The sequence below is a fragment of the Mustelus asterias genome, chromosome 11 (genome assembly GCF_964213995.1).
Source record: "Mustelus asterias chromosome 11, sMusAst1.hap1.1, whole genome shotgun sequence".
Classification (NCBI taxonomy): Eukaryota; Metazoa; Chordata; class Chondrichthyes; order Carcharhiniformes; family Triakidae; genus Mustelus; species Mustelus asterias.
In genome coordinates, this window is record NC_135811.1 from 54696733 (window position 1) to 54768821 (window position 72089).

The 72089-nt window shown below is 43.7% G+C and overlaps 2 protein-coding genes across 2 annotated transcripts in view; one reads left to right on the forward strand and one right to left on the reverse strand.

Moving 5' to 3' along the window:
- Nucleotides 1-2679, reverse strand: part of cisd1 (CDGSH iron sulfur domain 1) — a 10777-nt gene extending 8098 nt beyond the window's left edge. The window contains exon 1 of the mRNA XM_078223611.1: nucleotides 2432-2679. Coding sequence (XP_078079737.1) covers nucleotides 2432-2456 — 25 coding nt within the window. The 5' untranslated portion in view covers nucleotides 2457-2679. The remainder of the gene's footprint in view (nucleotides 1-2431) is intronic.
- Nucleotides 2680-19823: 17144 nt separating this feature from the next.
- Nucleotides 19824-54599, forward strand: tfam (transcription factor A, mitochondrial). Its single transcript, XM_078224416.1, has 7 exons — nucleotides 19824-20028; nucleotides 28448-28587; nucleotides 30758-30828; nucleotides 31054-31203; nucleotides 36674-36769; nucleotides 40248-40304; nucleotides 53857-54599. Exons 1-7 carry the CDS (start codon nucleotides 19949-19951, stop codon nucleotides 54085-54087), a joined length of 825 nt encoding a protein of 274 aa, XP_078080542.1. The 5' UTR covers nucleotides 19824-19948; the 3' UTR covers nucleotides 54088-54599.
- The last annotated feature ends 17490 nt before the right edge of the window (nucleotides 54600-72089 follow it).

Sequence of the window (72089 nt, forward strand, 5' to 3'; positions counted from 1 at the left end):
ACCCTATCCAATCTTTTCATCATTTTATATAAGCATCACCTATCAACCTTCTACACTCGCTGAAAACTCAGACTTCTGCAAGTCCTCAGAGCTTAAGCCTTTATCCTGCTGATAAATCTGTGCAGTAGCCTCCTTAAAGATATTCTTCACAGGTTGTTCCCAAGATTGAATGCAGTATTCCAGATGGACGTCTTTATTTTTACTCTTTCATGGGTTGTGGATGTCGCTAGCTAGGTCAGCATTTATTGCCCATCCCTAATTGCCCTCTAGGTGATGGTGAACTGCCCTCTTGTACCACTGCATACACACCCACTGTGCTGTTCGATAAAGATTCTGCACAATTGAAGCATAACATCCTCTCCTTTACCTTCCAGCCCCTTGAGATAAAGTCCAAAATTCCATCAACCTTTTTGATTACTTATTCGAAATACTGGTCAAGACAGCACAAACTCCCCCCTCCTCTTCAAAAGGTGCCATCGATCTTTTTCTCAATGTTCACCCAAGGCAGTCCCGCAACTTTAATACCCCATTCAAAAGACAGCATCTCCAATAGTATACTACTTCTACACATACTGAAATTCCAGCCTATGTTTGTGGGCTTGAATCTTCTGAATTAGAGACAAGAATGCTGCTTGCAAACCTGACAAAAGCTCAAGGGTGTTAATTCAGTTAATGATTAAACAAGTACATTTACTAACTGCAAATTCCAGGATACTTAATATTGACAGAAAATTGATAATTCATAGTAATCTAACAAACATTACTTTATGTAAGTACATAATTCATTCACCAGAGTTGATTTGAAGTACAGGCATCTAAGACCGAATGCTGATTGCTGTTCTTTTTCCATAGGTCAATTTACACATGCTATATTGCAAACATTAACTTTAAACTAAAGTGACAAACTCAGAAGAATAACCTTGTTACTTTTTTTTAAAATGGTGCCAACCAAAGGATTGCCAAGGTCACTGATTCTAGTTCATACCAGTCATTCTGAAAGCTCTTGAGCTTTGGAAGCAAAGGCAAACACAATGACAACCAGGTGCAGAACCTGAGCAAAGCCCATGAAGGCATACTGAGCAGTCCACTGTTGTCTCAGTGAAAGAACCTTTGACACAGTATGCTACTCTTGTTGAATTTCTCTTACTAATGCAGCTAGCCACACAATTGCATTTGCAAATACAGCAGGGTTCCGTAGGCAAAGCAAGTGGATTGCATCCATTACTTGCATTAATGTGGAGCAATCAAGCCTTTGCACCAGGTGGGAGTTTACCTAAACACTGTTAATTTAAAGTTTATTTATTAGTATCACAAGTAGGCTTACATTAACACTGCAATGAAGTTACTGCAAAAATTCCGTAGTCACCACCCTCCAGCACCTGTTGGGGTACACAGAGGGAGAATTTAGCATGGCCAATGCACCTGACCAGCACGTCTTTCGGACTGTGGGAGGAAACCTGAGCACCCGGAAGATACCCACGTAAACATGGGGAGAATGTGCAGTCTCCGCAGTGACCCAAGGCCAGTAATTGAATCCGGGTCCCTGGCGTTATGAGGTAGCAATGCTAACCACTGTGCCACTGACAATATTGAGTACCTTAAACAAGAAAGCACTTCCATGTGACACAACACATTATGTACAACTCATTAGCACAGATCTCAATATTTACCAAGTTTATTATTCCAGACCATAAACCGCAGAGTGCAGTATGGGCTTCTGCAATCTGTACTTAGCCACAGGATTAATACATGGCTGAACACAGTATCAGCCATACAAAAAGTCTGGGATGTGTATTGTCAATATAATGAGATTTAAGTCAATTTAATAGAAAATAAGGGAAAGAAAGCTTGCCAAACGATTACATCACACCACAACCAAATCATTTATTCTTACAGCACATCAATGATTGTCAGGACTGCACTGTGGCAGTTAATGCATGCTCACACCCTCACCGTCAGCATTCAATAATAGTCAATTTTCAACAGCTTCCCTTGGTTAAAAGAAAATCTGTGGAAAAATGCAGAGAGGAGAGAGACTGGGATAGATGAAACCTTTGCCCTGAAGTTAGGGCGTCTTGAGGCAATGTCAGCAACAGACTGAGCATGAAGAGATCACTCAGCCTGTCTGCACTGGGACATTCCCTGCACTGCCTTGGCTCTGGGGACAGACAGTGCGGATCCTGATTGCTGGCCAGGGCAAGCTGGCAGCTTTGGGACGGTGTCTCTGACCTTCCCTTCTATGATGTTATGAGGTATGCATGACCTTCCCTTCTATGGCAGCGGCTGGCGGATTGCACACTGCGCCACAGTGTCCAGACACACTGGCAGCCCCCCTCTCCCCCTGAAGCAGGAGCTGGACCCGGAGAGGGAAAGGCCCTGCAAACACCCCCCTTTAGCTGTAAACATTAGGGTGCAGTGCGTCCCTCATTACCTTTAACAGTAGAGCTACTCCCCATGATTGCGGATTGCCCGCTTCACTCCTCTCCCCGGCCTCAGTCACAATGTCCCAGGGCCCAGCCGGCGAGCGGGCACTGCGCATGTTTCGGCTCGGCCCGTGACGTCACGGGGACCCAGCCGGCCGCCACTGCGCAGGCTCCCGCCCGGCCCATGACGTCAAGCGGACCCAGCCGGACACAACTGCGCAGGCTCCCGCCCGGCTCATGACGTCAAGCGGACCCAGCCGGACACAACTGCGCAGGCTCCCGCCCGGCCAGAAACAACATGCGCACCCAGTCGGCCGCCACTGCGCAGGCTCCCAGGCCGGCGCATGACGTCAGGCGCAGACCAGTCTGTCCCCACCCAGTTGTGGTTCTGAATCATGCTCCTCCTGCAGTAGGTGGGACAGTGGGTGCCAATGCCATTGAGAAGACGCAAATCTCAACTCCCACAATTATATCATAAAAATTAAAACTCAAACCGTCGTGAAACTGTACATAAAAACAGAAAATGCTGCAAATACCCAGCAAGGCTGGCAAAGAGAACAAGTAATTAGAAATGATTTTGATTTATTATTGTCACATGCATTGGGATACAGTGAAAAGTATTGCTTCTTGCGCGCTATACAGACCATACATAGAATGCATAGGGCAAAAGGAAAGAGTGCAGACTGTAGTGTTACAGTCACAGCTAGGGTGTAGAAAAAGGTCAACATGACATAAAATAGGTCCATTTAAAAGTATGATGACAGCAGGGAAGAATCTGTTCTTGAGTCGGTTGGTACATGATCTCAGACTTTCATGGTACTAGAATGTTATTGCTTATTGAATGAATACAAAAGGAGAGAGGTTACAGGGCACTAGTGCGACCACAACTGTAGTACTGTGTGTTAAGTTCTGTTCACTGTGTCTCATCAATGTCAGGAGTAGCTATTTGTCCACCAACAAGGCTAAATGGCGAGGCACATAAAATTTAATGTCCAAGTACACAGATTAAAATCTAGTGGATAGGTGCAAGGAGTAATTTTTTAAAAACTAATAGAATGTTGGACTTTATTTCAAAGGGTCTGAAAGTTATGCTTCAGTTAAAGTTTATTATTTTTGTCACAAGTAGACTTACATTAACACATGCAATGAAGGTACTGTGAAAATCCCCTGTTGTAAAGAACCTTGGACAAACTCCATCCAATGTACTGTGTTCAGCTCTGGACACACCACCTCAAGAAGGATATACTGAGGGGGTGCAATCCAGATTGAACATATTAATACTCGGCCTTAGGGTTAAGTTATGAGGACAGAAGGTATAGACAAGACTGTGTTGTCTTGACTGAAGATTGAGGGCGATCTGAGAGGTGATCTGAATGATGTATGTAAAATTGTTAAAGTGACATAGAACAGATACAGAGAAACAACCAGGTAGTGATTGAGGCAAATGACATAGACACAATTAAGAGAAAACTAGATGAGTACACAGAAGACTTCCATGATCCAAGGTCATGCCAAAGCACTTAAGAGGCAATAAAGTAAGTGTAGTCACTCAAGTAGCATAGCAAACACTGCAGCTAATGTGTGCATTGCAAGCTCCCACAAGTAACAATGGGATACAACCTGATAGCCCGTTTTAGTGATGTTGATTGGCATTTAATTATTGATTACCAAGGACCTCCCAGTTGATATTGCTATTGGATGGGAAGGTACCAAAATGGAATCCTGGCTCAAAAGACTGTACGTTTTACATTTTTTTCGAAAACATGGATGAACACAGTCATAGAACTGCCTATTTTACAGATAACACAGAGTACAAAATATGTCTTATGCTATATAATGTTCTCAGTAAATACAGACTGTAACCCATCAGGCTAACTATGGTCAGACAACACCCCACTCTGAAACCAAGTGGTAGATGTCACCCAATCAGACATTTGTAGATCTCTCCTCAAATTCACCCCAGATGATTGTCACACTGTGCGTTGAGTGTTTCCAAACTCAACTCTCAAAAGACACACTTTTGAATCTTCTTATAAACAATGCTTTCCTTCAACTGTTTTAAGCAAAGATCCACCTCCAGGCTTTCCAACTCTCCTTTTTAGTATTCCTTTGTCTTGAAAGCCATGAAAAACATTCAGGTTTATCACACGACCTCTCAGGAATCCAACCATGAATTGCTTCAACTTTTACTTCACAGGTTGTAGTAAGATATCAGCAACCTTAGGAGTGCTAGATATCTCTGGTTTCTCACTAGTCAACTTCACTAGATCTGTCTTTAAATTCAAAGGAAAGTACCCTGTTCCAATCCCAGTTCCTCTTTGTATCTTTGACTTCAGGAGTTCCTAGATTTTTATTTCCTGGTTTCTAGAACTAGTTTCTCTGGGACTTGGTTTCTTGCCCATTACACCATTATTCTGCTTCTGATTCTGGCAGAGCTGAGAGTTGTTCTCTCTCCAGCTGCTAAGTTCCTTTTGCTAATAGGTTCAGTTAAATTAGAAACACAGGTATTTTCCTCTAAAAGTGGCCCCGGTTGCTAAGCAATAGCTCATTCTTTCTCCAAGCTCTTGTTTGCTTTTCATGCCATAAACTCTGTTGTGCCTGCCGCACAGTCTGTTTTAACCCTTATACGATGGACAAATGACTGTGAGTAGACATCTGGTTAGTTCAATCAATATTTATTTAAGACACACAATCAATAATCACCCACCCAACCAACAATAAGTTATCTTTACAGAAAATACTAGAGTTCGAGTTCAATACAAGACCTTGACTTAACTTTGCGTGATTGACAAGTACCCAAGCAGATATTGGCCTTTATCTGTGCGTTGGTCTCGGTCGTCCTCTGTGTAGTCTGGTCCTTTGGTCTGGCCTGGCACTCTGGCTCTGGTCTTCCTTCCTTCTCAGGTGTGGTGGCTCTCCTCGTGCTGGTCGTCGCTGGCAATGGTCACTGGTGTTGTACTCTTTCATGGGGTCAGAGAGAGAGCGAGCTTCTGTTGTGGAGCAGTTTTTATCCCTCCTTGGTTTCGTGTCCTTTTTGGGCGGTGTCTTGATTCTTGTCAATCAATCATTCAGGGCTTGATCACCCTGATCGATAAGAGTCCAGTAAGAAGTCTCACAAAGCCAGGTTAAAGTCCAACAGGCTTATTTGGTAGCAAAAGCCACTAGCTTTCAGAGCGCTGCCCCTTCGTCAAGTGAGTAGGAGTTCTGTTCACAAACAGGGCATATAAAGACACAAACTCAATTTACAAAATAATGATTGGAATGCGAGTCTTTACAGGTAATCAAGTCTTAAAGTCTTAAACAACCCCCACAACTTGCCTGGACTTGCAAAGTCTCACTAACTGTCCTGTCTGGAGACAATACATATCTCTTTAACCTGTGCTTAACGCTCTCTCCACTCACATTGTCTGTACCTTTAAGACTCGATTACCTGTAAAGACTCGCATTCCAATCATTTGTTTGTAAATTGAGTTTGTGTCTTTATATGCCCTGTTTGTGAACAGAACTCCCACTCACCTGACGAAGGGGCAGCGCTCCGAAATTTAGTGGCTTTTGCTATCAAATAAACCTATTGGACTTTAATCTGGTGTTGTGAGACTTCTTACTGTGTTTACCCCAGTCCAACGCCGGCATCTCCACATCACGATAAGAGTCCAATCAGGTGCTGCCACACCGATCTCTGTGTATGTCCCCAATGTGGAGATGCCGGCGTTGGACTGGTGTGGCTTTTGCTACCAAATAAACCTGTTGGACTTTAACCTGGTGTTGTTAAACTTCTTACTATGTCCCCAACGGCATGCCTGTAGGTGCTGGAGGCACATAGGTCACATACCTCCCTCCCAAATAAGGGGTTAAGGTAAACAAATATGTTTGACCAGAGAGTGTCCATTGTCTTTGGGATGGCCTATTTCCTGTGTATTCATTTGTCTGGGTTGCAGCCTGTTTGTCTCTGTCTTTTAGGCTGCAGCCTGTCGTTTTAGTTCTTGCCGAATTGTCCCAGAGTGCTTTACAAATCGCCATTTTAGGTGGCCCGTTTGGCCACATCTCTAAGTTCCTTAAAGACTTTTTTCTTTGTATGAATTTGAAGAAAATTGTGTAGGAATGTATATTAGCTGGATGGTCATTGAGTGGCTCCCGATTCCAATAATCAGTGCAGGGTTGTTTTCGTTGGTTTTTCAAATAAAAATAATCCTTTTATGTAAACAGACTTAAAACCCTGTCCCTTAGGCATGGGTAATTGATTTTATTTTTGTGAACAGCTGTATTGATGGGAAGTTAATAACACATTGTTTCGTATGAAACATTAAAAATTATGAATTGAAAAAAACTCTCTAAGCACAATATAGATCCAGTGTAAAATAGAACCATAACTCCCATACATGCAAACACCTTTGTTTAACATTAATCTAATTAGTTTTACCCTTTCTTACACGCTAAATTAAACTCACATAAATCTACACCTTTCCCCTAATATCCAACAATACAAAAATAGATCACATTAACTATCTCTGTTTTCTGACACCTCTTATGTCTCAGTGCCATGGGATTTGTTACAGCTACCTTAAAGAGAAGAACAGGGCTTGGGTTTAACATCTCATCTGAATGACAGCTACTCCAACAATGCAGCACTCCAATGGTGTGTCAGCCCAGATTTCAAAGTCTCTGGAGTGGGACTTGAATTCACAACCTTCTGGCTTGAAGATGTGAAGTGCTCTCCATTGGGTCACAGCTGAGGGAGAAAGGTCTAGAAGCTTATGATGTGGGGTTAAATGGAGCATGGTGGGAGCATAAGCACCAGCATAGCCCCAGTGACTGAATGGCCTGCACCTGGAAACACCCTCTCTGGGCTGCTGTCAGCCTGACTGGGAAATGGAGATGTAGTTCCTGTGGGCGGCACGGTAGCACAGTGGTTAGCACTGCTGCTTCACAGCTCCAGGGACCTGGGTTCGATTCCCGGCTTGGGTCACTGTCTGTGTGGAGTTTGCACATTTTCCTCGTGTCTGCATAGGTTTCCTCCGGGTGCTCCGGTTTCCTCCCACAGTCCAAAGATGTGCGGGTTAGGTTGATTGGCCATGCTAAAATTGCCCCTTAGTATCCTGAGATGCGTAGGTTAGAGGGATTAGCGGGTAAATGTGTAGGGATACGGGAGTAGGGCCTGGGTGGGATTGTGGTCGGTGCAGGCTCGTTGGGTCAAATGGCCTCTTTCTGCACTGTAGGGTTTCTATGATTTTTAATGCCAGAGCCGCATCTTCAAGGGAAAAGCCACCGGAGAAACTACAACTCCCAGTGGGCAGCGGGAGCAATATTACGCACGCGCAGTGACCAGGCCGTGCCGCGGGGCAGGGGCCACGGCTGCCTGAAGGACTGCAACTCCCAGCATGCTGCGCGAGGAACGCTACAACTCTCCGCAGGGTTAAAGTTACACATGCGCAATTACCAGCAGCCTGAAGAGATACAACATGCTGTGGAACTACATCCCCCAGTGTTCAGAGTTATTACGAGGTGGAGTGCTCATAGCAATTGAGGCAGAAACTATATCTAGAATAGGAGGGCTTTACCTTATGGCAATTGAGGCAGAGACTGTAACATTACCTGGAATAGGATCTAATGGAAAAAGAAACCAGAAGAGGAATAAAAGGATTATTTTAAGGATAGAGAACTGGGATCATGGTAGATGCCTCTGATGGATGTTCCCCTGTTCCTATCTTCTATGTTTCTATGAAAGCAGGATTAGGCTACTGAGTTGGACGATCAACAATGATCGTAATGAATAATGGAGCAGGCTCGAAGGGCTAAGTGGCCTCCTCCTGCTCCTATTTTCTTCGATGTTTCTAGCTCAGGGAAAATGCTAAAATCTCTAACATGGTGTGTGCGTGAATACAACAACAGTGACAACACTTCGAAAGGATTTAAGTGGCTGAGTTTTGGAATGTCCTGAAGTGTGCTACATAAATACAAGTTCTTTGTTTTCTTTTACACATACAACTTTAGTCTGGTACTTAATTAATCACACTAATTAAATCTGTGCAGTTTGCTTTTCAATAACTCACCGGATTTGGAAAGTAATGGGCATTGTTCTTCCTTCCTGACAGTTTTATTGTCTATTTGTTCACTCTTGTGCGATCCTAATCCTGATCATCCACTGGTTCCAGAAATTGCACACATGTACAAAATAGATAAGGACAAGTAAGTAGAACAGAGCCTTATGCATCACCCAAGAAAACTGTTTAATTGACTGGAAAGAGTAGTTTCTGACAAATTTATGGCTTTACCCAAGTGCAAGAAAGCACTTCAGCAATGACCTTTTGTTTATATCATTATGCTGGGTCAATTAGTTAATTAATATGAAAGTTACAAAGCTAATTGGAGAAGTGCCTTCAGTAAACTGGGGGAAATAACTTCTACTTCTTTCTAAACATACTTGATGCACCTTGTTCTTGAAAACAGACATTTTGAAATGTGATTAAGATACACATAAATTGCAGTTTCTAATTTTCACTCAATTGCTCTAGGGAGAGAGAAGTTTACTTGACGATTAGCGAAGTTTCATTTCTCCTTGAAATCTTTGACCTGTTCTGGCAATCCTTCAATACCTCGTGCCAATGTTCATTCTTTGAGTGGGCCAGCATCCTAATTATCCACTGCAGACATTGGAAGCTGCAGGAAGACTCTGTGCCATTGGCTATATTTTTGTTTGTTTCCGAGCATAGCTGTTCCATCTAGACAATCAGGCTCTCAGCTTCTTGTGTACCCACCCATGACATAAACAAGGGAGAAAACCTAAAAAGTTCCCTGAGCCACAGACTCCCTCGCTACAGGTTTGAGCTCTGAAATGAAGCAAGGACTAACTCCCAACAAAACTTATTGGGAGGTCTCCACAACACTGATCTCAGAGAAGCTACCAACCCTGAAATCAATATGGAGTCCACCTGTTTGGATTCCCAAATGCTCCAATTTAGGCAGCAGAACTAATGAAGGCAAGGGTTGCTGGAGAGAACTGAAGTAGACCGAGTGGGGAATACAGTACAATTGGTATTGCAGTCATTTGGGATTCCTTTATCTGTCCGTTTATCCGCCAGAGTTCCTTCTGTCAATCCAGGGCACCTGTTAAGTTTGGGTTTGGTGAAACATCAGTTTGGATGCTGGAAGCAGTATTAGATTTAAGTATAAAAGATTTTATTCATTTACCATCTGCTTTTGTTAAAGTTGGTCTGTTTGAAATCTCTTCAGATAGAATAGTTAAAACCCATGGACTTCACCTAAATCCCTTGTATATTATTATTTGTGCTAAGTTGATGTTGCCTGTTTTATATACTTGGTAGATACAACAAGCAAGCAAGAGACTGGACTCAAAAATATGCAATGTAGAGCTGATGTTGGCTTTACCACAACCTTCACAAGAGAAGAAAAAGTGGCAACAGTTTTTTTTCCAATTGGAGCCTATGCAGTTCACAATAAACATTCATTGTGCGTGATGAGTACTGTAAATTTTCTTCAGTTGAAACAGTGCAAACAGAAAACAAGCTCATTGTGTTCATACTCTTAACCTGCAAACTGTTCTTGCAGTAATTGCCAAATGAGCAATGAAGCAGGTAGTTTAATAATAAAATTCCACAGTGATGTTTTTCCTATTCTGACGAGCAGTCGGACTGCTTTGCAATTCTACGCATTACATTTTGGGACTGGAATGAACAAACATCATGTTTTCTGTGACTATTTTCTTTTCACTTTGCTGCTCTTGTACCAAAATATTGTTGTGGGAATAAGCTGGTTGCCAACAGTGATTGCTGTTGCCAGATACCAACAAGTGCAAATATTAACCCGTCCTTTGTCATTGCATTCCATTCATTTAATGGAATTGAAGGAGATGCATCTTTTCTGTACTTGGAGTCAGTATTTTAATTTGTGCAGCTGATCGGATCACTCAACAGGACGGGTACTATGGTGCATCAACTATATCATAAGATTGAGAGTTTATCCCTTTGTTACCCTGTCATTTTAATAATTGTTTTCATTTAGTTTCTAATGTCTTCTTAAGGATATAATTGTAAGTGTATATTGTGCTAGCTTTTTATGTTTGACATAATATACACAGTGTTACCTACTTCGAGTAAAATATACCCTCGCTTGCCTATTATCCATTTCACTGATTACAAGATTGATTTACAGCCTCCTCTAATCAGTTTGCCACACTTGCCTGTGTTCATCGAATTTTAGGTACATTTGCTGTGGTGAATGGTCTTGACATTAAACAGTATGTGAGATCACGGCCAGTTTTTAATTACATGGACTCCTTGACCTTGAACCACTGTAGCAGAAACTATATTGGGGCGTTTTTAATCTAATTTTTCTGGATTATTTAGAATATAGGTAAAATTATGGAAAACAAATATTTCACATCTGAAATGTATGATGTTTACCAGGAATCTTGAATTCACAACTGAACTGTTAACTTTATGTCACTATATATTAAATATCACTGCTAAATGCACCTTTCTCTAAACAGTGAATAACTGAACTTTTGCACTTGTAATTAAAACAGTTGGACTGTTTTGCCAGTGCTTTGTTTTTTAAAAAGCCTGTTCTTTTTTGATTCAGATATTTATCTTAGATATTTATCCTTGTAAAACTTGCAGAAGTCTGTTTATGTTACTTTGAGTGTGTGCATCTTTTAATGTGATCTGTCCCTTACCTTTATCAAAAGCTTGTTTTCTGCTCATTTCATTCAGGAGGTAGCGTTTCAGGTCTTAATCCTCATTAGAACCCTTTTAAATGCAAACCTTCCTCTCTCCACAGATGCTACCTCACCTGAGTGTTTCCAGTATTTAATTCAGATTTCCAGCATCTGCAGTATTTTGTTTTGTTCAGCCTGATGTCCACAGTGGCTGGCACACGATGTACAGAGGCTAGTAGTTACTTTACAGCAGTGCCTTCAGGGATACAGCTTTTCATACGTTCTTTATTGGTAAGGGGATCAAAGGTAACAGAGAAAAGACGGGAGAATGGGGTTGAGAAACTTATCAGCCATGATTGAATGGCGGAGCAGACTCAATGGGCTGAATGACCTAATTCTGCTCCTATATCTAATGGTCTTAAAACAGAACATAGTTGATGTAGTCGGGCAGGATTCGGTAGAATGTTTAAGAGAAAGGACAAGCTTGAAGCACCGGAGACATTCCGAATAGCGGGATGAACCAGCAATGTCGAAAGCTTTGGGTCACTAGCAAATTGGCCAGCTGAGCTGGACCTCCCCAGTATCGAGACATCCCTTGAAAGGAAACAGCAAGCGCTCTCTTGCACTGTGAAGGAGTGTTTGGTGGGAGCAGGTTTCCCAAACAAAAGGATAATAATGCATATACAGCATTAGAAAGATGTGAACAAGAGCAAATTGGCCAGCTGAGCTGGACCTCCCCAGTATCGAGACATCCCTTGAAAGGAAACAGCAAGCGCTCTCTTGCACTGTGAAGGAGTGTTTGGTGGGAGCAGGTTTCCCAAACAAAAGGATAGTAATGCATATACAGCATTAGAAAGATGTGAACAAGAGCAAATTGGCCAGCTGAGCTGGACCTCCCCAGTATTGAGACATCCCTTGAAAGGAAACAGCAAGCGCTCTCTTGCACTGTGAAGGAGTGTTTGGTGGAATCAGGTTCCCCAATTGGAAGGATAGTAATGCATATACAGCATTAGAAAGATGTGAACAAGAAAAACAGAGGGTTACGGCTGCTCTGGCCCTCTCTGAAAAGCACAATGTAACTGGAGCAGCCAAAGCTGCCCAAGCGAGGGCTGATCAAGCAGAACAAAAACAAACATGCAGGTTAGCTACAGTACAACATAAGGAGATCAAAGTTAGTGAACAGATCACAATGCTGGGAGAAGTGATTCTATATTCAGAGCACACCCGAATACAAATTTGAACATGGGAAGGCTGAAGATTGTGTCTGACGCGAGTAGGGCTCTGCGGGAGAGCTTACTGCTCCCCACCAATAGGCAGGATGAAATTAAAGGTGAGATCTATTTGATGGATAATGAGAATGATGATGATGAAAAAAAAGGACATTCAAAGGGATTCTGAGGAGAAAAAATAGACATACACATAGTTTAGATGGTTTCTATGGATATAAGAACAAAGTTTCTTTAAAAGAGGAAATGTAGCAGACATTAATGGACATTTGGAAGCCAACAATACAATTGTTTTATTTTGGGAGAATTCTGAGATGTGAAATGTGTGCTGAGATTTGGCAAGCTACTTTTAAAAACTGATGTGGAGATGCCGGCATTGGACTGGGGTGAGCACAGTAAGAAGTCTCACAACACCAGGTCCGACAGATTTATTTGGTATCACGAACTTTTGGAGTGCTGCTCCTTCATCAGGTGAAAATAAGGGTGGCATGTATGCAGAGTATAGAGTTAAGATATTCGTCAGTCAACTCAGTAATATCCATGCTGTGGGAACCTAAAGATTCAGCTGTACCACAAGAGCAAGCTGACCTTCCATTGCTATCTTTGTATATTGTATCCAAGCCTGTTTATACCTATGTGTTGTTTGTGACACACTGTAAAATGGGGGCTTCGACCTGAGTACATTGGACTTCACCTAGGACCGTATCATAGAATCACTACAGTGCAGAAGAGGCCCATCAGGTCTGCACTGACTCTCTGACAGAGTATCTTACCCAGGCTCTACCCCCCCCCCAAAGTCCTACACATTTCCCATGGCTAATCCACCTAAGCTATATATCTAGGGACACTAAGGGGCAATTTAGCATGGCAAATCTATGTAACCTGCACATGTTTGGCATGTGGGAGGAAACAGGAGCACCTGCAGGAAACCCACACAGATACTGGGAGAACGTGCAAACTCCGTAGAATCACCCAAGGCCGGAATTGAACCTGGATCCCTGGCACTGTGAGGCAATAGTGCTAACCACTGTGCTACTGTGCCAGGACCTTTAGAGCTCCAGACCAGCCATCATTGGGCCCCATATCTAAGGAAGGATGTGCTGGCCTTGGAAAGGGTCCAGAGGAGGTTCACAAGAATGAGCCCTGGAATGAAGAGTTTGTCATATGAGGAATGGTTGAGGACTCTGGGTACTTGTCTTGTTGGAGTTTAGAAGGATGAGGGGGAATCTTATTGAAACTTACAGGATACTGTGAGGCCTGGATAGAGTAGACTCGGAGAGGATGTTTCCACTAGTAGGAAAAACTCGAACCAGAGGGCACAACCTCAGGCTAAAGGGACGATCCTTTAAAACAGAGATGAGGAGGAATTTCTTCAGCCGGAGAGTGGTGAATCTGTGGAACCCTTTGCCGCAGAAGGCTGTGGAGGCCAGGTCATTGAGTGTCTTTAAGACAGAGATAGATAGGTTCTTGATTAATAAGGGGATATGGGGAAAAGGCAGGAGAATGGGGATGAGAAAAATATCAGCCATGATTGAATGAGCAGACTCGATGGACCGAGTGGCCTAATTCTGCTCCTATGTCTTATGGTCTTATGGTTACCGTGGTCCCCAACAGCCAGAAGGTGGTGAGACTCGATGCTTATATTTTTCTTGTTTACTCCGTTACAATAAACCAATATAATATTTAGAGATTAAAATTCTAGCCTCTCTCTTATTTAACATTCTCTGGCATTATCAAAAAAACAAAACAGAACGCCAAGCTGAAAACATGCTGTACCAGCGATGCTGGAACATGACTCCAGATTTTCAATCTGCACTGGATTCTGCAATACCTATCAGAGAGATTGTTCACACCAACTTACAGGAAACTTGCGTACATCTTCTTCAGGAATACACTTTCTAACAGCATTTGAACTAGCCAAGTTGCATAAGGATCAATGTTGTATCAGGAAGGCTCTTAAAATTGGGATAAACACTGCTTAAAAATATATAGAAAAATCCAATTTCAGCTGAAATTTATCCCTGACACTAATATCCACCTTGTTACATAAGAACCCACTTTTTCACTGGAATCGGTTGTCATGACAAATTTGTCAAAATTAAAAAAAAAATTCACTTTCTGTGCATTACATATATGTTAAACATCTTACAAAAGAAATTAACCCACCCAAAGAATGGCTGCTGCGAGACCTAAAAATAAGAGTGCAAACAAATAAGGGCAAAATCTCACCTATCATCAGCGCAAGTTAGTGCGAGATAGCGGCTCATCGCTTCCATCCCATCAGCTTTCCGAACCCGGATCGGAAGTTCAAACTTGCCGCTCTTTCAACGCATATGTGCTTGCGCTGGGATTTCCGTGTTGTTCTGACACGCATGTGCGAAACACAATCGGTTTAAGTCGGCATTCGGGCGGGAATTACGGTCCAATGTATAAACCATCCTGCATTACTCCCTTAGTACCTATCATAGAACAACATATCCTTTCACATACTGTGATGAATATCTGTGGAGAAACAGAAAGTGAACCCTGTTTCTCTCTTCACAGATGCGTTTTTCCAGCACTTTCTGTTTTTATTACGTTTCCAGTAATGTTTTCCTGCTTAACTTGCAAATAGTTAAAAGCTAATTAAATAAAAAATGGGATTATGTAACTGTACAGAGCCAAAGGGGAGAATAAATAAAATGATGCTACAATTTTTGATGCAAAATAAAATCCAGCAGTTTTCAAAGAAATCCTGTTAAAATCACCATGATGTGGAGATGCCGGCGTTGGACTGGGGTAAACACAGTAAGAAGTTTAACAACACCAGGTTAAAGTCCAACAGGTTTATTTGGTAGCAAAAGCCACACAAGCTTTCGAGGCTCTGAGCCCCTTCTTCAGGTGAGTGGGAATTCTGTTCACAAACAGAACTTATAAGACACAGACTCAATTTACATGAATAATGGTTGGAATGCGAATACTTACAACTAATCCAGTCTTTAAGAAACAAAACAATGGGAGTGGAGAGAGCATCAAGACAGGCTAAAAAGATGTGTATTGTCTCCAGACAAGACAGCCAGTGAAACTCTGCAGGTCCACGCAACTGTGGGAGTTACAAATAGTGTGACATAAATTCTGATTCTAGGATCGCATGATAAAGACTCAGGAGGAAAAAAGCAGAAATATTTATGTGAAATAGTGTGACATAAACCCAATATCCCGGTTGAGGCCGTCCTTGTGTGTGCGGAACCTGGCTATCAGTTTCTGCTCCGCGACTCTGCGCTGTCGTGTGTCGCGAAGGCCGCCTTGGAGAACGCTTACCCGAATATCAGAGGCCGAATGCCCGTGACCGCTGAAGTGCTCCCCAACAGGAAGAGAACAGTCTTGCCTGGTGATTGTCGAGCGGTGTTCATTCATCCGTTGTCGCAGCGTCTGCATAGTTTCCCCAATGTACCATGCCTCGGGACATCCTTTCTTGCAGCGTATCAGGTAGACAACGTTGGCCGAGTTGCAAGAGTATGTACCGTGTACCTGGTGGATGGTGTTCTCACGTGAGATGATGGCATCTGTGTCGATGATCCGGCACGTCTTGCAGAGGTTGCTGTGGCAGGGTTGTGTGGTGTCTTGGTCACTGTTCTCCTGAAGGCTGGGTAGTTTGCTGCGGACAATGGTCTGTTTGAGGTTGTGCGGTTGTTTGAAGGCAAGAAGTGGGGGTGTGGGGATGGCCTTGGCGAGATGTTCGTCTTCATCAATGACATGTTGAAGGCTCCGGAGGAGATGCCGTAGCTTCTCCGCTCCGGGGAAGTACTGGACAACGAAGGGTACTCTGTCCACTGTGTCCCGTGTTTGTCTTCTGAGGAGGTCGGTGCGGTTTTTCGCTGTGGCGCGTTGGAACTGTTGATCAATGAGTCTAGCGCCATATCCTGTTCTTATGAGGGCATCTTTCAGCGTCTGGAGGTGTCTGTTGCGATCCTCCTCATCCGAGCAGATCCTGTGTATACGGAGGGCTTGTCCGTAGGGGATGGCTTCTTTAACGTGTTTAGGGTGGAAGCTGGAGAAGTGGAGCATCGTGAGGTTATCCGTGGGCTTGCGGTACAGTGAGGTGCTGAGGTGACCGTCCTTAATGGAGATGCGCGTGTCCAAGAATGCAACCGATTCCGGAGAGTAGTCTATGGTGAGCCTGATGGTGGGATGGAACTTGTTGATGTCATCATAGAGTTGTTTCAGTGATTGTTCACCATGAGTCCAAAGGAAGAAAATGTCATCGATGTATCTAGTGTATAGCACCGGTTGAAGGTCCCGTGCGGTGAAGAAGTCTTGTTCGAACCTGTGCATGAAGATGTTGGCATATTGAGGTGCAAATTTGGTCCCCATGGCTGTTCCGTGTGTCTGGATGAAGAACTGGTTGTTGAAGGTGAAGATATTGTGGTCCAGGATGAAGCGGATGAGATGTAAAATTGCATCTGGAAACTGGCAGTTGTTGGCGCTGAGCACTGAGGCCGTTGCAGCAATGCCATCGTCATGGGGGATGCTGGTGTAGAGTGCCGAGACATCCATTGTGACGAGGAGCGCTCCTGGTTCAACTGCTCCATGTGTGCCGAGTTTCTGTAGGAAGTCCGTCGTGTCGCGACAAAAGCTGGGGGTTCTTTGTACAATGGGTTTCAGGATGCCCTCGACATAGCCGGAGAGGTTCTCGCACAGGGTCCCATTGCCCGATACGATGGGACGGCCGGGTGTGTTTGCCTTGTGTATCTTCGGGAGGCAGTAGAGATCTCCAACGCGGGGAGTACGTGGGATGAGAGCACGGAGGGTGTTCTGAAGGTCCGGATCAAAGGTCTTGATCAGAGTGTTGAGTTGACGGGTGTGTTCTTTGGTCGGATCTGCAGGTAACTGTCTGTAGTGTTCCTCGTTGTTGAGTTGTCGGTACACTTCTTTGCAGTAATCCGTTCTGTTCAGTATGACGATGGCCCCTCCTTTGTCTGCTGGTTTGATGACAATGTTGCGGTTGGTCTTGAGAGCGTGGATGGCGTTACGTTGTGCTTGGGTGATGTTCGGGGCTGTCTTGTGAGTGCGGCTGATGAATTTGGTGTTGACGCACCTCCTGACGGCTTGGGCATACATGTCAAGTCGAGGGCAGCGGCCTTCCGGAGGAGTCCAATTCGACTCTTTCCTCTTCGGATGCACTGCGGATCTCTCTGTCGGCTGTTCCAGTTCATTGGCTGTCTCATTGTGTTCGTTGTTGGCCTCTTGGGGTTTGTGGAAGAACTCCCTCAGCCTCATTCGCCTGATGAATTCCTCTGTGTCTGCTGCGAGACTGATGGGGTCTATTTTGGTGGTGGGGCAAAAATTAAGCCCTCGGCTGAGAACTTCGATTTCATCTGGTTGAAGTGTGTAGTCGGACAAGTTGACAATGGACTTCCCTGCAGTGGGACTGTTTCCTACTGTGGTACCGGGGGAGGCTTGGTTGCTGCTGGTGGTGATGCCGAGTTTCTCAAGTTTCCTGTTCTTGGTGTGCATGTAGATGGTGTAGTTCCTTCGTCTCGTCTGCTTGGCAGAGTTTCGCAGCTGGTCTGCGTCCTGAGCGCAAGTTGAGAATATGGATTCGATCTTGGTTTCCAGGCTGCGGCGTTTGCTGTAGAGTTGGTGTATGAGGTGGTTGAGGAGGGTGAGAGAGGTGCGACGGCAAAGTCTCTCAGCGTAGTCTGTGTTATAGGTTGACCTGAGTGGGTTCGTGATCTGTAGTCCCGGAGCGGAGAAGCTACGGCATCTCCTCCGGAGCCTTCAACATGTCATTGATGAAGACGAACATCTCGCCAAGGCCATCCCCACACCCCCACTTCTTGCCTTCAAACAACCGCACAACCTCAAACAGACCATTGTCCGCAGCAAACTACCCAGCCTTCAGGAGAACAGTGACCAAGACACCACACAACCCTGCCACAGCAACCTCTGCAAGACGTGCCGGATCATCGACACAGATGCCATCATCTCACGTGAGAACACCATCCACCAGGTACACGGTACATACTCTTGCAACTCGGCCAACGTTGTCTACCTGATACGCTGCAAGAAAGGATGTCCCGAGGCATGGTACATTGGGGAAACTATGCAGACGCTGCGACAACGGATGAATGAACACCGCTCGACAATCACCAGGCAAGACTGTTCTCTTCCTGTTGGGGAGCACTTCAGCGGTCACGGGCATTCGGCCTCTGATATTCGGGTAAGCGTTCTCCAAGGCGGCCTTCGCGACACACGACAGCGCAGAGTCGCGGAGCAGAAACTGATAGCCAGGTTCCGCACACACAAGGACGGCCTCAACCGGGATATTGGGTTTATGTCACACTATTTCACATAAATATTTCTGCTTTTTTCCTCCTGAGTCTTTATCATGCGATCCTAGAATCAGAATTTATGTCACACTATTTGTAACTCCCACAGTTGCGTGGACCTGCAGAGTTTCACTGGCTGTCTTGTCTGGAGACAATACACATCTTTTTAGCCTGTCTTGATGCTCTCTCCACTCCCATTGTTTTGTTTCTTAAAGACTGGATTAGTTGTAAGTATTCGCATTCCAACCATTATTCATGTAAATTGAGTCTGTGTCTTATAAGTTCTGTTTGTGAACAGAATTCCCACTCACCTGAAGAAGGGGCTCAGAGCCTCGAAAGCTTGTGTGGCTTTTGCTACCAAATAAACCTGTTGGACTTTAACCTGGTGTTGTTAAACTTCTTACTAAAATCACCATGAACAGGAAGTGGCAGACAGATTCTGCTACAGTAAATGAAAACTCACATTTGTTGGTGTGGTTGTAGTGAAGGATACTGCTCATATTTTTTTTATTTTTCCATTGTAGATTAGTGAAGAGTACTATTTACATGTTGTATTTTTATTTTTCTGTTGTAGGTGAATGTTCGCATTTGTTAGTTGGTTGTAGTGAAGAGTACTGTTTACATGTTTTCTATTTATTCTGCTATTGTAGATTAAAGCTTTCCTCACATTGTGAATGTAGTTGCAGTGAAGAGTACTGTTTACATTTTTTATTCTATTGTAGATGAAAACCTCACATTTGTTAGTGTTGTTACAGTGAAGAATACGGTTTTATTATTCTATTGTAGATTAAAGCTCTCTCACATTTGTTGCAGTGAAGAGGACTGTTTACATGTTTTATTTTCTATTGTAGATTAAACCTCACATTTGAGTTAGTTGTAGTGAGTACTGTTTTATTTATTTCGAATGTAGATTAAAACTCACATTTGTTAGTGAAGAGTACAATTTAAACGTTGTATATTTATTTTCCACTGTAGATGAAAGCTCACATTTGTAAGTGTAATTGTAGTGAGTATTGTTTTCTAATGTAGATTAAACCTCACGTTTGTTGGTGCAGTTGTAGTGGAGAGTAAGCATGTTTTACATTGCAGATGAAAGCTCACAGTTGTGAGTGTGGTTATGGTGAGTAGTGTTGTTGGTGGGGTATGTGTTTGAATTTACCACTCAGTCAGGGGGAGCTGCCTCCTCACTGCCTGACACCCGCTCAATGCTCTGTAGCTGCTGCGTGTGACTCCCGCCCCCGCTCCCAGAATCCCTCAGCGCGGCCACAGTGAGTGGGCTCGGGGAGCTGAGGTGATCCCCTCCCGAGTAACGAAATGGTGAGCGTCGTGTCTGTGGCTTTGCTGGGGAGGAGGCTCGGGGGGCTGTTGAGTCGCTGCCCCTGGCCGGCGGTGAGGTGAGTGCGGAGGACCCCGGGGTTGTGAAACGGGCGCTTGTTGCAGGAAGCAGCCGCGTGGGAGGTCATTTGTCCCGGGGATGGAGCGCGCGGCGGGCTCGCCTTCCGTTTGTTGTTACATTGTATCCGGCGGCAGCAAATGTTACAGTGAGTTACACTGTAACAAAGAATATCACTGTGATACATTGTATCAGTGTGGAGTCTGCTACAAAAATGTAACCATCACTCAGAGTGACTGAGAGGGTTTCACTGGAATAGGCTAGGGCTCTGATGGCCTAACATCCTCCCCATAAATCCCTCCTAACTCTCCAGAAATGCTCACTCGCTCTGAATATTTTCTATTCATTCAGACTCCTCCCACCCTGGAAAAAAACACACAACCCTCACCTCCTCCCGACCCCGAAAAAACACACCACCTTCTCCCAAAACGCATGGGAGAAACACACAAGCCTCATATTCTCCCACCAAAACACACTATCCTTTCCACCCTGGAAACGCATACCCTCACCTTTCTGTTCCTACCCTTGAAACACAAAACCCTAACCTTTCAACTCCAAAACATACAACCCCCTGCTTCCTTCCTTGAATAGCACATCCGCCCCCCCCCCCGAAATTCATTCATCCTCATGGGGATGTGAAAGGTGCCTTTGGAGTGAAAGTTCTTCCCATCAAGATGAATTTCAAGTGCTCTCCCAAACCCTCAAAGTGTGGGGAATTCCTCCTGGTTGGAAGGGTTTAATCAGTAACTGCAGTTCACTGAAAAGTGCAGTGCCTCAGAAATTAATACTTGAAGTGGTTTTAATTGTTACAATTAAAATCTGTTCTTAAAACAATATTGTTAATTTGTTTTATTTGGGAATGCCCTTATTTGGAGCTCCAATGCTTAGGTCGGTCACTGGTGAGCAGTGACCTGTTTAGTTTATTTATTAGTGTCTCAAGTAGGCTAACACTGCAATGAAGTTACTGTGAAAATCCCCTAGTCACCACACTCCGGTGCCTGTTCGGGTTGCACTGATGGCCAGTGCCCCTAACCAGCATGTCTTTCGGACTGTGGGAGGAAACCGGAGCACCCAGAGGAAACCCACACAGACACGGGGAGAACGTGCAAACTCCACACAGACAGTGACCCGAGCCAGGAATCAAACCTGGGCCCCCCTGGCACTGAGGCAGCAATGCTAACCACCGTGCCGCCTCCTATTTTGCGTGGTTTGTGTTCCAGGTACATCTTGCCTAAAGGTACTGTTTGGATAACCTACTCTTCCCATCAAAAGCAGACACTTGCAGGAGCGGCATTGCCTTTGAAAGAGGCTGCTTGTAATAATATATCTTGTGGGATTGGGAATCCCACAAATTACTGTGAAACCAAAAATATATGTCAGGCACACTTGTGTTTTCCCAAGCTCTTTTGTTTGTGTTTTATGGAGGCCTGGAAGCCAAGGACTATATAATTTGCAGAAAGGGAGAACATGAATGTGTTGCTGAAGTAAATTGCCACACTCCAGTCTGATGCATGATCTATAATCAAGGCCCTTTTGGTCTTACAATGACTGATGCTGAATTTAAATTGTTCTTTCAGCCACCTGGAATTCTATCATTATTTTTGGGGGCATGGGAGGGGGTGGTTGCAAGTTGGCGATTCCATCCATTCCTTTCTTGAGGAATTGAAAAAAGAATCATTGAATCCCCATAGTGCAGAAGGAGGCCATTTGGCCCATCGAGTCTGCACCGACCACAATCCCACCCAGGCCCATTCCCTGTAACCGCATGCATTTACCCTAGCTAATCTCCGTGACACTATGGGGCAATTTAGCATGGCCAATCCATCTAACCCTCACATCTTTGGACTGTGGGAGGAAACTGGAGCACCCGGAGGAAACCCACGCAGACACGGGGAGAATGTGCAAGCTCCACACAGACAGTCACCCAAGCCGGGAATTGAACCCAGGTCCCTGGCGTTGTGAGGCAGCAGTGCCAACCACTGAATAATTCTAATTATCTCCATTATGGGGAATACTGGAACTTTTACTCATGCTTTGGGAATTGCTTTCGGCTTGATCCCATCTTTGTTTTCCTGGTGCGTGTTTGTGATCCCTGAGCTGATAATGTTTCAGTTGTTAAACATTTGGTGAAGGAGGCGATCTGGAATTAGTCTTTATGGTTTTTGATTTATTCACAAAGTCAATAAGTGCCTCTTTACACTATATTTGAGTAGATCAGTGAGTAAATGTAACACTAGCCGGGGAAATTTGTGGGGTTACGGGGATAGTTTGGGGGCGAGGGCGTGTGTAAGATACTGTCAGAGGGTCGGCGCAGATTAGATAGGCTTAAAGGCCTCTTTTGCACTGCAGGGATTCTATGATTCAATATGAATAAAACTTTAAAGGAAATTTATCAGATTAAGTTTAAAGTGTCATTTTGGGTGGGGATGATGCACTGCAGCCTTTGCGGCACCCAGCGTTCGTAGAAGGCCTTGAGCCTGCAGGTGGGCGCTGCTTGCTTCCTCTCCAGGGATACATAAGAACATAAATAGGAGCAGGAGTAGGCCATCTGGCCCCTCGAGCCTGCCCCGCCATTCAATAAGATCATGGCTGATCTGAATACCCGGCTGTGGACATGACCTTGGAAAGAAAGGCAGGCAGTCTGGATGAATGACCCTCTTGACTGTCTGCTGCCTGGGTCAGTTTGAGGCCCATGAGGAGGTCGTCCAATCTGCCTGCCCCCGCTTCACACTTGGTGGCTAAAGATCTGGAACGTGGGGCCAAAGTGCAATCAGAAACTGAGCAGCCCCCTGAAACAATGAAAGAAGGGCTGCAACCTACACAAACATAGGAACATGGACTCCTCGTGGCTGCTGAAATTGCAGGCGGCCTGGGAGTCTGTGAACCAATGTAATCCTATGTTGCACGTGACTGTTGTGTACAACACACTCCATTCAAAATCTCTGATGGAAGAAGGGAAGATTTCCACGTAGTGAACCTTCCAGTGTCTCTTTATATTATCTTGTCAAAAAACAAAACAACAAATATAATTTAACTAACTCAAGGGGCACTGTAACAAAAACATTTTAAAATTTTTTTAATAAAAAATAGTGTTCCTGGGCCTGATGATGCACACTCACCCTGGTGGTACCCACCAGCCACAGAAGGCCCCAAGCATACTGGAATATCTCTTTACATTCTTTTTCAAAAAAATGTTTATTCCATCCTTAAAGTTACAAAGCCGGTGCTCAGAGAAGACTGGGGCAAATCCATTCCTTAATCGAATTCAAGGTCCCCACAAGAGAGACAAACAAGATTTAAGCTGGGGGCGGGCACGGTGGCACAGTGGTTAGCACTGCTGCCTCACAGCGCCAGGGACCTGGGTTCGATTCCCAGTTTGCGTCACTATCTGTGCGGTGTCTGCACCTTCTTCCCGTGTCTGCGTGGGTTTCCTCCGGGTGCTCTGGTTTCCAAAGATGTGCGGGTTAAGTGGATTGTCCATGCAAAATTGACCCTTAGTATCAGGGGGACTAGCTAGGGTAAATAAATGGGGGTTATGGGGATAGGGCCGGGTGGGATTGTGGTTGTTGCAGACCCAATGGGCCGAATGTCCCCCTTCTGCACTGTAGGATTCTATGAAGATGAGGCATTGTACCCCATCTCGGGCTTGATCTGACACTTGATCTTAGCCAAAAGGCTGAGAAACGCGTGTATACCAATAAAATAAAGTAGACTAGCTAATAAATTAAACAAATGGATAGCCCCTTAAATAGATAAGTGTCTCTTTACGCACCGGTTAGCTCAGATGGTATGAGCGTGTTGCTAATAATGCTAAGCTTGCAGGTTCAATCATCGCTTCTCGGCCTTTTGGCCAAGACCAAGCCCAAGATGGGATGCAATGTCTTATATTGTCAGTTTGGATCTTGTTTGTCTCTCGTGTGGGGACCTTGAATTCAGTTGGATTTTGAATTTGGTTTTTGGAGCAAGCAAGGAATGGATTTGAGTTTGCCCAGTCCATGCTGAGCATTGGCTTTGTAACTTTAAGGATGGAGTAAAAAAAATTAAATTAATAATGCCCCCAACTCTAATGACTTAACCCTTATTTATACAATTAATATCAGTGCTCTGAGTTTTGAGGTCATTATATGCTGCAGATTTGTGTCTGTTAAGAGCAAAAACACTTGTGATACATACCTTGTAAAAGTCCTGATCTAAAACAACCTGTGTTTTTGTCTTTTCTTTGTTGACTGATCTGCTCTGTTGTGTATTTCAATTACTTTTATGTCTTCACTTCAGGTTTTAATCAGTGTTTGTGTTTTTTTTCATCATCTGTGTTGCAGCGCAAGGGGCAGCAGGTTGAATACTTATCACAAGGAGAAAGGGTTATCCAATCTCTTACCATTTGCTTCCAGGGTTGAATTAGAAATAGTCCGTCAGCAACTAGTGCTTGTTAACAGCATTGCATCTCTCAAAAGATGTCTCCATGAGGCAACAAAATTACGATTGGTTCAAACGACCACCACCAGTTTGCTGAAATGTCGTTAAGAAAAGGCACCAATTAATGCAAAATGAAGCCATCAGAAAAAAGGGGCTTGCATTTATATCGCGCTTTGCATAGCAGCTGGACATTTCAATATGCGTTTTGAAGTGTCTGAAGTCACTGTGATCACAAACTCAGATAAACAGCTATGTGTTTTTCTGAAGCTTTAACTGAAGAAATATTGGTCCAGACGCTGGGGATAACTCCAAAATGCTTCTTCAAAACAGTGCCATGGGATAGTTTACATCCATTCATAGACAGGTGGGGGCTTGGTTTAAAGTTTCATCCAAAAGATGGCACCTCCACCAGTCCAGCACTTCCTCAGTACTGCGCTGAAGTGTCAGTTTTGATGTTCGTACTCAAGTCCTGAGTGGGACTTGAACCTAGAACTTTGTGACTCTGAAATTAGAATTTGACCAACTGATCCACTGTTGATGCTCATCGTTTTCAGTGTCACGTTGGCTTGCTGGGTGGAACTGTAGCCTCCAAAGTGGAGGTATTTAAGTTCAAGCTGCACTTTCAACTTGAGGCTGAAACGTCTGGAAAAGGCGAGAGAGTGCTGAATTGGCTGAGATGCTAACCTGAGGCTCCCCCTGCCTGGACAAGTGTGGGGAAGATATCTCATTCCCCTTGCTTGCTGTTTTTCCCTTTTGCCAACATTATTAAAATAAATCCTAGATTATCTGGTTGTCCATTCATTTACCGTTTTGTGGAACTTTACAGGATACAAATTGACTTGTGTTTATCCACAAGTGATTTTATTTCAAAAGAAAGTTACTGGTTTTAAAACACTTTAGGAGGCACTTCGGGGGGGGGGGGGGGGGGTGCATAATAAGCTGGTAGTTAAATTTTGGCTTTTGGTTTCAGGTCATTTTTATGGTCGTGTTGCTTTTTAATGTGCTCCTTTTTATATCCCTAAATTGGTAGGTTAGGTGGGTGTAAATAGATTCATATCTTTGGCGACTTTGGAAAGAGTGATCTTAATACTGCAGCGCTGAAAGAAGACAGCAATGAGGAGACTAGCAGAACAAATGAGTAAAATGCAATTGATCAGATCCAGACATCAGAAACGGCTGAGAGACGGACAGAAAGAGCAAAGCCCACCGGAGCGATAGAGCAGACACAGAAAGAATTTGGAAATAGAGGGAGCATTAAAGAATTACTGGAAGAGAGTTCACCATGGAAATGCATCTTTTTAAAGAGGGAGTCTTTTGCTTCAAAAATAACTTGCTGCACTTCATACTGTCTGTACTTACTATGAAGGTGTCCTACTACCTTCCTGTTACCTGAATACATTTTAGCTTTTTTTAAAGACTAATAAAATGTTTTGTTGCCACATGATTGTTCTAATACTACTTGGCCGAGCAGAAACCTGCCTCAGGTTAGCTTGATGGATTAACATTGCACTTTCCTGAAGAACCTGTTCACAGGTCAAAAATATCCTCACGGACAAAGCACTGTGAGATTTATTAATTGCTTCTGAGTCAGAAAGGACTCGGGCACATAATCTAAACTGAGACTTGGGTGGAATTTGAAGGAATACAGTATTGAAAGTGGTGCTGACTTTCCGATAACGGCTATGCACCCTTTTAGGTGGATGCGAGAGTTCTGTTCAAAGAAGAGCGGGCGATTTCTCCCACTGTTCTGGTCAACATTTATCCCTCTACCAGCATCATCAAAAAACAGACTTGCTGAGCATTCATCTCATTGCTGTTTGTGGGAGCTAACGGCATAACCAAGATAGCTGCCATGTTTGCCAGCAGCAACAACAATAATTAATTGGATGTGAAGTACTGGAAAATCCACAAGATGTGAAAAGTGCTTTGACAAATCTTGCATCATCTTATCAGAAAATGTCAGTTTTATGAGCAATGTGCTCGACAGGTTAAAGGTTGCACCTGTTACATTTTTGCATGTTTTTAACCTGTTTATATTTTTGTCAGGATTTTCTGTAGATGAGCCTCTGGACCTTGCATTGAGTGTTTGTATTTGCTCTGTATCTGGGTACAGTTTTTTTTAATAATATGCCTAGGACAGTGAATAGAAAATCTTTTTTAGATTTGGCTTTTATTATTGGTTCATTCCCGTTCCTCCACTGGATTGTCCTTGTGACTTCGGTGAGTAAGCAGCCTATCTTGACATGAGTTTTTTTTTGTTTGGCTGACCAAAGCTATCAAATTACTTCAACAAGCAAGTTAATTAACAGTAATTAAACTGATAACTCAAAATAAAAATTAAATAGTGCAAGGTTCCACATTTTAAAAAGTGAATTCACAGTGGAATTTATTTCGCATTGTCTGCATCGCTGATCCAGGCTCGGAATTATTTGTCCAGCGTTGTTACCGTTACTCTACTGTAACCAAGTTTTTAATGTTTTGAATTTATTCAATCATGAGATGTTGTTCATCACGAATTGCTCTTGGAAAAGTGTTGATGAGCTGCGTTCTTGAACTTCTGCATTCCATGTAAGGTACTCCCTCAGTGCCATTAGGGAGGAAGTTCCAAGATTCTGACACAGTGGTGATAAAAAAGTGGTAATATATTTCCAAGGCTGGATGGGGTGTAGCCTGCAAAGCAGCGTGGTGGTGTTTCCCTGCCCTTGTCCCGCTAAGTGGTAGAGATCAGAGATTTGGAAGGTACTGTTGTAGAAGCCTTCACAAGGTGCTGCAGTACCTTTATGGTAGAGGGAGTTGATGTTTGCAATGATGAATTGGGTGGCGACCAAGCAGGTTAATTTGTCCTTGATGGTGTGGATTTTCGAGTGTTGCTGGAACTGTTGGATTGCAAGCTACGATTAGTCAAATATCTTTGTCCCATTGCTTATGAGGCAGGAAGTTTAGCTAAATAGGTTAGTTGCCCTGTCTCGTTCATTGTGCCTCAATCTCTTACTTTACAAATTACTTTGTGGCCAAAATTGAGGAAGGAGCAGCGCTCCAAAAACTCGTGACTCCAAATAAATCTGTTGTATTTTAGCATGGTGTTGAGAGACTTCTTACGGTGCCCACCCCAGTCCAACACCGGCATCTCTACATTAATGGGGACGAAGTAGAAATGGTCCGGAGCTAAACGTTTTTAGGTGTCCAGATCAACAACCTGTCCTGGTCTCCCCCTGGCCGACTCTAGTTAAGAAAGCCCACCAATACCTCTACTTTCTCAGAAGAATAAGGACATTTGGCATGTCCACTAAGACTCTCATCAACTTTTACAGATGCATCATAGAATGCATTCTTTCTGGTTGTATCACAGCTTGGTATGGCTCCTGCTCTGCCCAAGACCGCAAGAAACTACAAAAGGTCATGAATATAGCCCAATCCATCACGCAAACCAGCCTCCCATCCATTGACTCTGCGACACTTCCCACTGCCTCGGAAAAGCGGCAGCATAATTAAGGACCCCGGGCACACTCTTCCATCTTCTTACATCAGGAAAAAGATGCAAAAGTCTGAGGTCACATACCAACCGACTCAAAAACAGCTTCTCCCCTGCAGCCATCAGACTTTTGAATGGACCTACCCTGCACTAAGTTGATCTTTCTCTACACCCTAGCTATGACTGTAACACTACATTCTGCACTCTCTCCTTTCCCTCTCTATGAACGGTATGCTTTGTCTGTATAGTACGCAAGAAACAATAGTTTTCACTGTATACTAATAAATGCGACAATAATAAATCAAATCAAATTTAAGTAACCTGTTTCTCACGTTTTTGATTTTGCTCAATGGGCTGATCCATTTCAACCTCCAAAACATCTTTGCTGCATGGCTCATATCATAGTTACAACTGACAGAAGATTTAGCACAAATGTTGAGCAAAAATCCCTTTTTTTGTGTCTCAATTTTTTGTTTGATTTGTACTGCCATTTAATAGATTTGTGACAGGAGTCTTTCTTTGTCTGATACAGTTGTGGATACGGCGGTGTATGTTCAGCATTAAGGAGATTGTCATTGGACAACACCACCTCTCCCCCTCCAAAGCGACCACTCAATGCATACCTGCGCTATGTGGTAGAACAGCATCAGGTTTTATTTAAACAAAGTCCAGGTAAAAACAAGTTATAAATGGAAATCGGTTTAGTATTATAGATGCAGTCCACTTTGGGCTCTCTGTCTACAGCCGTTTTATTGTCGAAACAATTTTTTTATGTGTCCTCTTACAAGCATTTAAAAGTATTGGTTTAAAATGTTCTCTTTTATCACTTTGTTTTACATGTCATATCCTGGTTAATGCTTGTCTCTTAACCAACATCATTTTATTAAAAAGAACAGAGGATCTCATCGCACTGATACTCGTGGGACCTTGCTGTGTATGAATTGGCTTCTTTTCAAAAGTGACCACTTTTCAAAAGTATTTCATTGATTGCAAAGAACTTTTTAGCTCACAAGGAGGTTGTGAAAGATTCTATATGAATCTTCATAGAACTATAGAATCCCAACAGTGCAGAAAGAGTCCATTTGGCCCATCCTGTCTGCACTGACTCTCCACAAGGGCATCCCATTCAGGCCCTCCCTATCACTGTAACCCTGCACACATTTAGCATGGCTAATCCACCTAATCCACACACTAAGGGGCAACTTAGCATGGCAAATTCACCTAACCTGCACATCTTTGGACTGCGGGAGGAAACCGGAGCACTCGGAGGAAAGCCATGCAGACATGGGGAAAAACGTGCAAACTCCGCACAGGCAGTCGCCCAAAGCTGGAATCAAACACGAGTCCCCGGTGCAGTGAGGCAGCAGCGCTTGCCACCGTGCGGGCCCTCATTCTGTTAATTTTCATTATTTCTGTGGGTGTCGCACTGAATCTCACCGTTGTGCCAGTATTCAAATGGCAGTAGCCAGTTAGCATATTAAGAGTTGCCTAGGGCTCTTTCATAATAGGCTGATTCTAAACAAAAACAGAAAATGCTGGAGAAGTTCAACATGTCTGAAAGCATCTGTGGAGAGAAAATAGAAGCCGACGTTTCGAGTCTGGATGACCCTTCTTCAATTCCAGAAATCAGGCAGGGTTCCTTCCGTTCTAGTCTGGCCAAATTTCAGTACATCATAACATTAAATAATTATCCCCCCCCCTCTCCCCAACCCTGCTTTTGAATGTGCTGTGCCACCTTGTCAGACTGCTTGCCCTGCAGCGGGTAATCTGCTTTTCAATCCACTGGCATTAGGATGGCAGTCAGCACAAATTTGAAATTTTCCACTAGCTATTGGGTGGGGGGGGGGGGGTGTTTATGGAGGATGGTGGGAACGGGAGATAGATACCTCTGGATTGGAGGGCCTCTTGGTATATGGAGCAAGCTAAAACCAATGAGAGAGAATTGGAATGGCCATGGAGGGAAAGAGAGATTGGTACTGGGGAAAAAATTACTCCAGGTTTTCAAGGCAATTGGTGCACATCCTCCAATGCTATACAAAAATATATTCCATTCTCAATATCATCGCTTCTGAGTTGTCCCCCAAGTCTTTTGTCTTTTAATTGCAGGTTTTGGAATTTAAAAAAAAATTCAAATTCACCATCACTTTTTTTTATTCACTCCCTTCAGGGGATGTGGGCATCATTGCAAAGCCAGCATTTGTTGAATTAGTGGCTTGCTAGGCTATTTCGGAGGGCATTCAAGATTCCACCACATTGCTGTAGATCTGGAATTGTGTATACACCAGAGCATAAAAGGACAGCAGTTTTTTTTTTATGGCAATTGATAGTTTCATGGTCACCATTACCAAGACTAGATTTTAATTTCCAGATTTTATGAATTGAATTTAAATTCCACCAGCTGCGGTTATGGGGTTTGAATCTCTGTCCCCAGAGCATTAGCCTGGGCCTCTGATTTACTAATCCAGTGACGTTACCACTACACCATAACTTTTGAAATTATTTTCATGGCACATTTGAAATTGAATGCTTCCCGATTGCAGATTCCAAAACTTAAATGATCAAACTTGAAGGAGAGATGCATGCTATGGGTTTGGTGCTTTCCTTGGGCTCTAATAGCTGAACCAAACCGCTCATAATTTATGTTTGAGTGTATCCTAATGGAATTGGGTGCATCCTTGGGCCTGTCGTGGCAAAATCGGTGCAATTCCAGCTGTAGCTTTCAGGTTGCGTCCACGGAGGAAACTCCCAAGTCTTTGTACTTCCACATTGCCTAGTGATTATTAGCTAATACCACCAAGACATCTTTTATTTGACCTTGTATAATGGACATTACTTGTTGCAGATATAAAGGTAGTAGAAAAGACGAAGTGGATTGCTCAGGCATGGAGGCAGTTGACGCCGGATCAGAAACAAGTAAGTGCTTTGCGTTTGGCGCTCAGATGCTATTGTCAAGATCGAGATCTCGTATTCTGTCTTAAAAGCCACATGTACCTGAAATTGGTAAGCTTTGTTTTTTTAAAAAAAAAAATGTCTCCCTCACTCAATGCTGCTGTTCAGCTCATGACTAAAAAAGGCTCTTTGTACCTGCTGACCTAGAAGTATTTGAAGTAACCGAGAATGTAACTGTCTTCCTTCCAGCCATATGAAATTGCAGCAAGCGATGCCAGATTGAAATATAAAGAGGAACTGGCAGTCTTCAGAGCTAAACTCACTCCAACTCAACTGGCCAGTTTGAAAGAAGAGAGGAGACAAAAGTTGGCCAAACGGAGAACAATTAGAAAAAAGCGAGTAAGTTCTACATCAGCAATGTGTTATTGCTAGGTCATAATGTTCCTGAGGGAGTACTGCGTCAGCAATAAACTCTGTACTGTGCATAACTCTTGTTTCTGTGTACTTTGGTTAGCCATGATGTGGAGATGCTGGTGTTGGACTGGGGTGGGCACAGTATGAAGTCTCACAACACCAGGTTAAAGTCCCAACAGGTTTATTTGGTAGCACAAGCCACCAAATTTGGCTTGTGCTACCAGATAAACCTGTTGGACTTTAACCTGGTGTTGTGAGACTTCATACTGTACTTTGGTTAGACCAGACTTGAGTATAGTTCTGGTCTCTGCACTGTAAAAAGGGCATAGAAGCACTGGAGAAAGTGTAACAGATTTATAATGATATTGGAACCGAGAGATTACCATTGTCCCTGTATCGCGAAAGATTGAACAGGTTGGTTCTTTTCTTCTTTTGAAGAGAGAGAATTTGCCACAGGCTATAAAATCATGAATGAGTTGGACAGGGTAGGTGGAGGGAATGTTTCCACCGTGGGAGAATTGAGTAGCAAGAGCAACAGTACAAGGTGGTTACGAATAATTTCAATAGGAAAGTGAGGAGAAATTTCTTCATTCTCAGAACGTTGGGGTTAGAAGGTAGAGTGGCTGAGGCAAATAACTTCGATGTTTTCAAAACGAGACAAGACAAATATGTGAGTAAAAAAGGAATAGAAAGATGTGCTGAAAGGCGCAGATGAAACAGATGGAATGGAAAGAGACCTGTATGGAGTAAAGCAGCAAAACAGAATAGTTGGGCTGAAAACTGTATATTCTATGCAATGTATTCTGCTGGGCCATAAAATATGTGGGGTGTGCAAAATAAGCAATATATCCCAGTAGACCATAAAGCACTCTTGGGGAAGACATTAAATCAGCAATGCGCACAGTGATCGTAAGTTGCCTGGGAAATACTAAATCAGAATGTATACTGTAAGACCATTTGCACACTGCTTGGAGTTTCAGATCAGCAGTGTACATTGATACAACCATAAAGCATTCTTGGGAAGTACTAAATCAACATTGTGTACCGATGAACCACAAAATACTGAGAGAGAGCATATATTTCAATAAAGTGGTTGTGTTGCTCGTGTTGAGAGCACAGTTGGAATTTAAGAGGAACCTGTTGTCGTGCCCTATCTTTACACTACTCTCTGTGTAAATAAGTCTTCATTTGTTTCTTCAGAATTTCACATTGGTAACAGAGCTTGCCTTAATGTTTTCCTGCATAAAGTAATTAACAACCCAGTTATGTTGACAAGTGCAAGGTTCTGTTTAAAATGATACCTGGGCATTTTTCCAATTAGTATACCGAACCATTTGCTCTTTACAAAAACCCGTTTTAATCGCAGATAAAACCCCTTCAAGGACTGGTAATAAAATCTGAGAGCGTACATTGTTAGATATGGAGTTTGGCCCATGCACAATGAGATGATCTATTCATTGCCAAAAATGTAGGTGTGAGCTAATTATCTTTAGAAGCTGAGTTGTTTGAAGTACTAGTACAGTTCAATCTGGTGTATTGGCTGCATGTATGTCTTTTGCCTATTTTAATGAGGTGTTGTTGAAAGTAAGCTTTATGGAAAAGTCTATTGTTGCAATGTTGGAGCACTGGTTGTCAGTTAAAGAGGGATTAGTTTGAATCCCAGTCTTCATTGTTACCTACATTCGCTGCCTAGTATTAGTTTGACAATTTTGGTCTTATTTTCTGTGAGAAGCTTAGACAGGAGGGAATATCTTCTTTGTAAATAGGGTAGATTACAGGCACTGGTTTAGCTAAAGAGAATATCTTCATCCAAAATGTGGACCGCACCATAGATGTAAGGTATTTAACTTTGTAGTTCTATAATCTCTGATGTATGGTTTCCTTCTCTCTCCGCTCTTTTTATGGCCTCTTGTCATTTCTGTTGGCCTTGTGCTTTTTCCTTTAGTTGACCATTCCTGTTGAGCTTTGTTTCCCAGTTGATGGCCCTTACTGCTGTTTAGTTTTGTTCTATATTATCACTTCATACCAACTATGTCATATTGTCTGAGGTTCTTCTCTGACTTGTCACAGTCTGCTCTGCCGCCTTGTCCTATCTTGATTACGGAACTAGGGGAATGTGCAGGATAATGAAGGTGGAGTCCAAGATCAGCCACGGTGGTATTGAATGGTGGAGCAGGCTCAATGGGCCATGTAGTCTACTCCTGTTCCTATTTGTTATGGTGAGAAGGGAGAAGGCAAATAGGCAGGTGTTGCGTTTGTATGGGCAGCTGCCATTGGAAAGATGTTGGGAGTGTTTGAGGAGTGGACCCAAATGTTGAGGAGGAAATGGTCCCTTCAGGATCCTCAAAAGAGAGAGGAAAGCTCCCAGTTTCTCTGTCTCCGTTGCATCTGTTCTGATGGTGTAACTTTCCATACCATCACTTCTGCCATGTCTTCCTTTTCCTCAACTGAGGACTTGCCCCAACATAGTTGACAGAGCTCTTGGCTCCAATACTTGCTGGTCTTTACACTGGGGATACCAAAGCAGAGTGGGTGACCGCTTTGTGAAACATCACTGATCAGTCCATATGCGTGACTCTGAGCTTGTAGCTACTTATCATTTTGATTCTCTAACTTACTCCCAACTCTGATCTTTCTGTCCATCGTCTGCTGCAATGTTCCAATGAAGCTCAACACAAGCTCAAGAAACAGCACCTCATCTTTTGACTCGCCATTTTATAGCCATCTGGATTCTATATTGAGTTCAATACTTTTAGATCATAAACTCTGCCCCTGTTTTATTTAGTGTTTTTTTTTGCTGATTTGGGTTTTTTCTGTTCCTTGCCCAATTCCTGTATTTTGTGTTCAGGTGGCTGCTATCTTGCCAGTCACATCTTTTGTTTCTTTACTTGTACCATAACCATGCCTATGGATTTTACGCCATGAAACTGTGATAATATTGTGTTATTGCTTTTTTTTAATGTTTAAGGGGACTCTTTTACAGTTCAGTTTTTTTTCTACAGGCAGTCAGTATGTCTGGAGGAAACGCAGCTCAGATGCTGGGATAGAAGGATAATTACTCATTTTAGCTATGTAGAGTTTACTTAAGAGAGAGCCAATGGACTTTAGTTCACAAAAAGAAAAGTCTCCTAGTGTTTTTAATTAAAGGAATGGAAGGTGGGTTTAGATTGACAGGGTCAGGTGATAATGCGGTTAATGGGAGGAGCTAGGTATGTTGCAGAGAGAAAACGGCTTTTGAGTTCTTGCTGGGGTTTGTTTAAAGAGTTCTGCCAGCTGCTCTGAAAATCAGAAGTTCTCAAAGCTTCAGGACTGTTATCTTTTAACAAGTATATTTATGGCTGCTAACTGTATTTAAAGTGGTTTTTGAGTCGATAAGAAGAATGTTGCTTTTTTTTTGTTGATTCGTGGGACATGGGTGTCGCTGGCTGGGCCAGCATTTATTGCCCATCTCTAGTTGCCCGAGAGCAGTTGAGAGGCAACCATATTGCCATGTCTCTGGAGTCTCATGTAGGCCAGACCAGGTTAGGATGATATATTTCCTTCCCTGAAGGACGTTTGTGAACCAGATGGGTTTTTCGGACAATCGACAATGGTTTCATGGTCATCAGTAGATTCTTAATTTAAAAATTTTTTTATATTGAATTCTAATTCCACCATCTGCCATGGTGAGATTCGAACCCGGATCCCCGGAACATTAGCTGAGTGTTCTGCTAATTAATAGTTTAGCGACTATGGCCACTTGGCCATCGCCTCCCCATATGGAACTGAAACAGTGATGAGTTAGAAATTAGAGTTGTTTCTTTTCATGTTTAAATATTGTTCAAATGGGTAATAGTTAAGCTGCTTCATTTGTTAGTTCTAGTTAAACTGTGTTGTTAAATTAAGATTGTTTTACTAAACAGTATACCTAATTTGTCAGTGGAATCACTGCTGGAATGAAGTATACTATTCTTACATTTATGCCAAAATAGAAAAATTGTTGGGGTCCAGTCTGGCTTCCTAATGTAACTTGGGAATCTGATCCAGGGCCCTAACAAAGCTTTTTGTTATTTAATCTCTCCTGCCCTCCTCCAATCTCAGACCTTCCATTTAGCCCTTCTTCCCACCATTCCCCCATCCCACCTTCACTTGCTCAAAACCTGTTACATTTCCAACTTTTCCCGGTTGTGGTGAAGGCTCACTGACCTGAAACACTAACTCTGTTCCTATCTCCACAGAGGCTTCCTGACCTGCTGAGTATTTTCAGCATTTCCTCTTGTTTCAGATCTCCAATAACCGCAGTGTTTTGCTTTTGAACGTAACGTGGAAATTGTGTATACTGCTTTGAGCACTTTGAGGGAAAACTGGCCACACACTGAAATGCAGCTGGAAAGCCCTGTTCATTGAACCATAGAGTCCCAACAGTGTAGAAGGAGGCTCTTCTGCTCATTGAGTCTGCACCAACTCGCTGAAACAGCACCTTACACAGACCCCCGCCACTTCCCTATCCCCATAACCCCACACAATTATCTGGCTAATCCACCAAACCTACACATCGTGGGACACCAAGGGACAATTTAGCATGGCCAATCCACCTAGCCTGCACAACTTTGGACCAGTTTTGAGTGCAGTTGAACAGAGGGATCTGGGAATACAGGTACAGAATTCCCTAAAAGTGACGTCACAGGTGGATAGGGTCGTAAAGAGTGCCTTTGGTACATTGGCCTTTATAAATCGGAGTATCGAGTATAAAAGTTGGAGTGTTATGGTAAGGTTATATAAGGCATTGGTGAGGCCGAATTTGGAGTATTGTGTACAGTTTTGGTCACCTAGTTACAGGAAGGATGTAAATAAGGTTGAAAGAGTGCAGAGAAGGTTCACAAGGATGTTGCCGGGACTTGAGAAGATGAGTTACAGAGAGAGATTGAATAGGTTGGGACTTTATTCCCTGGAGCATAGAAGAATGAGGGGAGATTTGATAGAGGTGTACAAGATTTTGATGGGTATAGATAGAGTGAATGCAAGCAGGCTTTTTCCGCTGAGGCTAGGGGAGAACAAAACCAGAGGGCATGGGTTAAGGGTGAAAGGAGAAAAGTTTAAAGGGAATATTAGGGGGGTGCTTCTTCACGCAGAGAGTGGTGGGAGTGTGGAATGAGCTGCCGGATAAAGTGGTAAATGCGGGGTCACTTTTAACATTTAAGAAAAACTTGGACGGGTTCATGGATGAGAGCGGTGTGGAGGGATATGGTCCAAGTGCAGGTCAGTGGGACTAGGCAAAAAATGGTTCGGCACAGACAAGAAGGGCCAAAAGGCCTGTTTCTGAGCTGTAATTTTCTATGGTTCTATGTAAGTGAGGTCATGCCACATTTTAATTCAGTCATTTTTTTGATGAAGTAAATAAGGCCGAGACACAAACCTGTTTAAAACAGGGTGTTAAAAGGACTGATGCTCACTTGTAATTTTTTATTGCTTGTAGAAGCTTACTATTTTGGGGAAGCCTAAACGACCTCGGACAGCCTTCAATATCTTCATGGCCGAAAACTTTGATGAAGCGAAAGGTACAACTTCGCAGGTAAAAATGACACAGCAATAATCCTAATACTGGTGAACAAATAATTATGTAAAACTCCAATCCAACATCTTACACCTCCTCTTCCTCTCATTGATATCAGCATTAAACATGCAGTGCTGATTTCAATGTCCCATTCATTTGTCCCAGCACCTCTTTTTGAATGTTGCACATAATTATAAAAGCATAGCAATCAGAAGATTATAATGATATGGCACTCTAAGAAACTGTGAAAGTTGGCCTCAACGTAAATCAGTTTGGTGTAAGATGATCCTAAACAAATTGGTACAAATTGAGAAGTGTAGTATCAGAAAAAGATTTGTCAGTGAAAGTGATACCATTCAGTGCTGAGAGTTTTGGTGGGGACAATGCAGAACTCTTTTAAAGTTCATTTTAAATTAAGCTTCTTTGAAGTTAACATATGTGAGATATGTGACCCTGATTGTTCTGTTCACAATGACAGTAAATCTCAGCGCTGTGGAATGGAGCGCATCTTAGTTATGCCAAACCCTAACTATATTCTTAGATGTCATGTATTGGAGTTATGTGTTTTAAAATATAGCTCTTATCAGTTTCATCTGCATAAACTTCCAATTTTCATTTTCACACTTTCTCCACTTGGAAGACGAGCTTGTTAAACTTCAATCTACAGATTTTACCAAACTTTACCCTTTTTGGTTTGGGTATTGTAATGTCCTAACTATGTTAAGAGTTTGTGGGTTTTAAGCAAAAAGAAAAAGATGTGGTTTGCATAGTTAGGGTGGAATTTAACGTGAAAAATTCTAAGTGTCGAACGAATGTGAAAATGAGAGAATCACACCAATTTCTTGGGGGAAGCTCCCAGTCGCAATCATATGGCACTTAGTCAAAGAAAAGAGCCACGATGCTATTCTTGCCAGTAGGGGGAGTGGTGGAGCCAGCTGCTGAGCTCAAGGGGCATCTTTGCATAGGCATCCCGATCTCCGAGTGTCCTGGGAGATCTGCTGTCATGTCCCCCCTCCTATCCCAAAAGGCATCGGGACCCATGACTGATCACTCCTGTAGAGTTAGCCCCACTCCCTTAATTGCTGCCACTGCTGCAGAGCTTCCAGCCAACCTTCCGATTGCAGCTCCTGCAGAGTTCTGCCCCCGATCACTGCTCCCACTAATCAACCTTCCCTTCTGCAGAGCTCCCTCCTCGGCGCTGCCAGGCTGGCACTGTCCAATGGGCACTGCCCAGCCCTGCCCCCAACCACCCAGGGGTCTTCAATGGCCTCCGGTGTCACTGGCGAGGACGTCATGTCTGGTCCACGTTAGTGGTCATAAATACAGTGGAGCTCCAATTTTACGCGTCCCGATTTAGCGCGAAATCGGATATTACGCAATCGCGCAACGGACCCTTTTTTTTACTATTTCCGGTTTAGTGAATTAGCGCGACCCCGATAACATTCGCGATCACATTTTATGGACCCCAACCATCGCGTTAAAATGGGGCTCCACTGTATTTAAATTGGCATCTGGGCGCAAAGCCAATTTTGCTGGCAAATCAGTGCCGGTAAGATAACGAGAGGTGAAAAACGGACGTGATCTTGATTTTTCTCACCTCGCCCCCATCTTACCAGCTTGCCTTGTCCATCGACTAGTGGGACAACGGTAAGATCACTGCTTTAGATTCAAAATAACAGCAGGAGGTCAATTGAAGCAGTTATTGCTTGTACAGGGTAGAAAATGAAACTAAGCAGGAGCCTCTGAAACACCCCAATGGCCATCACCATCAAATCATGTGACCAGCTCTTAATGCAATCATGCAACCACTTAAATATATAACAGGTATCAACAACATAATCTGGTGTGCTTCATTTCCTGCAGAGGGTCTCCTTTTCACTGATATTGATGTTTGACCAATCAAGATAACCTTTACATGCAAGGATCACCCTTCAATAAAGTGACACATGGCAGGAACTTAGAATAAATAAATTTTAATTATCTGTTAGGTAAGAGGTTTGCTTGTGAACTGCTCAACTCCTTTACTTTTCTCCCTTAAATAATGTTAAACAGAACAACAATAAATAAACTGAGCTTTCCTTCAGGCCACTCAGTATTGCTTATTTCATCCAGATAGGTTAGGGCGGCATGGTGGCACAGTGGTTAGCACTGCTGCTTCACAGCGCCAGGGACCCAGGTTCGATTCCTGGCTTGGGTCACTGTTTGTGTGGAGTTTGCACGTTCTCCCTGTGTCTGCATGGGTTTCCTCCCACAGTCTGAAAGACGTGCTGGTCAGGTGCATTGGCCACGCTAAATTCTCCCTCAGTGTACCCGAACAGGCGCCGGAGTGTGGTGACTAGGGGATTTTCATAGTAACTTCATTGCAGTGTTAATGTAAGCTTACTTGTGACACGAATAATAATAAATAAATCCACCTGACATCTGTAGGCTTGAAACCTTTGCAACCTCAGCTTACACAACTCCATTCATTTATTTGGGGTCAGCCACTAGTTGTACATGTCCTTTGGTCTATGAGAACAGTCTGTAGCTCCCTAGGTGCTTCATGTTAACCTGTTAGGTTTTTCTCATAGTTTAGCCTGTTTTGAAGCCCTATTTTTTTAAATGTCAAATTCGGGTTGTTCTATATACTATCATTTTAAACCTGCATGGAGCTGATTGAGAAACCCCAAATGCATTGATAGAATGGAAAATTGAGAAGGATTCTAGACAACATAGATGGGATTCATACTTGGCTGAAGGTATGGCATACAACTCTGAATATGCTAATTATTTCCTTCCATAGGAACAAAGGAATTAGGAGCAGAAGTAAGCTGCTGGAAATTGTGGAGCTTTATGCCAGCAATCTGGGATAGACTAACTGCTCTCAGGAGATTAGATTAATGAAAAATAATATTTATTGTGACACAAGTTTGGTCAGTCTGGTATAGCACGTTGGGCATGTCAATGCAGTGTGTTGTCCCAGGAGACTCTTTCTGGAAAACAACTCGGAGGCAAAATCAGTAAAGTCACAATATGAGAAATAGGAGCTCACCTGGTTTGAGTACTCGGTGAGCCAGGAAACCCGTGACCACTGTGCAGGAGAGAAACCTGTCGAGGAATGACACTTTTCAGGATAGCTAATTTTTTCCACACGTTGTTTCATATCACTCATAATGTACTTCTAACGAACAACTCTTCAGACGTTTAATGGAGGCAATTATTTTCAAGACGATGGTGGATGCAGGCGTGAATTGATAGATTTAATGTGTTGGGTAGCTTAGAAATATTTGGAAATATTAGAAATATTTCCATGTGACATTTAAATTGGATCTTCAAACAAAATTGGGATTTCTAAAGTTGACAGCTTCTTTTCATTATCCTACGGTGTTATTTGATTGGAGCAGCAATCCAGTGTTGTGCATGTTATTTGTGTTTTGTCTTGTGTTGTTTGTCCCAAATGCAAATCAAGGAAATATTCCAACATTCTGTTAATTTCCCAAATGACTTGTACTTTTAGGCAAAACTGAAGAGCCTACAGGATGAGTGGCAGCGATTGTCTGATACGCAGAAACAGGTAGGAATTGCTTTCATTTGCATTTCAGATTATATTAATGGTTTTCACGGTGATTCCCTCTTCATAGTTTACTGAAAGACCTCTCAGTGGCCCAGATGTTCTGTGCAGTGGTGGAGCGGGTGCGCCTGTTGCTGACTCCAACACTGTTCTTCCTCTCCCTGCGCCGCGACTCCCCGAGAATGCTCATCCTCTTCCCCACCCCAACATTGTTCTGTCCCTCCAACCCCTCCCCCTACCTAACCTACCTTCCAACCCCCTCACCCCGAACAGTATCCATACCTGCTTCCCACACACCTCTGACAATGCCGATTCTTCTGATGTCCGCCGGATCAGAACCAGGGATTCTGGAAGGTGAGTCAGGAGAGGGGGTGAACATCGTCTGGGGCTGTGTTTGGAGCTGTGGAAGCTGTTGTGGAGATGGGGGAGAGCTGAGCATTGCTGTGGGGGTGCGAACATTGCCAGGAGGGTAGGGGATTGTCAGGGTTACCATTGTGGTGGAGGGTTTGACACAGGTTTTACCCCTGCTAGTAGGAGCTCTTAAGTAAATCTGTGTAAAGCCAGGGTAAGTATGGGACCAACAGCCCAAGCCTCTGTGGTCCTTTCCATCTCATCCCACTGTCATAGGGAATTGTGCAGCAATGCCAGTAAAACTGGCAATCGGAAGTTTAAATGTCCTGGTTATGTACTGTGCATGTGTGCCCATTGGGATTTCCCTGGGCTCCCAAGGCACATCAGTAACATTTTGTCTCATTTGCCGCTCCCTATATTGGAAGATTAAAGCCGTTTCTACACCAGCACCATTTCCCATCAGTTTCTTCTTTATATTGCCTTTCCTGTTTTCTTTGTCATTCTCTTTCTTCATTCAGATTTTATTATAAAGGAACTTTGAGCTAGACATTGGTCTTTTCATACCTCAAACCTGAATTTGGGCCCAGTGCAAACCAGTGGGATCAGAATTTCCTGTCTGGTGGCTGTCAGGTTTCAATGTGAAGTCTGTGCCGTTTTAGTCCCGTGTTCAGTAGCCGGGGGCTTGCAGCACCCAGCTGCGTCTAACCTATCACAAACTGACAGTTTATTATTCATTTATGGGACATGGGCGTCGCTGGCTGGCTAGCATTTATTGCCCATCCCTAGTTGCCCAAAGGCAGTTGAAAGTCAACCACATTGCTGTGGCTCTGGCGTCACATGTAAGCCAGACCGGGTAAGGATGGCAGATCACTGGAAAGACGGAGGATGAGGGGTGAGCTAATAGAGGTGTATAAAATTATGAAAGGCATAGATAGGGTGAACGGTGGGAAGCTTTTTCCCAGGTCGGTGGTGACGTTCACGAGGGGTCATAGGTTCAAGGTGAGGGGGGGGGAAGGTTTAACACGGATATCAGAAGGACGTATTTTACACAGAGGGTGGTAGGGGCCTGGAATGCGCTGCTGGGCAAGGTGGTAGAGGCGGACACACTGGGAACGTTTAAGACTTATATAGATAGCCACATGGACGGAGTGGGAATGGAGGGATACAAAAGAATGGTCCAGTTTGGAGGGCCGAAGGGCCTGTTCCTGTGCTGTATTGTTCTTTGTTCTTAATTTCCTTCCCTAAGGACATTAGTGAACCCGATGGGTTTTTTCAACAATCGACAATGGTTTCACGGTCATCGGTAGATTCTTAATTACAGATATTTTTTATTGATTTCAAATTCCGCCATCTGCTGTGGTGGGATTCGAACCCTGGTCCCCAGAAGATTACGTGAGTTTCTGGATTTACAGTCTAGTGATAATACCACCAGGCCATCGCCTCCCCCAGTTATCAAGATTAGCTTCAGAACATAAGAAGTAGGGACAGGATTTATAAGACCTCTTAAGCTTGCTCCTTATTCAGTAAGATCATGGCTGATGGGCGACCTCTACTTTCCTGCCCACTTGATCCCCTTAGATTCTGAAAATCTTTTGATCTCATTCTTGAACATATTCAACAACTGAACATCCACAACTCCCTGGTAAAGGGATGATTGAAGGATGATTAGTGTTCTTAAGGTTGAAGCAGAGTTCCCAAAATGGGAGGTATTCTCCTTCCCCATCTTGATGCAACTGTTGATAAATTATAACAAGTGAGTGAGTTAGGGTGCAGTATTTGACAAATACTTCATACATTTGAGGGTCTTTTTGGTCCTGGTACTTCAGGATTGCCAGAAGTGAAGGGATGTCTGTAGTGTTCATTAAACAACTCCTCACAAACACCAGGGTTACCTTCTGTGACAGCATTGAGTGCTCAAAACCAATGGAAGGTGGTAGATAAAAGTGAGCAGTCTGCCAGCTGGTACTTTATCCTAAGGAGCCGTGACCCAAGTTGTCAAGTTCGAAACACAAGAAGGTGGGTTCGGTTGGATGCAAGCCATTCAGGAATGTCTCAGTAGAAGGTCATTTGTCCTAGAACTGTTTGTCACTCAATTGTTTTGATCAACTGTTGGTCAAGGTATTAGCGAATAGGTGGTCAAATTTTTGGCCTATTTTGGAGGAAGTGAATGACGAACGGATGGAGGGCAAGAGAACAGACATAAGACCATAAGACCATAAGACATAGGAGCGGAAGTAAGGCCATTCGGCCCATCGAGTCCACTCCACCATTCAATCATGGTTGATTTCAACTCCATTTACCCGCTCTCTCCCCATAGCCCTTTATTCCTCGAGAAATCAAGAATTTATCAATTTCTGTCTTGAAGACGCTCAACGTCTCGGCCTCCACAGCCCTCTGTGGCAATGAATTCCACAGACCCACCACTCTCTGGCTGAAGAAATTTCTCCTCATCTCTGTTCTAAAGTGACTCCCTTTTATTCTAAGGCTGTGCCCCCGCGTCCTAGTCTCCCCTGTTAATGGAAACAACTTCCCTACGTCCATCCTATCTAAGCCGTTCATTATCTTGTAAGTTTCTATCAGATCTCCCCTCAACCTCCTAAACTCCAATGAATATAATCCCACGATCCTCAGACGTTCATCGTATGTCAGGCCTACCATTCCTGGGATCATCCGTGTGAATCTCCGCTGGACCCGCTCCAGTGCCAGTATGTCCTTCCTGAGGTGTGGGGCCCAAAATTGCTCACAGTACTCCAAATGGGGCCTAACCAGTGCTTTATAAAGCCTCAGAAGTACATCCCTGCTTTTGTATTCCAAGCCTCTTGAGATAAATGACAACATTACATTTGCTTTCTTAATTACGGACTCAACCTGCAAGTTTACCTTTAGAGAATCCTGGACTAGGACTCCCAAGTCCCTTTGCACTTTAGCATTATGAATTTTGTCACCGTTTAGAAAATAGTCCATGCCTCTATTCTTTTTTCCAAAGTGTACGACCTCGCACTTGCCCACGTTGAATTTCATCAGCCACTTCTTGGACCATATGATTTTCTCAACTAGATTTCCATGACCAAGCCTTGAAAGCATTTCCAGGAACATCCAAGCCTACCTTGTCCTGCTAGAGGACAAGGACTGAATGGCGGAAAAGTTGAAACTTTGTGAAATTACCTTTTTAAACTCTGCTTCGTCAAAAATATTGAAGGAATAAAGTCTTTCAACAATGTGCACACACACACACCATCCAACCTGAAGGAAGATACACATTGGGAGCAAATGACATGAATTTTGCTGCCCTGAAAGTCTCGGCAATGCTTGGAGTGAAATCTGGCCTCTAATTGACAGTTTGCAAATGATCTGCTAAATTATTATTGTTGTTGGAAATCACCAACAGGAAAAATTGAGAGGGAATACTGTCGCTGCTCTTGACATTAGATATTCTACCTAAAATATTGGAGTAGCAAGGAAGAATCTTCAATGATCATAAATGGGGCTGCAGGTAATTCCACCATTAGGAAATAGAGTTTTAAGTAAGTTATATTTGTGTTGTGGGTGTTAGAAATACAATATGGCTTTAAGTTTAATTTGTAATTCTGTAATTGTGTGATAAGAAAGAGAGAACCTGAGTTTTCGTTTCTCTTTAAAAAGTTGCCTGTATGTCTGAAACTTTGCTGGCAGGTCTGCATTTTAATCAGGTTTTACGATTTCTGGAGGGAAGTTTAAACAAACACAAAGTAGAGAATACCATTCTATTGCCTGTCCACAGGGATCTAGAGAGCGAGGAACCTGCAGAGATGGGGAATAGTTTTTAATTCAGTTGAAAGGAGGTGTCGGGGGAAGTTGGACACAGGAGACGGAACTGCGGAAAGCAGATTTCCCAAAAGAATAGGAAGAGGAAAAGTAGGAAATGGGACAGAAAAAGCAAGGTCCAAGCAGACAACTTGCGGCAAGGAGCAAGAACTGGAATCTGAGCGAAGCCCTGTTCAGTGAATTAGGGAGTAATGGAAAAGGCTCCAAATGAAAGAGAACTGTAGGGAGCAGAATCAACATAAAGTGGGCTTGCGAGAAGCCAGAAGATCTGAGGAGACAGCCAAAGGTTGGTGATTCCTTACTATGGCCTATGAAGCAGTAGCGTTCTGTTAGCACAGCTGAGTATCTGAGTGTGAAGCTTGAATGCATGTAGCGATCCAGGGGGTGAGGAACATCAGTGGGAGAAGTTGAAACCCCTGGAGGTTGATCCTTGTTGAAGATGTCCAAGTGGAAAAACATAGTTTGGGAGAAAGTTCCAAGGAATTCTTTGAGAGCAGAGATTGGAAAGCCTCATGTGAAAGATGGGAGTTCAGTGCAACCAGTTGGCTCCCAGTGTAATGGTGTCTGGAGGGGTGGGTGGGATGGACGAATGATCCATAGAAGTTGTTTTTGGGTGACATCTATCACTTGGTTTCAGAGTGTGGTGTGTTTGACCACATTTCTCCTATTGGTTTACATGGACTGTGTGCTTATTGTACACATAAAATAGACTTTACAATTTGTGCTACCCTTGCAAATCTGTACACATCTTTAAACACAGTAAGGAGTCTAACAACACCAGGTTAAAGTCCAACAGGTTTCTTTGGTAGCCACTGGCGTTTTCTACCAAATAAACCTGTTGGACTTTAACCTGGTGTTGTTAGACTCCTTACTGTGTTTACCCCAGTCCAACGCCGGCATCTCCACATCATCACATCTGTAAAGGCATGGTTGGGGTGGAGGTATAGTGTAATGCAGTTAATCTTTTGTTGTTGGATAAATGTTTTATTATTTTGTTAAAGTATATCAGCAATCTCTGTGACCCTGTCCAGTAGCCACGTTTCTAAACGAAAATAAAAGTTAGGATCTATCAGTCGGGTTCCATCCTGGGATCTGACTTATCCAGTAGTAACATCAGCTGGGATCATAACTTGAATTTGCATCTAACCCAGACTGATGCTGTTCACCTGCAGAGCTACAAGTTAAAGTGGTGGATGCCACAGCATTGGATGAGCCTGAATTAAAGTTGCAAATGGAGAAATGACAAGCTGAGCCAATGGTGTTCAACTGACGTCCCTGGATCCTTTTGTTTGAGGTTCAATCACTTCGATGTCTCAAATGTAATGAAGTTTCTCAGTTGCAGCAGAAGGTTTTGCCATGGCATTTTGACAATGCATTTTGTGGTAGTGGACCTGAATCACCCTCCATTCTCCCTGCCCTGCACACACCCCAAAATTAACTAAAGTTTGTGATGTGTCGTCAAGATGAGAGACATTGTTTGTATCAGTTACTTTTTTTTTTCAAGACACCAAAGCTTCCAATTTCTCTGGAAGGAGCAGAATATTCACAACACTCAGGCAAGTGGTATTGTTTTGAGAGCATGGTTATATTTCATCAAATTAACTTAATATTGCCTCAAGTCCAAGTGTTTTCTTGGAAAAAGCACAATGTGTCTAGTTCAAAGCTCGAGTAAGCTTTTAATCCTAAATTAATCAATGTTTGCAATCTTTGAAATACCAAGGATATTTTTATGTCATTGCTTTCCAACCTTGCAAATAGAGATGTGTATTTCACTGTTGACAGGTGTCAAAAAGACTATTCCACCTTTTGAGAACGCGGTTCATGCATTATTTACCCAAGTGTTAAAAATGATTTGCATTCAAATTGCCTGGTTACTAAGGAGAAATCATTTGCTTGTCCAAGAAAAAGGCACATTATAATCCCAATAAACACTTGGGTTATAAATCTTCTCCTGGAGGAATATACATAAGAACTTAGGGTTGAAAGTGTTATTAACAACTTCCTCAAAAGAACTGGAAACATTTCCAACCTTGTTAATGAATCCATCAGATCAGTTCATGTGTCCTGTAAGGTTGCCCATCACACCTTTAGCATCTTATGTCTTTTTGTTTCTGTATAGTATTGTACCTGTAAATAAATCTACCTTTAGTAGCCTAGTTTATCTACCAGTTTTCCGAGCTGATAGCAGAGCACAGTTGTAACTCATGTCATCTCCTTTGAACAATATGCTATCATTGGGTGCCGAGTGTTAAACCTGGGGACAATTATGCTTAACAGTGAAGAATAAAGATCCAAGTTTTGGTTTCTAAGGTGTTTGAGCTGTGAAGGTGAATGAAAGTATGTGGGGCGGGAGCCTGAATCATAACTTTCCAATAATGTTCTACTGGGAGACCACAGAGCATCATAAAGATAGTGTATCTTCAGTCAAACTACTTTTATTCGCTGTCCCTCAAATTGAGGATGATGTCTACTGAGGATTGCGAGTTACTGCCATGGGTGGTCTTATGACTGAACAGGCCAGATCTTGCATGCAGATCTGTGGGCACATGGAGCAGGACATCCCACGAGCATGATCTGTAGTGCAGGATTTACTTCCTTTTCTTTCCTTCTCTGCTGCCGCTCTGCCACACCGTTAGGGAGTTGGAACTCGAAACATGATACAGCTTTATGGACAACTTCCTTAGTCTGTTAATCCTCTGGCTCCATGTTGGGCAATTTTTCCAAAGGATATTCCATACTCTCATTAGGCCTTGCTTAAAAACTCCACCATGGAACTGGTGGTGGCCCACCAGCTACAAATAAAACCAGACGGATCTGGTCAGCTAGCATTTCTGACCGTTGAGTCCTTGGAAAACATGTCACAATGTTTGCAAGAATGGTAGTTTACCTAATTATTGTCAACTTTATTTTAAATAAATTTTAATGGACACTGGGCTCAATAAAATTTATTTTGCTTTTTTATTTGAATTTTTCGCTAGACCTTTTTCAATATTACTCTTGGATCTCATTTACCTTTGACCCATCTTGCACTCTGATTTCATCTCCATTCGTTTGTAGAGTAAAGCAAACTCCTGATTTGAAGCTCCATGTTCTCATTACAACTTTTATTTCTACTTTTGCCTCCAGTGTTTCAGACAGTAACATCAATATTCCAGTGATAGAAATAATTAGTGCTGGTCACTTTCTCTTGGTCTTCCATACAAGATGTCGAGACTAACTATAATCTTCAGGTGAATTGTGGTTAGAAGAAAGGAGATATGTAGCTGTATTTGAAACATACAAGATCCTGAGGGTGGATGCAGGAGGGACATTTCTCCTTGTGTGAGAATCTAGAACCAGGGGGTCACTGTTTTTTAAAAAAAGGGGTCGGCTATTGAAACTGGAGATGATGCGAAATGTTTTCTCACCGAGGGTTGTGAGTCTTTGGAACTCTCTTTCTAAATAGGCAGAGGGAGCAGAGTCTGTGATATTTTTAAGGCAGAAGTGGATAGATTCTTGTTAAGCAAGGGGGTAAAGTTTATCAGGAGTTAGCGGGATGCAGATTTGAGGTTACTTTCAGATCAGCCGTGATCCTGTTAAATGGCAGAGCAGGCTCGAGGGGTTGAATGGCATACTACTCCTTGTTTGTATGTTTGTATTTCAATCCTCGGTTTAAGACATATATCCTTGTTTACATATAACAACTTGATTTCATACTGAAGCACAGAGAATATGTAGCACAGAACGAGGCCATTTGGCCCTTCTTTCTTGTGCCAGCAATTTGGAACTATTGAACTAATTGTACTCCCCTACTCTTTCCCCATAACTCTGTAAATCTTTTCCCTTGAAATATTTATATCATTCCCTTTTGAATATTATGATTGAATTTTGTTCAACTGCCCTTTAGGGCAGCGCATTCCAGATCACAAAAACCCGCTGTGTCTAAAAACAAATGCTTCCTCCTGTTGCTTCTGGTTCTTTTACCAATCATCTCGTTGGTACAGTGGTTGTGTCCTTAATGCTGGACCAGAATCTCTGGGTTGGACTCCAATGGCCGGACTTGTTGGCCACAGAAGGAGTGATCAACGTGATTCAATGGGCTCATAATTAGCTCGGGAATCCTTCCACCAATTCCCCCATGATTCCCCAAATGTCTTTAAAAAAAAGAGACAATGTGGATGCCAAGTTACGCTAAAAAAATACAATCAGCTTAAATCCACGTTGTCTGGTTACTGGTGTTTCTGCTGCAAGAAATAGTTTCTCTTTCTTTAAAACCCTCCATGATTTTGAATGCCTCCATTAAATCTCCTCTTAACCTTCTCTTGGTAAGAATTGAACAAAATAATCTTTTGGAAAGATTGAGCATAGCTTCCCTGCTTTTCTACCCTATGTCTCTATCAATAAAGCCAAGGATGCATTTTTAACAGACCCCTCCACAGTTTGTCGTGTCACCATCAAAGATTTGTGTGCATGCAGGTCTGTCTGTTCCCACACTACCCTTTTAAAATGGCACCATTTTTATTGCCACTCATTCTTCCTACTAAAATGAATCATTTCTCACGTCTCTGCCATAGATTTCACCTGCCAAGTGACTGCTCATTTCAGCGGTGTCTCTATTCTGCCTGTTACTGTCCTCATTTTTTCACTACAGTTGAGTTTTGAGTCATTTGCAAGCTATGAAATTATGCCCCGTAAGCATCAGTCCAGATCATCGATATATTAAGCAGAGCAGTGGTGCAACTACATCCGCTGAGGAACATGACTGCAAAATTCCCTCCAATCTTAGAAACAGTCTGATAAGTTTAAGATTTAAGTTTATTTATTGGTGTCACAAGTAGGCTTACATTAACACTGCAATGAAGTTACTGTGAAAATCCCCTAGTCGCCACACTCCGGCGCCTGTTCGGGTACACGGAGTGTGGCCGATGCACCTAACCAGCATGCATTTCAGACTGTGGGAGGAAGCGAGGAAACCCACTCAGACATGGGGAGAACGTCCGCACAGACAGTGACCCAAACCAGGAATCAAACCCAGGTCCCTGGCACTGTGAGGCAGCAGTGCTAACTACTGATGAGCAGAGAAGTAGAATTCATTGGCAGATGCATACAGGCGGAGCAGTTGTAAGATGCAAAAGAGACGTCCCTGTGCCACTCGTGGTGAAAGGGTTTAAATATGTTTTCAATTAAAATCAGGAACATAGGAATTTAGAATGGGTGACAACAGAGAGGTTTTGCAAATGTAAAGTGTGTGGAGATGTAAATATTTTTAAATTGAAGATGGCAACCTGCTGGTTGAGATGAAGTCAAAGTATCATTCAAAGAAGCTGGCTTTCATATTGAAGAAATGGAGGATTATGTCTGAACAGTAGGTCCAGTATACCAGATACATTCCGTATACCTATTTATCTTCTGATGTGTGAATTCACCCTGGGGCCAGGTGGACTGTCCATAAGAATCATTAAAACACTGTTAAAAGATGCATATCATTCAAATGCTTTGCTCTTTTGGTTTTGAATGCCATTTAAGTCAAGTACTTTTACTTTTTTCTGATTTATTTTGTTTCTGTAAAGATTTATTTAATGTAATATAATTTTAACCTGAATTGTTTGGTCTGCTAACATGCTGTTTCTCTTCCTATGGAAGAGATTAACTGTGTATAGTTACCAACTTATGTAACTTTACATACACTATGTCGTTAACTTGAAGACATACTAATGTTTTCCACTTGCTTGTAATTCAGTCTTCACTTATAGGGCAGCAGGGTCATTTGAGATCTGGGGGGGAGAGGGGATTGGGTTGGTAGTATATCCTGCCCTTTTGCGATTCACCCCAGGTCGTGGTAAGCGCCCCATGCTCGGTGCTTCTGACTGTGGTCAATGCTAGAACCAATGAAATTTTGCTGGTGATGACAAGGGTGGGACAAGGACTGCTTGCAGGCGGAGGATCCTTCAGGAAGAGGACTATGTTTCTTTCAGACGCAATGGGAAACCATCTGATGGATTCCTTTTTCGCTTATATTACTCACTGAAATTGAAATTGGGAGGCTCCTGTGAGCAGCTGAAGAAGAGCGTGAAACAGCAAGGCATGGAGGAATAATACGAGGATCTTCCCTTCGGAAGGTGACTATTACACTCATCGGCATTGTGGGATTGCCTGGCGGAAGTGCAGCCTGCAGAAGCTTATCGTGCAAGGGCTTGCATTGTAACTTCTATGACACAACATGGTCAGAGATGCTGACTCCAGCTGGAACACTCACACTTAGCAGAAAACTCTGCACTTGTCTAAGTACAGTCGATCGAGGCAAAAGCCTACAATGTGGTCAGGTGATTGTCACTGGGTTATCCAGGATATCTGATTTAGTGCCCAGGATTTTCCATTGTTGAGTTACAGTTCCTATTCTTCAGTTAATCCCTTTTAAATACTTTCTAGGTGAGTGGCAAGTGAGCAGCCACTGATCCGCAACCCCCTGTGTTCAGTCAGATAAGACTCTGGATCAACCTGGATCAGTCACTGATTGAACCATTTCGGGGCGTAAATCCAAACCATCCCAGGAGTAATCTCCCTCTGGAAAACTTGACATTATTCTGCTGGAAAAAATGCCCTGCCTATTGCTGTTGGCTTCTGTCGGATCATTTGCTTCTGTATTAAATTGCAGTAGAAACAGTAGTTCCACAGATCGGTAGATGTTCGAGTGAGTCCTTAAATTAATTGAGTAGAAGAGTTTGGTCATGTATTCTGAAAGGTACACTTTGGCATAAATAGTGCTATTATCGATAGACTATTAATCCAGGAATTCAGCTAATGTTCTGGGGACCTGGGTTCGAATCCTGCCACTGGAGAGGTGGAATTTGAATTCAATAAAATAAAATCTGGAATTAAGAATCTACTGCTGACTGTGAAACGATTGTCGATTGTCGGGAAAACCCATCTGGTTCACTAATGTGCTTTAGGGAAGGAAATCTGCTGTCCTTACCTGGTCTGGCCTACATACGACTCCAGAGCCACAGCAATGTGGTTGACTCTCAACTGCTCTCGGGTAACTAGGAAGGGCAATAAATGCCGGCCGGCCAGTGACACCCATATCCCATGAATTAATTTTTTAAAAACGTACTGTGTTCCTAGCTCTCCAAACCTATCCACCAGCTACATGACCCATGTCAGGAGTGTGATAAAATACTCTGCACTTGCCAGGACTGTGACAAATGAATTAAGAGCTGGTGCAGGCCATTCGGCCCCTTGAGCCTGCTCCCCCATTCAATAAAATCATGGCTGATCTAATTTTGCCCTTCACCCCACATTTCTTCCTATCCCCTATACCCATTGACTACTATGTACTTAAATAGCAACATTCGAGAAGCTTGTCACCATCGAGGACAAAGCAGCCTGCTAAATTGGCACCATCTCCACCACCGACACACCGTGAAAGCTGTATATACCATACATGAGATTTACTGCAGTAACTTGCTGAGGCTCCTTCAACAGCGGCATAGTGGTTAGCACTGCTGCCTCACAGCGGCAGGGACCATTCCCGGCTTGGGTCACTGTCTGTGTGGAGTTTGCACATTCTCCCCGTGTCTGCGTGGGTTTCCTCTGGGTGCTCCAGTTTCCTCCCACTGTCCAAAAGATGTGCGGGTTAGGTGGATTGGCCATGCTAAATTGCCCCCTTAGTGTCAGGGGGACTAGCTAGGTTAAATGTATGGTGTAATGGGTATAGGGCCTGGCTGGGATTGTGGTCGGGGCAGACTCGATGTGCTGAATGGCGGCCTCCTGCACTGTAGGATTCTATGATTCTATAACGGCACCTTCCAAAACTGCAACCCCCACCACCTAGGACAGCGGACGCTTGGGAACATTGCCACCTGCAAGTTTCCCTCCAAGTCACACACCATCCTGACTCAGAAATATATCACTGTTCCTTCACTGTCAGAATCCCGGGAAACTCTGTGGGACTGCAGCAGTCCAAGAAGGTGGCTCACCACCAAATTCACAAAGGCAATTAGGGGCGGGCAATAAATGCTGGCCTAACCATAATTACTGACCACAACGCATGAACAAAAAAAAATTCTGTGATAGCAATAACTTTGCTATCAGCGCTTGTTTGAATATTTCAGTTCAACAAATAACATTTGCTTGGCTTTTTGTTCCATTCAAAGGTTTTAACCAAGCTAAAAACTGGTATCAGTCTTTAACATGATAAATGGTGTATATATGTAAGATTAATGTATTGTGTGTCTTTCAAACACACAATATATTAATATTGTGAACATATATTTTATGTTGAATTGCTGTAAGCTATTCGAGTACTTGCAGTATACAATGCCCTTTCACTCCAGACACGTCAAAGTATTTCACATGATGAATTACCATTGAAATGACTGTTTTATGGACACAAACAGCAGCAATTCAGCATTGGAAGTACTCCATAAAAGCCATGAGATGAATGACCAGTGGTGATATGGTTTGAGGGAAGAATGTACATTTTCCAGGGAAAAATCTGGGCCCTTCTTTGAATAATGTAGTGAGATATTTAATTCCCAGCTTAAGTGAAATGGGCAGACTTGATTGTGGTTTGACACCTCATAGAATCCCTACAGTGCAGAAGCAGGCCATTCGGCCCATCGAGTCTGCACCAACCACAATCCCACCCAGGCCCTATCCCCATAACCCCACTTATTTACCCTACTAACCTTCTGACACTAAGGGACAATTTAGCATGGCCAATCAACCTAACCCACACATCTTTGGACTGTGGGAGGAAACCGGAGCATCCAGAGGAAGCCCACACAGACATGGGGAGAACGTGCGAACTCCGCACGGACAGTGACCCGAGGCCGGAATTGAACCCGGGTCCCTGGCGCTGTGAGGCAGCAGTGCTAACCATGGTGCCGCCAAAGAAAACAGCTGCTCCTGATCCCTTCAGCTTTGCGCTCCAGTCAACAGGTTTTGAATTGTGTTAATGCTCTGAGATTTGAACCACAGCCACTTGAGTCGAACTAAAATTGTTTCCATCAGGGTGTGGGGGAAACTGTGAAGAGAATGATTAATCTGTGCACGTTTCCCCGCGGTGTTTATGGGTTAATTTTACTTCTCATTCCCACACGAAACTCCCCAGCTTCTTGAGTTAAGTGGAGAGGGAAGGATGTGGAAGCTGCTAGGTGAAATATTGTGTGTTTCAATGCTCCCAAGTTGAAGAGAATTTAACAGCTTATGAAAGTCTAATCAGGCAAAACAACGGTTCTGTTTCTGCAGTCCTGACTTACATAGAGCTTACAGTGCAGGGTGGAACAGGTCATTCACCTCAACTGGTGTGGTGATGTGATGTTGTTTTATGCTCTCATGAGCCTCCTCCCACTTTGCCAACAGAAGTAATGTTTTCATTTTCCAATGCATGGATATCTGACCCTAACTCTTAATTTTCCAGATGTACAAGCAACTGGCCGAGGATGACAAAATCCGTTACCAGACTGAAATCAAGTCCTGGGAGGAGCAAATGATTGACTCGGGACACGCAGACGTCATCCGCGTGAAACAGAAGAGGAGAGCTCAAAGGGCGTTGCGGGCAAAAGCAAAAGCAAACCAAACAGCAGCTAAAACTCCAAAGCCAACTGCAACTTCAAGCACGGTCAAGAGCAAAAAGAAATCCGAAGAATAAGGCTGTTCTCGAGAGATGGAATATTTTTATTGACCATACTGATATCGGATACTGACTTCTAATTCCAGATATTTCAGGAATCTACATGAGAGTGTCTCTCTGAAAAGTTTGATGGAATCTTTGAATTTTTTTACTTGCTGATAATGGAAAGTGGCAGCAGATGTAACAGGCATAGTATTCTAGTTAGTTGATGAAAGGGAATAGGCCTGTCGTCCAAGTTGGGCATATATGAAGAATCTGTTGTTTAAAGTAGAAATTATGCAATGTACCTGTGCGCAAATCCACAAACGGTGACTGAAATAATGTTAATTAAGTCTAGTCTTGTGATCCACAGATTCTCGAGTTGGAGAACTCTCCAGTGGATAGGGTATGCACTCAAAGTTTCACGTTCTGTTTTTCTGGTAAACTGCAAAAATGCATTGGTGCAGCAACTCAACGTATCAATCTATCAGTGGAAGAGTTTTTCAAATTAAGGCATGTAAATAAAAAAAACTTTTGCATATATTATTCACAATATTTAAATTTGTATAGTGAATTCAGTGTCTTGAAATTGCCCAAGGTAAGTCGCATAAGAGAGAAATGGATAGAGTTAGAGCATTCATAACATGGCGGCACAGTGGTTAGCACTGCTGCCTCACAGCTCCAGGGACCCTGGTTCAATTCCAACCTTGGGTAACTGTGTGGAGTTTGTATATTCTCCCTGTGTCTGCGTGGGTTTCCTCCGGGTATTCAGGTTTCCTTTCACAGCCCAAAGATGTGTGGATTAGGTTGATTGGCCATGCTAAATTGCCCCTTAGTGTCAGGGTAAATTAGTAGGGTGAATACGTGGAGTTATGGGGATCGGACTTGGGTGGTATTGTTGTCGATGCAGGCCCAATTGGCCAAATGGCGGCCTCCTGCACTGTAGAGATTCTATGATTCTAAGAAGAAATTTTGTAAAGGAGTTTCACAGCATTAGGACTAAGATGGTTGAACTTTCTGTTATCAACTCGGAATGGTTTGGGGCAAGCTGAATGCGAGATCAAAGATTGTGTGCTGGAACGTTGAAACACTTGTGATGGTAGAGGTAGGGCTGCTGAAAGCAAGAACATGATACGTCAGGGGGGCCTGGATGGAGTACAAATGGGTGAGAATAGAGGTGATGGACAAGTGGAACTTGGTGCACAATGGAACGTTGGATCAATGGAGTTATGTATGTAAAGGAAGCATCGGTGACTGTTCAACGGTTGTACTCAGGAAGAAATGAAAGCATGGATAAGGTGTAAGCATCAGATAAGATGGGCAACATTATCATGGAATGTGAGTTTGATGCTCAGCTTTGAATCTAACAGATGTCAAAGTTCCTCTATACGTTAGCAGCTAGGGAATAAGATAGTGTCAAAAAACGGTGCAGAGTTTTTGATAAGTGCAAACAAAAATATCTTTGATTTTCAGTGTTCAACTGGAGAATCATCTGATTCACGTATAAGTTGGTCAGTTTGACAATCTGACAACAAGGTACTTGTGGAATCAAGGGCAGTGGTGTCACCAGCAAAGGTAGAAACTGACCTTGTGTCTATGCACAATATCTCCCAATGGCTTAACATATATGCAGGAAAAAGGAGGTGGACAATGACAATTTTCATGAATGGAAGTATCTGAAAGGACAGTGCAGTGTGCAAGGAGAAACCATCACTTGTGGCATAGGTGCATCGGAACAAGCAAGAGTGGAACAAGGTATGATAGTCTCTTTCATCTTGACAGTAGGGGAGGATGGAGAGTGGTCAGTTGTGTTGGAAGGTGCAGAGTGATCAAGGTGTGCAAAAAGCCAATTGGGGTTTCACTAACAGAGGATGTCTTCAGTGACTACAGGGCGACACGGTAGCACAGTGGTTAGCACTGCTGCTTCACAGCTCCAGGGACCTGGGTTCGATTCCTGGCTTGGGTCACTGTCTGTGTGGAGTTTGCACATTCTCGTGTCTGCGTGGGTTTCCTCCGGGTGCTCCGGTTTCCTCCCACAGTCCAAAGATGTGCGGGTTAGGTTGATTGGCCATGCTAAAAATGCCCCTCAGTGTCCTGGGATGCGTAGATTAGAGGGATTCGCGGGTAAAATATGTAGGGATATGGGGGTAGGGCCTGGGTGGGATTGTGGTCGGTGCAGACTCGATGGGCCGAATGGCCTCTTTCTGTACTGTAGGGTTTCTATGATTTCTATGGTTTCTATGACTATGGCTGAGGTAGCAATCAGGTAGCCAGGTTAGGAATTGGATTGCCCGAATTTATAGCAGGAGGCAGTGACAGCCAGATGTGTGGGACCTTGAAGAGTAGAAGGGAAGGTAGGTATGGGAAGTATGAAAACTAGAAAGAGAAAATGATTACATTTTGGATTGTAATTTGCATTCAGTCCAGCTTTTCATAGAACCTTGGCTCATAAAGCAACTTGTAAAGTGTCTCCTGAAGTTAGCGTTTTTCGAATCACTTTGGAACTGGTGAGGTGATTTTCAATGTTCACAGTGTTGTCAGCAATCAAGTTGCCCTTTGCTTAGTGAAAAGTGCCAGACATGAGGGTACACGGAATAGGCTGCAGTTATTCCAGTCTTCATCGTTCACTCCATGTTCACTTGCAGGTTCAGTCATCTGATGCCCATGGAGCTGCGGTGTGCTCCTTGCTTCATCTGCTGTGGAGTCTGAGAGGCCAGAATTCCGTACACCTGCTCAGATATGTACTGGAGCAATACACCAGGCTCTCGTTCCTTTCCCATTGGGGGGAAACAACATGAGCAGGCAGCTTAACAGGCCATTAGAATGTGGAGTTTTGCTGCCGTGTGGAGTAATTGATGCAAGTAGCATAGAGGCATGTAAGAAAAAATTGGGAAAAAAGGAACTGAAAAATACACTGATACACTTCTGCAAAATAAGATCAGTGGAGGCTCTCACGGAAACTATTGGGCTGAATGGCCTGTTCCTATGTTGGAAATTAGGGTTGACCAACATATGGACAATGGGTTACAATCAGACCCACCTTCCCTCCTTACCCAGCCCCGAGAGCCAGTGTTCAAAATGCTGGTAAGTGAAATGGCAGATCCCGCAAGGAGCTGTTCCTCCAAGCACAGGCCATTTCTCTTCTGTGTTTGCTGCTGATAGGCTCGCTAGTGTGGGAGAGAAATGGTGTCTGAGGAGGAGGAGTAGCAAGCAGTGTGAAGGTGAGTGGCTCCAGTCAACCTGAGACTTGAACACTGGCGGCGGTGAGTGTTGTTGAGGAAGAAAGGCTTTCAGGGGTGGGGAGAGACTGGCAGCCATGAAGAAGGGGGGTGGCAGGGGGAGATGGTGATGAGAAGAAAGGCCCCCGAAAGATAAAAGCAAAATACTGTGGATGCTGGAATGTGAAACAAAATCAGAAAATGCTGGATTTTCCAGCCTTTACTGTCTTTGCCCCCTAAGGAATGATGGGAGTCAAGACAGCAGAGTGGCTATTACAACAACCGTGGAATCCTGGACAGCTGGGGTGAGAGGGTGGGGAGAAAGCATCTTCGTACTTTCACAGCCGTCCCAAGCCTCTCCTCAGCTTTACAATCTACAAACCATGTGGGCCTGGTCAGAGTGCATAAGTGAGAGTATGTGTGAGAGAGAAAGTGTGGGTGTATGAGAGAGAAAGTGTGGGTGTATGAGAGAGAAAGTGTGGGTGTATGAGAGAGAAAGTGTGGGTGTATGAGAGAGAAAGTGTGGGTGTATGAGAGAGAAAGTGTGGGTGTATGAGAGAGAAAGTGTGGGTGTATGAGAGAGAAAGTGTGGGTGTATGAGAGAGAAAGTGTGGGTGTATGAGAGAGAAAGTGTGGGTGTATGAGAGAGAAAGTGTGGGTGTATGAGAGAGAAAGTGTGGGTGTATGAGAGAAAGTGTGGGTGTATGAGAGAGAAAGTGTGGGTGTATGAGAGAGAAAGTGTGGGTGTATGAGAGAGAAAGTGTGGGTGTATGAGCGAGAAAGTGTGGGTGTATGAGAGAGAGAAAGTGTGGGTGTATGAGCGAGAGAGAGAGAAAGTATGTGTGTACGAGAGAGAGTGCAACACATTCACAAGATGTCGATGAAAACAACAGAACAGAAGGATGATTTTCCAGAACAGGACTTTTATATGAAGGCATCCTTGTCCACTTTCAAATGACTGTTCATCATTTTCAGATTGGAGTTGCTCTGTTTCTTTTAAGAATTCCTCCTGTGCTCCGTCAACGAGTTCCTGCCTGAAGTCAGAAAATGCCAGGGAGTTGCTGACATGAAGCCAGTTCTCCAATAGGGGCGCCTTGGCCCCAGAAGCTCCATCTGACTGGCCGCTGGATGAAGCTAAGGCACTGTGCTCCTTAGGCCTGGCCTGCTTGTCTAGGGTGTTGGGGAGCAGTGTGTGAGGAAGTTTCCCCTCCCATTCTGGGACTCCAATTCACTGTCTCCAAAATGGCTTGCCCTAACCTGCAGTAGTTTTCTCATTCTCCTTTGCTAGGTGCAGTTAGATGAGTGGAAAGTGATTTATTTTCAGCATAAATATCTATTGAAAGACACCAGAACAAACTGGATTAATCAAGTACAATGTTGAAAATATTCCACATTCCCAAAAAGGGTAAAGTTTGTCTTTGCCATCTCCTCTCGCAAGCCAGTGACCCAGGTTCAATTCCCAGCTTGGGTCACTGTCAGTGCGGAGTCTGCACGTTCTCCCCATGTCTGCATGGGTTTCCTCCGGGTGCTCTGGTTTCCTCCCACAGTCCAAAGATGTGCGGGTTAGGTGGATTGGCCATGCTAAATTGACCCTAGTGTCAGGGGGACTAGCTATGAGGATAGTGTTTGGGTGGGATTGTGGTCGGTGCAGACTCGATGGGCCAAATGGCCTCCTGCACTGTAGGGATTCGATAACAGTAAGCAGTGTAGTTTGTCAGTGTGTCACTATGGAGATGATTTCAAGTGTTTACATTCCTCATTGTGGCTCAAATTGACACAATTTATATTCCATGTTTACATTGTCTCCTGTTTCTGGGAGCATTTTTCTAAGCTTCAAAGGTAGACTTGGAAGCCAACATAGAATTAAAGTTTATTTATTAGTCACAAATAAGGCTTACATTAACACTGCAATGAAGCAACTGTGAAATTCACCAAGTCGCCACACTCCAGTGCCTGTTCGAGTCAATGCACCTACCAGCACGTCTTTCAGACTGGGAGGAAACCGGGGCACCCGGAGGAAACCCTTGGAGACATGAGGAGAATGTGCAAACTCCATACAGACAGTGACCCAAGCCAGGAATCGAACCCGGGTCCCTGGTGCTGTGAGGCAGCAGTGCTAACCACTGTGCCACTCGAATAGACCATTTGACCCATCGAGTCTGCACCGACAACAATCTCACTCGGACCCTATCTACGTTATCCCACGTATTTACCCTAGCTAATCCCCCTGACACTAAGGGGCAATTTAGCATAGCCAGTCAACCTAACCTGTACATCTTTGGACTGTGGGAGGAAACCGGAGCACCCGGAGGAAACCCATGCTGACACTGGGAGAACGTACAGACTCCATACACACACACACACTGACCGGAGACCAGAATTGAACCCGAGTCCCTGACGCTGTGAGGAAGCAGTGCCAGCCACTGTACCATCCCATCTGTTTCCACAAGTATTCGGAAGAGCCAGCCGTACCTCAGCAACATCTCTCTTGTCCTTGCAATGAAGTTACTGTGAAAATCCCCTAGTCACCATACTCTGGCCCCTGTTCAGGTCAATGCAGCTAACTAGTACGTCTTTCAGATTGTGGGAGGAAACTGGAGCACCCAGAGGAAACCCACGCAGACACAGGCAGAACGTGCAAACTCCACACACACTGACCCAAGCCAGCAATCGAACCCGGGTCCCTGGCGCTGTGAGGCAGCAGTGCTAACCACTGTGCCACCGTGCTGCCCATAACTTTATGATGAAAACCAAAGTCATTGTTTTGGTCCCGACTACAACTTCTGTTCTCTTATCACTGACTCACTAGCTGTTTCCTTGGCAACTACCTGAGGATGAACCAGATTGCTGGGAAACCTGGTGCCATATTTGACTCCTAGTTGAACTTCTGACAGCCATATCAGTGCCATCATTAAGACTGCCTATTGCCACCTCCATAACTTTGCACAACTCTTCCCTTGCCTCCACTCAGCTGCTGCTGAAACCCTCATCCATACCTTCAGACTTGATTATTCCAATTCACTCCCAGCTATTCTTCCACTTCCTATCCCCGCAGAAAATTAACACCATTCCTGTGTCCTAACTCGCATCCATCACCCCTGTGATCACTGACCTGCAGTGGCTCCCAGGTAAGCAATGTCTTTATTTTAGAATTGTCATCCTTGTTTTTAAGTCCCTGCGTAGCACCTCCCCTCACTATCTCTTTATCTCCGACAACTCCTGCAATATCTGCGCTCCTCCAATTCTGGTCTTTTGAGTATCTCCGATATTAATCGTTCCACCTGTGGTGGCAATGCCTTCAGTTACTTGGACCCTAAGCTCGGGAATTCCCTCCTTACACCTCTCTGCCTCTTCACTTCCTCCTTTTAAGACACTCCTTAAAACCTACCTCTTTAACCAAGCTTTTGGTTATCTTGATTATCCCTTTGTGGTTTGTTGTCATTTTATTTTATAGTTTTGCTGTGAAATGCCTTGGGATCTTTATTACATTAAAGGTACTATATAAATTCAACATGTTCTTTATTTTTGAAACAGAACTTGGATATTTGTATCTCAGAGTAATAAAAGGTCATGCATCTGAAACTTTAACTCTGGTTTTCCTTCTATAGATACTGCCTGATCTACTGACTATTTCCAATATCTATCTTTTCTTTCAGATAGAATCCTACAGTGCAGAAGGAGGCCATTTGGCCCATCAAGTCTGTACCGACCACAATCCCACCCAGGCCCTATTTTCGTAACCCCACATACTTACCTGCTAATCCCCCTGACACTAAGGGGCAATTGGCATGGCTAATCAACCTAACCCGCACATCTTTGGACTCTGGAAGGACAGTAAGAAGTTTAACAACACCAGGTTAAAGTCCAACAGGTTTATTTGGTAGCAAAAGCCACACAAGCTTTCGAGGCTCTGAGCCCCTTCTTCAGGTGAGTGGGAATTCTGTTCACAAACAGAACTTATAAGACACAGACTCAATTTACATGAATAATGGTTGGAATGCGAATACTTACAACTAATCCAGTCTTTAAGAAACAAAACAATGGGAGTGGAGAGAGCATCAAGACAGGCTAAAAAGATGTGTATTGTCTCCAGACAAGACAGCCAGTGAAACTCTGCAGGTCCACGCAACTGTGGGAGTTACAAATAGTGTGACATAAATTCTGATTCTAGGATTGCATGATAAAGACTCAGGAGGAAAAAAGCAGAAATATTTATGTGAAATAGTGTGACATAAACCCAATATCCCGGTTGAGGCCGTCCTTGTGTGTGCGGAACCTGGCTATCAGTTTCTGCTCCGCGACTCTGCGCTGTCGTGTGTCGCGAAGGCCGCCTTGGAGAACGCTTACCCGAATATCAGAGGCCGAAGGAAGGAAGGAAGTCTATCTGGAAGGAAACCAGAGCACCTGGAGGAAACCCACGCAGACACGGAGAGAATGTGCAAACTCCATACAGGCAGTGACTCAGGGCCAGGTTGAACCCAGGTCCCTGGCGCTGTGAGGCTAACCACTGTGCCACCATGCTGCTCCTTTCTTTCTCACCATCCACAGTGTTTTGCTTTTGTGTCATTCTTCTCAGCGAGTCACTGCCAGTTGCAGCTTTGCTTTCTGACCAGATAGTCAGTCTATGTCTTTGCATCAGTTGCAACAGGTGCAAACCTTTACAAACTGGTACATCAAAATATCTAAACCAAAAGCCATAAATGCTCTGCAATACAGACTTGGCTTTGAACTTGGTCAGACAAAAGCACTTGAACAATGAATACACAATGAGCTTCGTAATATACGACAAAGATCACCTGTGTTGTTTCATCATTCAGCTCATCAAGCTACAAAAACTCAAAGGGTTTTAATCAACATTATTAATGGGCCATATTTAGGAAACAGATTCTAGCAAAAGTAAGAAACAAGTCTATTTATTTATTATTGTCACGCATTGGCTTACATTAACACTGCAATGAAGTTCCTGTGAAAATTCCCTAGTCGCCATACTCCGGCGCCTGTTCGGGTACACTGCGGGAGAATTTAACATGGCCAATGCACCTAATCAGCACGTCTTTCGCACTGTGGAAGGAAACCGGGACACCTGGAGGAAACTCTCGCAGACACGGGGAGAACGTGCAAACTCCACACAGCTGGGAATCAAACACAGCTCCTTGGCGCTGTGAGGCAGCAGTGCTAACCACTGTGGTGTCATGCAGTCCATTGCTGTGCATCATTGAAACTTTAGGTAATGCCATAATCAAACCAGGTTAGTTTGAACATAGATATCATGTCAAGTGTTTAAAATGATGAATAAATAATGTTACAGCCGGGACATGTGAGGCCGTTCGTATCAGTAAGGTTGTAATTGTTTTTCCTTAGGGAATGCACTGCTTCAGCAAATTGCTATACCAGCAATCGGAAACTGCAGTGACATTCAGACTGTGACTGGACTACAATAGTGATTGGAAATCTCTCTCACTGTAAGTAACCGTCACATTTTATTTGGCCATAGGCTGTGCTTCTGACTCTCTATTTTTCATTACAAAGACTGCCTTCCTCTTCCTCCATCCTCCCCCTCAACGCACCTGCTGCTGAAACCCTCTTTCGTGCCATTGCTACCTCTTATTGCTGGTCTCCATTCTTCTATGCTCCATTAAAAACCAGTTCATCCAAAACTCTGCTGCTGTATCATTTTTGTTTGAAGTTTATTGATTATTGTCACAAGTAGGCTTACATTAACACTGCAATGAAGTTACTGTGGAAATCCCCTAGTCGCCACACTCTGGTGCCTGTTCAGGTACACGGAGGAAGAATTAAATGTAGCCAATGCACCTAACCAGCACAGCTTTCAGACTCATCTATCACCTCTGTCCTTGCTGAAGACCATTCGCCCAATGCCTCCAATTTAAAATTCTCATTCTTGTGTTTGAATCCCTTCATGACCTCTATTGCTGTAACTGTTTCCAGTCCGACAACAACCTTCCCTGAATCTTCCCTGGCCTTTTCTGCAGCCTGGCCTTCCTTTGTCTCACCATTCACGACTGTCTCTTTAACAGCTCAGCCTCCAGCTACCCCTCCTTTCATCCTTCTGCACCCTCCTTAAAGCCCATCTCCTTGACAACGCTTTTGGCCATGACTCAGCACCGATATTATTTCAATTAGGCCTCTGCGAACCACTTTGGGACACTTTTCCACATCAAAGATGCTGTATAACTGCATGGTTGTTTAAAATTATGACTGTTTCCATATGTTGCCTTCTTACACACTAACAGTCATGACCAAAGGTCAACACCATATTGGATCAGTGATGATATAACCAAGAGCAGGGTGTACTATTGCAATACAAAGATGCTGAGACCCTGATGCATTTCAGACATCAAAGCCTGACAGAAGAAATCTTCTACTTCACATGAAGCTGCTACCAGAAGGTGGTCTGTGGAGGAGCTGCTGTAAAGGGATAGTTAAACCCCAAACACTACTTCAGTGTTTCCCCCCCTACCACCACCTCTAACATTAAAAAAAAGTCATTGGGAGGACCACAAGCAAGGGAGAGGTGAGGAGATTCTTTTATCCTTTTACCTGTATAAGGGCAGTATTGCAGTTAGGGCGGTGGTATGCTCCGCCTGCCAGATGTGGGCAATTAGGGAGCAATCTAGTCTCTCTGACAACTTTGTCTGCAGAAGGTGTATTTAGTTGCAGCTCCTCACAGAACACATTGTTCGGTTGGAGCAGCAGGTGGATGCACTGCGGAGCATACAGGAAGAGTTTTAACAACACCAGGTTAAAGTCCAACAGGTTTATTTGGTAGCAAATGCCATTGGCTTTCGGAGCGCTGCTCCTTCGTCAGATGGAGTGGAAATCTGCTCCGAACAAAGAACAATACAGCACAGGAACAGGCCCTTCGGCCCTCCAAGCCTGCGCCGCTCCCTGGTCCAAACTAGACCATTCTTTTGTATCCCTCCATTCCCACTCCGTTCATGTGGCTATCTAGATAAGTCTTAAACGTTCCCAGTGTGCCCGCCTCCACCACCTTGCCTGGCAGCGCATTCCAGGCCCCCACCACCCTCTGTGTAAAATACGTCCTTCTGACATCCGTGTTAAACCTCCCCCCCTCACCTTGAAATTGGGACTAGCTTGGGCGTTAAAAAAAAAAGAACGGCATAGATAAATTGGGCCGAAGGGCCTGTTTCCATGCTGTAAACCTCTATGACTCTATGAAGCTATTAAAAGGTGTACCTGTATTAATGACCTTCATGGCAAGGAACGAGATTAACTTTTTTAATGAAACTTACTTTGAATTCTAGACGCCTTAATTAAATATTTTTTTTAAGTAAAATTAATAACGAACAGAAGATTCTTGTGTATTAATAATTTATAAGTGCATCACGATGCAGTGATCAAGTGTAATGAGTCTGATCCATCAACCTTTTATATTGAACTGTACAGCCTCAGACAAAAGGAAGATTGTTGTAGCACTCAAGTAAGAAGAAAGATGGTTTGGCAGCATTATTTCTCAGGATGGTAATAAATCCAGCTGCCTTGTTGTAGCATTAATTTAGTTCTGCTGGTGGGCTGCTTATACTTTTATCATTTTAATAGCAATGTAATACTATAAAGACTGTGCTGATAAGAACAAATGAGTGGGAATGGGCCATTTGGCCCCTCGAGCCTGCTTTGCTGTTCAATATGATTTCGGTCAATCTCCCAACTCAACTCCATCTTTTCCACACTAACCCCATAATGGCGCAGTAGTTGGCACTGCTGCCTCGGAGCGCCAGGGACCTGGGTTCAATTCCCAGCTTGGGTCACTGTCTGTGCGGATGCTGCACGTTCTCCCCGTGTCTCTGTGGGTTTCCTCCAGGTGCTCCGGTTTCCTCCCGCAGTCCAAAAGACGTGCTGGTTAGGTGCATTGGCCGTGCTAAATTCTCCCTCAGTGTACCCGGAGTGTGGTGACTGGGGGATTTTCACAGTAACTTCATTGCAGTGTTAATGTCAGCCTACTTGTGACACTAATAAATAAGCATTAATCCTTTGATTCCTTTAGCACTGAAAGATGTTTTGTTCTCTGTCTTGAATACACTAAAGAACGGAGCATTCACAGCTCTCTGGGGGCATCAATTTCAAAATCGGCTGACCACCCCTGCAGGAGTTGTTTTGGTAAGGAAAGTGGAATCAGAATTTGAGTTGCACTAACTAATTGAATTTCGGCAAACCCCTGAGAGAGTTTGGTGGAAGCGTATCGGGAACTTTTATTTAAAAACAATGAAAAGGCTGACCCAAGACAATGATATTGATCAATCGATCAATATCAGTTTATGTATCCATGTATTGATGAAGGTTTATGTCAGTGAAGAGAGTGGAATCCACTATTTCTGATTAATCCGTGCTAATCAAGTGACAACTTGAACCAATCCGAGGTCCTCCAATCAATTCCAGAAGAACAAATCAGGTCGCCTCATTGACATTTGATTTCTGATCATATTTCGTATTCTGACCTCTGGGATAAATTGTTTACTTTTAGTTTTTAAAATTCCTTTATGGGATGTGGTTGTCACTGGCTAGGCCAGCATTTCTTGTCCATCCCTAGTTGCCCTTGAGAAGGTGGTGGTGAGCTGCCTTCTTGAACCACTGCAATCCTGATGGCGTAGATACACCTACAGTGCTGTCAGGGAGGGAGTTCCAGGATTTTGACCCAGCCACAGTGAAGGAACGGCGATATATTTCCGAGTCAGGACGGTGAGTGACTCGGAGGAGAACTCCAGGTGGTGATGTTCAATGTATCATCTCCTCTTGTCATTCTGATGGTAGTTGTCATGGATTTTGAAGGTGTTACCCTTGGTGAGTTCCTGCAGTGCATCATCTAGATAGTATACACAGCTGCCACTGTTCATCAGTGGTGGAGGGATTGAATATTTGTCAAAGGGGTAGCAATCAAGCGGGCTGCTTTGTCCTGGTTGATGTCAAACTTCTTGGGTGTTTTTGGAGCTGCACTCATCCAGTGGAGAGTATTCCATTACATTCCTGACTTGTTCTTTGTAGATGGTGGACAGGCTTTGGGGAGTCAGGAGGTGAGTTATTCACCACAGAATTCCTCGCCTCTGATCTGTTCCGGTAGCCACAGTATTTATGTGGCTAGTCCAGTTCAGTTGCTGGTCAATGGCAATCCCCAGAATGTTGATAGTGGGGGATTTAGCAATGGTACTGCCATTGAATGTCAAGGGGTGAAGGTTCGATCCTCTCTTGTTGGAGATGGTCATTGCCTGGCACTTGTGTGATGCAAAAGTTACTTGCCACGTGTCAGCCCAAGTCTGGATATTGTCCAGATTTTGCTGCATTTGGAAACTGATTGCTTCAGTAGCTGAGGAGTCACAAATGATGCTGAACTTTGTACAGTCATCAGCGAACATCTCCACTTCTGACCTCATGATGGAAGGAAGGTCATTGATGAAGCAGTTGAAGATGGTTAGACCGAGAACACTATCCTGAGGAACTCCTGCAGTGATGTCCTGGAGCTGAGATGATTGACCTTCAATCAACACAACTATCTTCCTTTGTGCCAGGCCAGGTATGACTCCTAGCAGCAGAGGGTTTTCTTCCTGATTCCCATTGACTCCAATCTTGCCAGGACCCCTTGATGCCACACTTGGTCAAACGCTGCCTTGATGTCAAGGGCAGTCACTCTCACTCTCATCTCACCTCTAGCATTAAGTGCTTTTGTCCATGTTTGAACCAAGTCTAGTGAGGTCAGGAGCTGAGTGACCCTACGGAACCCAAACTGAGCATCTATGAGCAGGTTATTGCTAAGTTAGTGCCGCCTGATAGCACTGTTGATGACCCCTTCCATCACTTTACTGATGATTGAGAATTGACTGATGGGGCGGTAATTGGCCGGGTTGGATTTGTCCTGTTTCTTGTGTGCAGTCATGATGTGGAGATGCCGGCGTTGGACTGGGGTAAACACAGTAAGAAGTTTAACAACACCAGGTTAAAGTCCAACAGGTTTATTTGGTAGCAAAAGCCACACAAGCTTTCGGAGCTCTAAGCCCCTTCTTCAGGTGAGTGGGAATTCTGTTCACAAACAGAGCTTATAAAGACACAGACTCAATTTACATGAATAATGGTTGGAATGCGAATACTTACAACTAATCAAGTTCTTAAAGACTTGATTAGTTGTAAGTATTCGCATTCCAACCATTATTCATGTAAATTGAGTCTGTGTCTTTATAAGCTCTGTTTGTGAACAGAATTCCCACTCACCTGAAGAAGGGGCTTAGAGCTCCGAAAGCTTGTGTGGCTTTTGCTACCAAATAAACCTGTTGGACTTTAACCTGGTGTTGTTAAACTTCTTCTTGTGTGCAGGACATACCTGGGTAATTTTCCACATTGCTTGGTAGATGCCAGTGTTGTAATTGTACTGGAACAGCGTGACTAAGGGCACAACAAGTTCTGGAGCATAAATCCTAAGTATTGTTGCTGGAATGTTTTCAGGGCTCATTGCCTTCACAGTATCCAACGCCTTCAGCTGTTTCTTGATATCATGTGGGTGAATCGAACTGGCTTAAGACTGACATCTATGATGCTGAGGGCCTCTGGAGGAGGCCAAGATGGATCATCCACTTGGCACTTCTGGCTGAAGATTGTTGGGAATGCTTCAGCCTTATCTTTTGCACTGATTTTCTGGGCTTCCCCATCTTTGAGGATGGGGATATTTGTGGAGCTTCCTCCTCCAGTGTTTAATTGTCCACCCACCATTCATGGCTGGATGTGGTAGGACTGCAGAGATTAGATTTGATCTGATTGCATAGCTCTATCACTTGCTGCTTATGCTGTTTGGCATGTAAATAGTCCTGTGTTGTAGCTTCACCAGGTTGACACCTCATTTTTAGCTATGCCTGGTGTTGCTCCTGGCATGTCCTCCTGCACTTTTCATTGAACCAGGGTTGATCCCCTGGCTTGGTGGGAATGGTAGAGTGGGAGATATTCCAGGCCAGGAGATTACAGATTGTGGTTGAGTACAATTCTGCTGATGGCCCAGAGCACCTCAGGGATGCCCAGTTTTGAGCTGCTGACTCAGTTTGATGCCTATCTCATCTAGCATATTGGCAGTGCCACACAGGACAAAGCTAATTTTAACTTTACATTCTCTTTTCTGATTATTTTTAACTTGGTTTTTGCTTTTCTTTCAATCCCTGCTTTGCCCATTTTCAAGCTGACCTGACTGTCCAGCACATTCTCCTTTCCCTCTATCCTGTCTCTCAGCTCCACACTGGGTTGTTCACTACCAGTGGGCCCAGAATCCAAGCAGTGTAGCTGTGTATTGCCCCATTGGCTTTCCATGATCTCTAACTGGCAGTCTAGATTCCAGTTTTAATTTATTTTTCTCACCATCGGTAGTATTTCCCTACTTTCCCTTGTCCCCACAAACAGCATGGACAATGCAAACTGAAGTTTGGCTCAAAGTTGTTGGGGTAGGAATAGTGGAGAGATTGGATATATCAACACATGCTGCTTGGGGTTAAATTGATGGGAAGATGGCATTGGTGGTTGAGTGATGTGGGAGTCAGTGTGGGAGAGGGTGGGCACCAGAGGATAAACTAATCAGGGTTAAATATCTGAACATGTTCAGATTAGTTCAATTTGACTCTCCTTTTCCTAATTAGCCGGGGTACTACTTTAATGAAACAAAGACAGAAATTGCTGAAGAAACTCAGCAGGTCTGACAGCATCGGGGTGGGGACAGAATAGAGCCAGCATTTCAAATCTGGATGACCCTTCGTCAAAGCTAAAGACAAAGAAATAGGACAAGATTTATACTATGAGGATGGGGGGGGGGGGGGGGGGGGGGAAGGGGGGTGGGGGGAAGGGGGGGGGGGGAAGGGGGAGGGTGGGCTGTAATTGGACAAAGGGAATGTAAATGGTGATGATAAAGGCCGAGAAAGGTGCTAAGAGCGTCAAGAGATTGAAATGTGTGATTTTTTTTCTCAGGAATGTTACCATTTGAATAAGTATAGTTAACATCAGTCTAAAAGCCATTGAGAGGAACTGGCGGGAGATGCATAGAGAGAGAAAGGTGGGAGACTGAAAATACCAAACAGATAAGAAAACGCAAGGCCAGGAAAAGTTTATTGAGTGTTAGGCACCAGCACATTTTTTATTTCTTTCCATGTAGTTTGAGAGCATCGGAAGATCAAATACTTAAATCTTTAAAATAGGTGAAAAACATTTTTTAAAAACATTTTTCAAGGAAACTGACTCTCAGGAAGAAGATCAGAAGAGGAAAATTTAGGTTTGTTGATGAGTACAACAGCTCTAAGGATAAGCACAACAATAAGTCCCATTCACACAGCTTCATGGCATTGGCTGTGTGAAGAGATTCTTGAAATAATATTGTGATACATTTAATCTCCTTCATCACTTATTGCCACCATTTGCATCAGGTTACAGAATACGGACTGTAAAGAACTGAGGCAATGTATAATATGAAACCCAGGCATGTGTTGTTTTTCAAGGGAGAACAATGTGACCTGAAAGATAAAGCCTCTGTGGTCAGTTTTCTTAAATACCATCTTTGTTAACTGCCTAATGAAGCATTCTTATCTGCCATCCAGCAGCGCAGGCTGAGAGCGGTTACACTGCCAGGCTTCATCCAGTCAGAGCAATGGATATATAAACTTGGGAGTCATGTTAGCAATCCGATTCCTACATTAGGTTAGGAGGTGTGAGACTATCTCTCGTCCTCACACTTTGTGGGTATTGCACAGATTATAGTATAGCTCCAGTTTGATCAAAGTCAACCAAAACACAAAAAAAGCTCTTTATGTTACCAGGACTGGAAGGTTTGAATTATATGGGGAGGCTGGATAGGCTGGGACTTTTTTCCCTTGAGTGTAGGAGGATTGAGAGGTGACCTTATAGAGGTTTATAAAATCATAAGAGGCACAGACAGACAGGCAGGAAAGATGGTGGTTAGCACTGCTGCCTCACCGCCAGGCACCCAGGTTCGATTCCAGCCTTGGGTGACTGACTGTGTGGAGTTTGCACATTCTCCCCATGTCTGCGTGGATTTCCTCCAGGTGCTCCAGTTTCCTCCCACAGTCCAAAGATGTGCAGGTTCACCAGATTGGCCACGCTAAATTGCCCCTTAATGTTCCAAGATTTGTAGGTTAGGGGTATTAGTGGGGTAAATATGTGGGTTTACAGGTGTTGGGCCTTTGTAAGATACTCTGTCGGAAAGTTGGTGCAGACTCAATGGGCTGAATGGCCTCCTTCTGCACTGTCGGGATTATCACAGAATAATCACAGAAACCCTACAGTACAGAAAGAGGCCATTCGGCCCATCGAGTCTGCACCGACCACAATCCCACACAGGCCCTACCCCCATATCCCTACATATTTTACCCACTAATCCCTCTAACCTACGCATCTCAGGACACTAAGGGGCAATTTTAGCATGGCCAATCAACCTAACCCGCACATCTTTAGACTGTGGGAGGAAACCGCAGCACCCGGAGGAAACCCACGCAGATGCGAGGAGAATGTGCAAACTCCACACAGACAGTGACCCAAGCCAGGAATCGAACCCAGGTCCCTGGAGCTGTGAAGCAGCAGTGCTAACCACTGTGCTACCGTGCCGCCCCATGAGTGTGAATAGCCAACGTCTTTTCCCCAGGGTAGGGAGTCCTAAACTAGAGGGCGTAGGTTTAAGGTGAGAGGGGAAAGGTTTAAAAGGAACCTGAGGGGTGACTTTTTCACACAGAGGGTGGTGCGTATATGGAATGAGCTGCCAGAGGAGGTGATAGGGGCGGATACAATTACAACATTTAAAAGACATTTGGACAGGTACATGGATAGGAAAGGTTTAGAGGGATATGGGCCAAATGCAGGCAAATGGGACTAGTTCAGTTTAGGAAACCTAGTCGGCATGGACGAGTTGGGCTGAAGGGCCTGTTTCCGTTGTGTATATCTCTATGACTCTAATGATTTGAGGGAAACTCATTTTTCAACTAAATGTCCAATAATTTTAACACTCTGCCTACTGCCATTACAAGATGGCCACCAATATCCATCTGCAGATGCCCATGGATCCAGTGACACCACTGCCAGGCCCAGCCTGCCGGTACCCTCTGCGTGTACGTCAATGATGTCACCGCACACATAGCCCTGTTTGTGTCGTTTCTGGGAATAATGGGTTTTTAATTCATTCACAGGATATGGTTATGTTTGTCATTTCTTGTAACTCAATGTGTGGGATGTTTTGGCCGTGTTTGCCCCGAATCGGGAAAATCCCGCTGAGATCAATGGACCTTTCTATGGTCCACCCCTGGCCTGCTACGAATCCCGTGGCGGACCGAACAGGAAAATTCGCCCCTTTGTCTTTACATATTAAAGAAACTGAAATATTTTCAGTGAATTCACGTCACAAGTTTGGTAAAAAGTCAGAACCATTTTACACCAAATTTCCCAGAGCCACTCTGTCACTCACCATGCTGTAATGGATTGAAACAGGTGAACTACATTGGCATGGTGTTGGCAGCAAACATAGTCTATTTTTAATACTAGTAGATAACAAGCAGTGCGAGTCGTTCACCTGTAAAATAGTGCCTCTTAACTAACACTAGGGGGAGGTGATGGCCCAGTGGTATTATCACTAGACTATTAATCCAGAAACTCAGCTAATGTTCTGGGGACCCGGGTTCAAACCCCACCACATCAGATGGTGGTATTTGAATTCAATTAAAAAAAAACTGGAATTAAGAATCTACTGATGACCATGAAACCATTGTCTATTGTCAGAAAATGCATCTGGTTCACTAATAGAATAGAAACCCTACAGTACAGAAA

Excerpts from the sequence above, each read along its gene's own strand:
- tfam (XM_078224416.1), top strand. The coding sequence starts at position 19,949 with ATGGTGAGCGTCGTGTCTGTGGCTTTGCTGGGGAGGAGGCTCGGGGGG. Across the intron at positions 31,204-36,673 it reads GAACAATTAGAAAAAAGCGA|AAGCTTACTATTTTGGGGAA; the intron begins GTAAGTTCTACA and ends TATTGCTTGTAG. Across the intron at positions 40,305-53,856 it reads TGTCTGATACGCAGAAACAG|ATGTACAAGCAACTGGCCGA; the intron begins GTAGGAATTGCT and ends TTAATTTTCCAG.